The sequence below is a fragment of the Antennarius striatus genome, chromosome 19, assembly GCF_040054535.1.
Source record: "Antennarius striatus isolate MH-2024 chromosome 19, ASM4005453v1, whole genome shotgun sequence".
NCBI lineage: Eukaryota > Metazoa > Chordata > Actinopteri > Lophiiformes > Antennariidae > Antennarius > Antennarius striatus.
The window spans coordinates 18,889,333-18,950,280 of NC_090794.1; the positions used below are offsets into that span (position 1 = coordinate 18,889,333).

Here is a 60,948-nt window from a genome sequence, read left to right on the forward strand (position 1 = left end):
CAAACACCCAGTCCAGATTTTCATTGTTCAAGTTTTCAGGTTGGAGATGTGGGTTGAACCCTAATCAGAGCTCCAAAAGGTTCCTTCAGGAATTTTCAGGGAACCAGTCCCACCATGCTTTAAACAAACGGTACATGAGTTAGCATGACATGGTCACATGACGCTTTCACATTTACAGCAGTGCATTTTATAATATCAAACCCATTAATCATGTCACATTATTTCATCGGTGGTCCATGTACAAGTAAGCTTTCCGTTCATTATGGCTTGTCTTCAATCCTGTTGTCATTAATGTTCCTAGAGCACACATTCAGTCAGTGTTCATTAATCTCCTCAAGCTATGAATGCAGCACTTGATAGACAATGTCAGCGACAAACACAGGACAACAAACCCTGAGATTGTGTTCAAAGAAGTCACGATGGAAGTAGTTTTTAGACATTGTACTGAGGCTCAGGGGTCACGCACAGGAAGCTAGTGAGATGTTCCAGATGGTTTTCACTCACATTAATGCACTTTGTAAGTTTCAGTAGCTTCAACAACAAATTATAAAAACCTCAGACCATCTTTTTAAACACCAGAATCATCTTTTGGTGGTTAAATGTTTTTTATATTTCAGTTTTCTGAAGTTTGCATTGTCAGATTTCACCCAGCCGTGTCTCAGTGTAGTGTGAGTTTTTCTGATTACAATTTTTCAAGCTAACACATCTTGGATTAACAGCAATCCAAGATGTGGAAGGACAATTTCAATGTCAGTTGTGTGGCAACAGATGGTCATCATTTTTATCAGTGATCATTACACTGGTTTTCATCTGAATTAAGAACAATTTGCACAGGTCATGTGAAAACTGAAGACACAATTTAAACATAAATAATAAATATTTCTATAAATACTTCATTATGAAGACTAAGGCAATGGAAGTGAATAGTGAATCTTGGAAGTGAATCTTAAATAGTGTATGACTGTAACTGAAAACTAAAGGTGGCCAAATAAGTTGGACATATATCAGATAGTTTTGTTCATCCAAACATACCAAGGTTTTTGTGATATGTCTGATGTGACTTCACTTTGAGACAAACTACCTTATTCTAGCTTTTTGAATATTGGACTTTTGGGCTCAAAATTTATTCTGGGCTCCAAAAAGGTCAGCCCTTGCACAATTAATCTTTCATTTCTGTATGTTACTGTTTCATAGTATTATAAAAACATGTTGTATCTTGTGAGTTCACATGACAGTGACACACAGATGTGCATTTCTTTCTCAGGGCCCGTCCACACGTAGCCGCATCTTTTTGAAAATGCATCTTGTATCGCTCCACATAGAAAAAGTTTTGCGTCCACACAACATCGTTTTCAAAAAATCTCCATTCACACGTAACCACGTAAGTGTGTTGATCAACACGTTTATAAGAACGACTCCGTAAAAACTCCGTTAACAACAGAAGAGAGGACCAGGACATATGGAAGTTCACGCCATTCCTCCTGGAGGATGACCTCCATCACAGAGTTCTCCACCAGGGGGCAGTGCGTCCCAAAACGGCCAACGCTCGCCTGTGCTCAGTTCAGCAGCAGCACTTGGGCTGAAAACAACAAGATGAATAAAAACGACTGGACAATTGTCGCCACCAACACGGTTGGCAGGCGTTTTAAAAAGTTCAATTTTTGTCCCGGACATCAGCGTTGTCCTGTGGACGAAAGGCGTCACCAGGGGAAAACAGATCCGTCTACGTGTGGAAGGGGCCTCAGCTGATCTCAGGTCTTGGGAATTTTACTCGCATTATTAAGTGTTTGATTTTCCAGAAACATTTTGCAACTGAATACAAACAAAACCAAGACACTCAGAGTTGGTTCTTAAAGTCTGTTTCTTAAACAATGAATGTCACATAACTTCAATTGTGTCATCTACTTCAGAAAACTTTCAAGTGCAGCCCAAGAGGCTGAACATACAGTAGACAGATCAATCCACTGTAGCATAAGCAGTAGTTTAGCAGAGCAGTGATGTTTATGCAACTAAAAATGTGACAACTGCCACAAAAAAGGAAAGGTTAAAATGTTTTGATGAATAACCAATTCACAATGAAATCCACAGCATCTGTGGGTTTGATTCAATCATGAGGCTTTTTACTACACATCTCCTTTTACCTTCAGCACATCCTTAATCCTCAATGGCATAGATTTATCGAGGCACTGGAAACATTCCTTAGGGAGTTTGGTCCATACTGACATAAAATTATGCAGTTGTTGCAGATCCATCGCCTGCGCATCCTTGATGTGAATCTCCAGTTCTACCACATCCCAAATGTGCTCTTTTGGATTGAGATCTGGTGACTGGAGGACATTTGCATACAGTGAACTTGTCAAGTTCTAGAAACCAGTGTGAGATGATTGTAGCTTTATGACACGGTGTTATCCTGCTGGAAGTGGCCACCAGTAGATGCTACACTGTGGTCATAAACAGAAGGCTGAGGCGTTGCATGGATGCTCAGTAGATACTAAGAGGCCTAAAGTGGGCCAAGAAAATATCCCCCACACCATCACACCACCAGCCTGAACCGTTGATACCAGGCAGGATGGATCCATGCTTTCATGTTGTTGACGCCAAATTCTGACCCCACCATCTGAATGTCACAGTAGAAATCGAGACTCATCAGACCAGGCATTGTGTTTCCAGTCTGCTATTGTCCAATCAGCTTTCTGATCTTAGCTGACAGGAGTGTCACCCGGTGGTCTTCTGCTGCTGTAGCCCAACTGCCTTAAGGTTCCACGTGTTGTGTGTTCAGAAATGTTCTTCTACATGCCTCAGTTGTGACGGGTCATTTGTTACTGTTGTCTTTCTCAGCTCGGACCAGTCTGGCCAGTCTCCTCTGACCTCTGGCATCAACAAGGCATTTCTGCCCACAGAACTGCCCCTCACTGGATATTTTCTCTTTTTCAGACCTTCTCTGTAAACCCTAGAGATGGTTGTGTGTGAAAATCCCAGCAGATCAGCAGTTTCTGAAATACTCAGACCAGCCCTTCTGGCACAAATCACCATGCCACATTCAAAGTCACTAAAATCACCTTTCTTCCCCATTCTGATGCTCGGTTTGACCTGCAGCAGATCGTCTTAACCATGTCTACAGCCTAAATGAACTACGTTGCTGCCATGTGATTGGCTGATTACAAATTTGAGTTAACGAAATCATGAAAAATCATTTCAAGTATCAATAGGATGGCTCCATAGATTAAAATTTATGGAAAATGACTGGATTCTCTCCTCCACATCTGTGTATGAGTCACTCTTGACGCTTGTCAAGATGCTTGCCTTGGTCACATGATTACCTTCTAAAACGGGCCGCTCCGACCACTAACATAGAACACATTCATTCATTTTCTACACACGCTTTTTCTTGACTAACACCATGTTGGAACACGAGGATACTCATAAATGTATCTGGTACCAGAGTACCTTGTGTTGGAGCCGTGTGTTTTGGACACTTGGGTGAAGAGAGGGGCAGAGCTGTCAACTGATCACCACCAGGTGGTGAGTTGGGTTCGTTGGCGGAGGAAACCTTTAGATAGACCTGATGAGCCCAAACAAGTATTGCGGGTGAACTGGGAAAGTTCACCCGCCTTCAATTCACACCTCCGAAGGAGCTTGTCTCTCATCCCTGTGGAGGCTGGGGCAGGACTCGAAATTGTGACCATTTTGTGACCCACATTTTTATCAGTGCGACTATTAAATATATTTGGGAGCACCGGTGCGACTAGGGACAAAAATGTGGTGCGCCTTTTTTTTCCTCTTCTCTGTCACTCTTTGTCTCTCTCCACAGAGCAGGGGTCACCAAATGGCGGACCGCAGTCCGGATCCGGACCGCATGATGGTTCTGTCCGGACCCGTGAACACTCCATGAGAAATTCACAAGTGTAGATTTTCTTGGCGCATTTTTACTTGCAGTTCGAGGCTACAGTCAGCGCACCAGGAAGTGAGACAGCTCGCTGTAAACTACCGCTGTGAGTTTACCGCTACAGGAGCACAGAAGAAGGGAGACAGCAGAGCTCCAAACAAAGGGAGGTTAACGAGGAAAACCGCTGGTTAACAATGAGTGGACGTAATTTATGTTTATTCCTCCGTCAGGCAGTTCAAAACCATTTTACCTCATGTGGTCTAGCATGAATTAAAAGTGGGAACATGAAGCGCCACTATGAAACAAAGCACGGATCTTTTGTCAGAATTATCCCCTGAAGTCCGAGCTGAGGGCAAAATGACCCAGAAAATGCAAACGGATGTTCACTAAAGGCATGGAGGAGTTTGGGGCAACAGAAACATCTTTTAGTGATGTTTTAAAATACAAAACAATCCAGTAATAACCAAAATGGTTCAGTCCAGGTACTGGGCTGGCCTGACAGCGCGGTACTTGTACCTCAGTGTGGCCCCTGACCCGGAGGCGGACCAACACAGCATCCTCAGGTGAGCGTCTCTCATACAGTTTTGTGAGGATGTGGGGAAAATGCATCGGCGCCGAATGTGCACCCTCCAACGCACTACCGCGACAGTTTGTTTGATGCGGACACGTGAGTGTGAACCTGCCGGAGAATGTGCGCAAAACAGTCTGAGCGGGACCACGGTCCTGCCAGGAAACTGTGAGAGTGCAGCTAAGGCTGCTCTCCTGGGCGAGAGAGAGAGAAGGAACGGAGGTAGACGGAGCGTCTCTATCGCTTAGTCACTGCCTTGCTTTTGGGTAGGTGCTCCTGAAGTCTTTGCTGGTGCGACTAACTTCTATATTTGGGAGTACCAGTGCTACCAAAAAAAAAGTTAATTTCAAGCCCTGGGCTGGGGACATCGAACCTGGTTGGCCGAAGTTCAAAGCTTCCATTGCTGAAGCTACAGTTGAGAGCTGTGGTCTCAAGGTCTTGGGTGCCTCAAAGCCTTTTGGCTTCAGCAGTCCCTGGGGACTGCTGAAGCAGTTGCAGGGTACCGACAGGCCAGAAGGACTGCAGCCTCGGCTGTGATGGAGGCAAAACAGAGGGTGTGGGAGGAGTTCGGAGAAGACATGGAGAATGGACTATCGGACGGCACCAAAATTGTTCTGGAGGACTGTCCGACACCTCAGGAGGGGGAAACGGGGAACCATCCAAGCTGTATACAGCAAGGATGGGACACTGTTGACCTCGACTGAGGAGGTTGTCGGTAGGTGGAAGGAACACTTTGAGGAACTCCTGAATCCAACTACCCCAACTGACCCGTCCTCTGTTGCAGAGGCAGAGCTGGAGGATGATGGGGGATCAGAGTCAATCTCTCGGGGCGAAGTCACCGAGGTAGTTAAACAACTGCATGGTGGCAAAGCCCCGGGTGTTGATGAGATTCGCCCTGAAATGCTGAAGGCTCTGGGTGTTGAGGGGCTGTCGTGGATGACACGCCTCTTTAACATTGTGTGGAAGTCTGGGACAGTGCCGAAAGAGTGGCAGACTGGGGTGGTGGTTCCTCTTTTTAAAAAGGGGGACCAGAGGGTGTGTGCCAATTACAGGGGCATCACACTCCTCAGCATCCCTGGGAAAGTTTACTCCAAGGTGCTGGAAAGGAGGGTCCGGCCGATTGTCGAGCCTCAGATTGAGGAGGAACAATGTGGGTTCCGTCCTGGTCGTGGAACAACAGACCAGCTTTTTACTCTCAGGGATCCTAGAGGGGGCTTGGGAGTATGCCCATCCAGTCTACATGTGTTTTTGTGACTTGAAAAGGGCATATGATTGGGTCCTCAGGGATATACAGTACTATGAAAGTATGGGGTGAGGGGGCCTCTCCTCAGGGCCATCCAATCCCTGTACGCCCAAAGTGAGAGCTGCGTTCGGGTTCTTGGCAGTAAGTCGGACTTGTTCCCAGTAGCTGTTGGCCTTCGCCAGGGCTGCGCTTTATCACCAATTCTGTTTGTGATTTTCATGGACAGGATATCGAGGCGTAGTCGTGGTGAGGAGGCTTTACAGTTTGGTGGCCTGAGGATTGCATCGCTGCTTTTTGCAGATGATGTGATCCTGTTTGCGTCGTCAGCCTGTGACCTGCAGCGCTCACTGGTCCGGTTTGCAGCCGAGTGTGAAGCGGCGGGGATGAGGATTAGCACCTCCAAATCTGAGGCCATGGTCCTCAGCAGGAAACCGGTGGACTGCCTTCTACGAGCGGGGATGAGGTCCTTCCACAAGTGAAGGAGTTTAAGTATCTTGGGGTCCTGTTCACGAGTGAGGGAACAATGGAGCGTGAAATTGGACAGAGAATTGGGGCAGCAGGAGCGGTATTGCAGTCACTTTACCGCCCTGTTGTCACAAAGAGGGAGCTAAGCCGAGAGGCAAAGCTCTCCATCTACCGTTCAATCTTCGTTCCTACCCTCACCTATGGTCATGAGCGATGGGTCATGAACCAAAGAACGAGATTGCGGATACAAGCGGCTGATTTGGTCTTTCTCAGGGGGATAGCTGGTGTCTCCCTTAGAGATAAGGTAGAAACACTGCTGTTCTCGAGGGGCTCAGAGCAGAGCCGCTGCTCCTTCACATGGAAAGGAGTCAGTTGAGGTGGTTTGGGCATCTGGTGCGGATGCCTCCAGGACACCTCTCTAGGGAGGTGTTTCTGGCACGTCCAGCTGGGAGGAGACCTCGGGGCAGACCCTGGACCAGGTGGAGGGATTATATCTCAACACTGGCCTGGGAACGCCTTGGGATCCCCCAGTCAGAGCTGGTGGATGTGGGGGGAAAGGGAAGTTTGGGGCTCCCTGTTGAAGCTGCTGCCCCCGCGACCCGACTACGGATGACAGTGAGGTGAGATGAGAAAATAAAATGTATCAGTTGCAAAAACATTGTCATGTAAATAGCCAAAGTTTCAAAGGAGCCTTCCACACACCAACACACTATAAACTGAAGAAGTTAACACTAAAAGGACGGGGAGTGTCCCTCTGCCCTCCAACACCTGTTCCTGGACTAAAAGTTTCTGTATAGTAAGAGAGATAATTTTTCTTACACGGGGCTGAAGATGGCTCCAACATGTAGATTACATTCATGGGTGGTCTAAAGATTATTTCCAACAGCTACATTAAATTTAAAAATGATTAGAAATATATACTTTAACCAAAATCGTAACAGAAAAGCACTGTTTGGGGTCCAGGTGAAACTTTTGGGACAATGACTAATCGCTCATATCCTTACTTTCAGCATAGACGTAACTGAATGAAACCCATCATCATCTGTCCTCTTGTGTTCACGCCAGCATATAACCAACACAAAAACAATACACAAATATGGAAATGGTGAGCGTTAGTGAACCTAACACAGTTGTTTCTGGTGGGAATGGGTACTAACAATGACACAGGGCGTATTAGTGAACTCTTTGGAGCAGGTGAATGTGATAACCAAGGGAAGAAATTTTCATTCCCATCAATATCAAGAACATACTCACAGTACACAATACACGCCGTTGAGTGCAGTGTTATCAAAACTGAGAACTGTTGAGCAAACATGCAAAATTAAGTTTCAAGGTGTTATAATAAAAACGTCCCTTCTTGCATTGATACAACACAATGTGTGTCAATTAGACCAACAGGACACAGTGAATATGTGATATTAAAGTTATACGTAGCACAGAGGGACTAGTGTGTCCCTAAATGAACCCATAAGTAAGACCTAAGGCACTGATGGTGGTTGCACTTTGCATGAGAACACAGTCTATGGGCCCACCTCCAAATGCAACCCTTCTGTTTTAAGTATTTTCTCGCTCTCATTATCTTTAGGCTCCTCTACAATAAACCCATTCTGTGGTTTGCAAGCTTCCATGAACAGTGGGAATTCAGACAAGCTAGTGTTACACTCCTTGACTTCATTCTCATCTTCTAGCCCGTCCTTCCTTTTACCTTCTTCTGCTGTGGGTGTGCTGCAGCCGTAGGCCTCGCTATGCCGGTAGGCCGCCTCTGGAATGTTTTTCTTCAGGTCTCGATTCCTGTTGCGCTTAGCCAGCTTCGTAACAGACCCCAGGCGGTTGAAAATGTTGTCCTCAGACGTTGTTTGATGTTCTGAGCGCTGGTCACACTGCTCAGCCCCCCGAACCCGAAGGTTGTTCAGCTTAGTGTCGATGCTGTCCTGGGAGGAGGTCTTGTAGCTGTTGATGTCCAGGCCGGTGAAAACGGCTCGACGCTCTGGGGAGAGCACGTCCAGGGACACAGCCCGCTGGTCCTGGCCAAGCTGCCGTCTCTCCATGCTGCGAATGGTGGCAGCTCGCTGCAGCTTGTCGTGGACCTCAACACTCATACGCCGTCGTGTCTCCCGTAATTCTGCTCGCACATTTGCTTTCCACTCTGCTGCATGAGCCTTAATCTCTCCAACCTTGGCCAGAGACAGTTGAGAAAATCAGTAGGTCAGTTATCAGTTTATGTTGTTGTAAAGTTCTACTGCAGCCCAATCACAACATCAGAACCGTCATCTATTCAATATTCATTCAACAACCACTGTGATGTCATGAGTGTGTTCATATGAGAGAGACGTGATTTTGGGCAAGGGTGGGGGGGGGTAATGGGGTAATGCTGCGAGTCTTAGAAGTCATTTAGGACCACTGTCGTCCAGTAAAGCATTTAAAACAATTAATACAGCGTTTAGTTTCCCATCAGAGGAAGTCCCTGTGAGGTCTGCAGAAGGGGGGGGGTGTAGCACTGACGCCTGGAACCAGCTGCTACCGCCCCATTCACACAAAGAGTTACAGTCGTCAGGTTCTGTTTGTACTCGGCTCCTCTGCTTTGCAGTCTGAGGGACTTCACTTCTCATAGCTCAATGCTGGAGCACCGATGGTCTCTAATATCGGTCTCCTTCATGACAGTTTTTCATGTTTTTAGTGAGTGTGAGAGTTTTTATCTGTCCAGTAAAAATTTTAATATCAGAAATTTTATATAAGGCGCTGGGTACAATCAAGCGAATCAGAAAGAGTGGAAGCTTTTAAATTTTGTTTCTGGTGAAGCTAAACTGGCAATTTATGTCACCAGAAAGAAGAAAATTGACAATAATACAGTTCAAGAAGCAGCTACAGTTTTTTTTGGCAACATCTGATGTCGTTTAAAAGTGTTCTCAAAGAGTTTGGTTCTTATAAAACGACAAAAGATCAAGTCAGTTTTTAAAATGTCCGGTGACACAAAAATATTCTACGGAGTCAGAAAAACAAGAGATGCTACATCAGTAGCTGCATGACAACACTGATAAATAACACAATGCTTCTATTAATAATAGTAACAACAGGTGGTCCAGTGGGTGGCGCTGTCGCCGCACAGCAAGGCGGTTCTGGGTTTGAGTTCCACTCTGTGTGGAGTTTGAATGTTCTCCCCGTGTCTGGGGGGGTTCTCTCTGCGTTCTCCGGACTCGTCCCACCTCCAGTAACTGGAGCTTTAGGTTAATTGGCCGGTGTGAGATGTGTTTTTGTCCATCTATGAATGAATAACAACAATAATGTCCCTTTGGGGGGGGGGGGGGTCCACACTAACCTCTGGAATGAGAAAACACAAAGACTCCAGGGAAGAAGTCACGTTTGTATGTTCTCCTGGTGTCTGTGGGTTCTCTCCAGGTTCTACGGCTTCTGCCACCTCTACACACATGCAGCTGATGTGGTCATACCTTGTCATACATTGTCATAGGTGTGAGTGTGAACATGCTTTTTTGTCTTTGTGTGGCCCCAAGACAAGCTGGCATCTCATCCAGGGTGTACCCCACCTCATACCATAGTGAGCTGAGATGTCCAGCAGACCCACGACTCATACGGTGGATAAGTAGCTGAAGACAAGACGATGGCGACTGCCTTCTACAAGATGACGGACACACGGACGGACGGACGGACGGACGGACGGAGGGAGGGATGAATGGATGGATGGATGCGTGGATGGATGAATGGATGGATGGATGAATGGATGAATGGATGGATGGATGGATGGATGGATGGATGATGAAACAAAACACGCTGTACCTTCAGTACTTACTCTAGTGACACTAATTGTATTTTGTACCATGAGAACACGTTTATAGGTTTATTTTGAAAGAATGGCTGGTCTTAGTGTAACTTCTGTGTCCCACATTGAGTAAAGCAGATTCAAAAAATGGACGTACAAAATCTAACAGGCAGTGAGGTTATTGGGAGAAAGCTCTTCGTGGATTAATGTTAATAGAATTTAGAACGGCTTCACGACAAAAAACAGCCTCAGCAGAGGTAAGGGTTAACATCGTCATGGTTCTGTTAGTTTGGGATGTTCTGCAGGTGTGTTATTGTCCTGACAGGTCAGGCTGTGGCTGGATCGAGCCACACCAGTTCCCACTCTGCTCTTCAGCCTCATCTTTAAAGGCCTGGCTTTTCCCGAGGAGGGTGCCAGATTGTTCCGTCCTGTTCTGTGATGGCAGTGTCGAGTGTTTCTCCAGTTACCAGTTCTTTTCTATGTTTCTTGGAGTTTAGTCGTTTTTGCTCCGCTGCTTTTTGTTATCTAGCTAACTAGCGTTTTTGTTTTAGCCTGAGCAATAAAGCTGTTGGTTTTTACTGCTGTGTCAGTCTCTGCTCCCTGGGGGCCAGACTTGAACCACCCATAACAAAAATGTGGGAACACACCATCATACTGGCATTATTTCTCTGGGAGCGTACCTCTTCCTTTGTCTTTTTGGACAGCACCCTAAGCCAGTCACCAATCATGTTGAGGACAGCAGCAAAGTAGGCCAGACCCCCCAGGATCCAGAACCACACCAGAGGTCTGTACCACTTCCGATAATTGATCCTTCGGTCTCCCCCTGTTGACAATAATTAAGAAATAAATAAAGACAAACATACATGCACAAACACACACACACACACACGCACGCGCACGCGCACACACACACACACACACACACACACACACACACACACACACACACACACACACACACACACACACACACACACACACACACACACACACACACAGCTAACAGATTGTAATGTCAAATTTTTAAAAAGTCACTGAAAAACAAAGGTTCCTCAAACGAGTCCGGGCCTGACCCGACACGAAATTCGGGTCGGGCTCAAAAAGTCAACAATTACTTTCGGGTCAGGCTTCAATACCGTCGGGCTCTGGTCGGGTCGGGATGGATTTTTTTTGGAGTCGGGTCGGGCTTAAGATCTTAAGATCCAAGCCTGAAATAAATATATATTTATGTATTGTGTATCTCAAACGATGTATGGGTATTAAACTAAGGAATATCCTTACAAAATAAATAATTTAGGTAAAACACAGAAGGCGCTGTATGACAAACATCCATCTACAGTACCTGCTCCGTTCCCTTCCCAGCTGTATTTTCTCCTGTCACTTTACCTTTCCGATCGTATACGCACTGAAAGTAGGGGTAAAATCTTAAGCCCGAATCCAAGCCCGAAATTCGGGCCGGGTAGGACTCAAAATGTCAATAATTACATTCGGGTCGGGCTTTAATACCGTCAGGCTCAGTTCAGGTCGGGCTGGATTTTTTAGGCCCGATCCTACCTCTAGTAGTTAGGAAGGCAAGATGCTGTCGTTTGTTTTCCTGTTAGGTTAATCACTATTCTTTTGCAGATAGGATCATTCTGTTTGTTATTTTGGCATTATTCCAACCTGAAGTGAGCTCAAAATATTATTTGATATTTAGCTCTTGTAAATAAAACTGATTTCCTTATTTTCTTCAACCATTCGTCCTTCAACCATTCTGTGTAGCATGAATTGAGGGCTCGTCCGGGATTCGAACACGGGACCTAAAACTCCAGCAGCTGTGGGTCTCATCAACACCGTGTCTCCAGCTGAAAAACATCTAGAGTTTTTACCTAAATCAGGGGTAACCACGGATGTCGATCCCCGTTTTAAACCGTTTGTGTCTCAGGGGTTGGTTTCTTTAACAGGGAAAGAAGCTGAAGTGCCGTATCAGTAGATCCGGCAGGGATGAGGCAGCTTTCTCCTGGAAGCTGCAGGCAGGTCGTTCTCTTCCTCTGTGCTATCAATCTCTCCAGATTGAAGAAGACGGAGCTTGGAGCATCCATATCCTTCAGCTGAGGGAAACGGGACGGACCAGGGCCTCCTTAGATCCTTCTTGGAGGAAAGAGCTGAGCTCCTGCCTTTTCTTCTGCAGCAGGCGACCTGTATTTGGTCCTGAGCCCTGAAGTACTCCCTCTTCTAAAAAACTAATATCCGCTTCAAGCTGTTTTGCAACTGTCTTGAGTTTTAAAAGTTGATAAAGCTGTGTACTGTTGGCAGAACATCCAAATCTGTGTTTTTCTAACCTCCCACCACAGCTTCATCGAATTGAAATCAACTTTTTATTCCCTCCATCTCTGCCAGAAAATTACAGACATCTCGTTACAGAAACCCCCCAGGTTCTCCAGCTTCCTTTTACCTTAAAAAATATGACATTTAGCTGTACTGATAACTCCAAATTGCTCATAGGTGTGAGTGTGTGAATGAGTGGTTGTTTTTCTATGTGTAGCCCTGCGATGTGCTGGCAATGTTTCCGAGGTGTCTCCCACCTCTCTGGGATAGGCTCCAGCCACAAGCAGCTGTAGACACAATGGCTACAGCTGTCTCATCGACAAGAAAATGGTTGGATGGACACTGGAGTAGCAATGCCAATATACCAACTGGTACCTAGGCTCACCTCAGGGTTCCAGCAAGCCTCTCACCTGCCACATAGTCACCAATTCCAACTGTTGTCAGAGTGATGACAACAAAATATGTAGAATCCAGAGCTGTCCAGCCCTCAATGTGTTTGAAGATCACAGCCGGGACGGTGACAAAAGAGATGCAGCCGGCCAGGATGAAGAGTAGAGTGGAGGTCACACGGATTTTAGTCTGACTGATCTGGTTGTGCTTATTCTGCAAGAAGAAATCACAATGATACAAAAGATCAGTATGTGAGCCATTAACTGTTCATTGTGTTAATAGTACCCTCCACCATGTTTTATATAGCAGTAAAACTGAACATCAAATCTTTGCTGAAAATCCTCCCAGACCAATTTTTTGACATTTTAACATTTGAATTTGTACTCCATCAACATACCAGCAGAAAAAACATTTACACCAGAGTTCTGTCTGTTGACGCTGTGTCAATATTTAAAGACATTAGTACTTCTGTGCTAAACTCATTACTAAGTGTCTATATATATATCTATCTATATCTATATATCTATATATCTATATATATTTATATATATATATATATATATATATATACACCTTTTATCCTTCTCACAGTGATCAATTACTTGTTAGTGCTGCAGGCCCTCTAAAAGTAACTTGAGACTTTATTGCCTCTCTGCCCACAGTGTCCATCACTGTAGCCAGAACAGTGCCAGAATTTTGGATGGGTCAGTTTGTGTTTACTGATCTACCATCCTGCCACAGTGCCAAACTCACTACAACAAATATACTGTATACCATCCTGCAGCATCGGACCGATTGTAACGCAGTTCAATCTTTTTTGATGACCAAGAACTCTTATTGTTCATCAGTCACAGTTTGTAATTTGGAAAACACAACATACCGAAGCTGAAATAAGCATGAAAAAAATCAAACTTTGCAGTTTCTTTTCTGTGCTTTTTTTCTGTGGGTCATATGGACCAATATAATCATTCATTTAAAGAACTGATTAAAGCGCTTTGAAATGTCTGTTGCCATGATTAAGTGCTATATAAATAAAACTTGATTGATTGATTGATTAAAGACAGAGGATATAAATTTCAAGGTTTTAGCCAGGGAACATAGATGGTTTGAGTGGAGTTAAAAAGACATTTTTGTTAAGCTGGAGAAACCCTCTCTGAACAGAGGAGGAGGATTAAGACAACATCTATCAGCCACCTACAACACAGCATTGACTCCAATACCCAGTCCAAACAGGAGTCCAAACACACGAGCCAGACTGCTGTTCATGGGTTTCTCCTGCATTCAACACATTACAGTCTCACATCCTGGCCAATAAACTCACTTCCTGCTTCTGTTTAAACAACCAACTCACCCGGTGGATTCTGGACTTTCTAACCAACATGTCACAGAGATTTCCAGTCAACTGCAAGCTCTCCAAACTCCACCAGCTCCACGAGCTTCTCCCTCAGAGAAGCTGGTGGAGCTGGTGGAGGTTGCCCGTCTGGTGAGCTGGATCACCAACTACCTCACTGAGAGACCACAATACATCAGGCTGAGTGACTGCATCTCACAGACTGAGTAGCACCAGTGCTACAGGGAGCTAATCTCACCCTGACAGTCCACATTGTACATCGCTGACTTACAGTATAACTCAGTCATGAAAGCTGCAGAAGTACTCTGATCACATGTTCATCAGAGAGTGTATATCACGCTGACCAGGAAGACTAATGGTGGACTAACAGTGGACTAAGGATTTCCCTATGGAGATCATTACAGTTCATTAAAATTACAAACTAATTAAAGAGGAGTACAGAGGTCTTATTGAGGACTTTGTATGTTGGTGCAGATGGAACCACAACCGAGCAGATAGTGAAAGGGAAAAATGTGAACAAGAATCCCAAAAGGAATCCCAACTCACCTCGCTCTGCTTCCTGTCCACGCTATACACATACCTGTCGCCGAGGCAACTAACCCCCTCAATGGTTGATCTGAGAACCCAATGGTAATACACCATGACCAATGTACAGTATATAAGTGTGTATATAATTAGTGACTAAATGTAATAAAATCAACAATTACATCAAAAAACAAAACATGAAATACATGGTCTCTATCATCCATCCATCTACAGTATCTATCAATCTATCCATCCATCCATCCATCCATCCATCCATCTAAATGGATGGCTAAATGAATGAAATTAGATTGTACCTATTGGTTACATGTTTAACATAACCAATATCTATGACATAAAAACATGTTTCCATGCAGATCATGTCAACTGGGAATGATTTGGGCATCCTAAATAAAGCAAACACAAAAATACGTGATACATTGCAAATAAACATGACATTCATATTACGGTACAATATTACAATGTGGTAAAGATTGACAGTTGATAGATGTTTATTGACGTGATGAACGAACTTTATATGTAATGGAAAGAACATGTGTGTAAAAATACAACAACCCGCAACCCGCCGTCGCGGGTTGCGGGGAGCTGGAGCCTATCCCATCTGGCTGGGGCGTGCGGCGGGGGACACTCCGTGCATGACACCAGTGCACCCACGCAGACACGGGGAGAACACGCAAACCCCACACAGAGCGGGACTCAAACCCAGAACCACCTTGTACAACAGCAACCTTCTGGCTGTAATTCAAGTTGAGCCACATGTTGTTTTCCTGGTCTGACCTCCTGAGACACGACATGAGGACGGTTAGACCATCCCTCCATCCACAGATGGAGATCACAGATGATCTCAATTAACAACTGACTTTACTGTTGCTAAACCTTTTGCCTTCTGTCGGGGGTGTTGCAGTCAAATCCAAATGCAGCATTAACAGACAGGTCAGTCCACAGTGACCTTTATTCAGGTACTCACAAGAGTCATGGTGCACAAAACAGACGTGAAACAGAGTCCAGGTAGGACAACGAAACTCAGGGTCGTGATCAGAAAGCCAGAAAGCCATCTGACAGTGATTGACTCACAGGTGAGTGGATACCGCTGGTGAGGAGGGAGCGACTGGCCAATGGGTGAAGAGCAGGATCACAGGTGGTAAAAACGCTGGAGGTGAATTAGGTGGGAAAGATCAGACTGTTCCGTGGTTTTAATAAATTCAACCTAAAACTTTTGATTGTAACTTTTAACTTATATTTGCTGTTTAAATTTTGATTCAACTTTAAGTCATTTTGTGTGAATATAGCACGACTTTTTACCGACTGCATTTCCAGCTTTGAAAAAGCTATTCTACTCATCTATGTTGAAACATCATTAGTGCTTCAGGTTTGGCTATTATTCTTATTCAATGCGCCCCCTCGCATCAAAACTCGCAACTTCACCTCATCGCGGATTTTTGGTCGGCAGTCACGTGATACCGTATGCGCATTCTATTGGCTGACGGCATCCGGAAGTGGGCTACATTCTGTGAGTCTCAGACCGCGTCCACACTTTGAAAACACAACTTTTTTCACCCAGCATCGAAAACGATTCACGTCCACACAACAGTGTTTTCAAAAAGATCTCCGTGCCCACGTATTCGCATCAGAGCGTTGATCAACAAGTTGATCAACACATTTATAAGCAGAACAACTCAGAGAACGACAGGAGAGAGGACTGGGACGTTCCTCCTGGAGGACGACCTCCATCACAGAGTTCTCCACCAGGGGGCAGCACGTCCCGGTCTAGCACAGAACTGGCGTCGCGTCTTTGGCGAGGAACGTGAAAAAATGAATGAATAAATAAATACATACGGTATATAAACTTTGTGACACATAAATAAACAGACAAATAAATATATTAGTGCAAAGCATGTTTATCTACGCGTGTTCGACGTGGAGCTGTTAAACGTCCGAAAATAGCCGGTTTAGCTCCGTGTGTACATGTAGACACGGGTCCCATGCATGACGTCACAGTGGTTCGGGTCCCAGGGACACGCCCCCCCGATAGAAAAAGTTTTGGTTACAGCGTCCACACGACAACACAGACCCAGCATTTTCAAAAAATTCCACCTTGACCAGCGTTTTCAAAAAGTTGCGTTTATGTTCCGGATATCTGCTCGTGTGGACGGAAGGCGGAAACACAACAAAAAATTCAGTTTTCAAAAAGTTCTGGCATCGTGTGGGCGGGGCCTCAGACTTCCGTGAGACACAAAAGTGCTGTAAATAGTCTATCAGCGTGTTTTAAAGGTAATACAGATAGAAGGTGGTTTAATATCATTATGGGGGGGTTCAGAAATGTTTAGATTACAGTAAATAATAGGATCAATAGTTTGTCGCTGTATTGCGGAATTCGTAACTAGTGTGTGGTTCCTGGAACGCATTAACCGTGAGGAATGGAGGATCACTGAACTTTTGGATTATATTACTTATACTTTAATGATCCAAACTGGGAATTCATTTTGTTAAGAAAATAAGTAACATCAAATTCTCCATTAGTTTCATAGAATTAATGTTGTGATTTTCTGGACTTTTAAAGAATACTTATAATCTAATGACCACTGTTAGTTATTTGTAACTTAGACTTCTCTAATGTCAGAACAGAGTGGTAGAATTCACTTACATGACAATTATGCTGATCTATTTCCCATATTTTTTGATGTTACATAGATATTATTAATCCCAAGGCGAATGTGGAAAAATATAATTATTGCTTATTTTATTATTGTATGTGATCATTGCAGTAAACCCACTCAGCCCTTACCTGTCATTACCATATATGTACTTTAGCACAACACTGGTGAATCCTTTTCCGACCCATAAGGTTAACTTTGCACTGTAACCAATTCTAACTGATTTTGTTGCATCACACTCATCTGCTCAGAGGTCAACAGGCTCATGGAATGGTGGCAAAGCCAGATTTGGTGGATTTCACAGAAGAATCGTGGTCATCCTCAGGGGTCTGGTATTAATTGTTTGTGGTCAGCTTCCTGTCAACAACCACATCGGAACGTTTCAGTAACTTGACTGAAGGAGCTCTGACACCATCTGAATTCTGACTCGATGGCCACGCCCTGGTGCAGTGATGTCACAATGAGCTTCCCTCCACCTGGACAGCTGTTGATGTTGTGTGGACAACCTTGGGAACATTCTTGTGTTGGTCTTTTTCTCTCTCCTCACACCATCCAGGTTCCCTGGCTCTGGATTGAGTATGAAGACTGTCTTTCTCCTGTAGAAAAGTTAACATCCATTCTGCGGTTAGTTGCTCCAGACATTTCTTCAGATCTCTCTTCAACTGTGACAGTGAAAGGTCTCGGTGGGTCCATCTCAATGTGGCGATGGCACTCGTCTGCTGTGTCTGTGGCATTAGTAGATGTTTCTGTAGTTTGCACACGATATCTCATTAGTGTAGGAGGCAGAGCCCTGCTCAGTTACCTTTGCACCGGTAGAAATATTCTTGGCTCAGCTCTGAGCTCCCATGCCTCTTGGTTCAATTCCACCTGGGGTGTTTTTGTGGGGCATTTCCTTATTCGTCCAATGTCTGTGTGGGTTCCCCCACCTCCAAAAGCAGCTGAGGTGAACTGGTCAATCCAAATGTCCGTAGGAATGAGTGCATAAGTGGGTGTCTCCCCTTCTCTATGGTCCTGCGATGAACTGGTGACCTGTGACTGTACCCCCCCTTCTGCTGGTATACTGGGACCTTTTCCAGTGTGTTCAGTGGCTCGGATTCAGATGAGCGGCTGAAGATGAGACAACAATGATCACCTTGTCTTCAAGAAGATGAGAGAATGAATGTCTAATCACGAAGCCGTTTCTCTGCTCAGAGATTCAACCCACACCTTTTGATAAAATAGCTTCGACTGCAGGAAGTCTGCAGGAACTGCTTCTGTGAATAACAAAGCATTTAAAGGCCCTACTGATAACTTCAGTAGCTGTTCCACTGTGTGAGTAATGGTGTAACCAGCAGTCCCCATCTACTGGTTTACACCCGGTACCAGGTCATGGGCCATAAGGTACCAGGTCCTGACCCCGTACTGGGCAGCTGGCCATTACATACTAGGCGGCACATAATGTTTGAATTTTTCATTAATTATCAGCCTAAAGATGTTTTATTTTGGAAAGTGACTTCTGTGCAGAATGAAACACAGATAAATGCTCTGTGCGTCTTGACAGGTCTCAGTCATGTGACAGGTTACCAGAAATTAGGCCCATAAACTAGAAAAAATGAGTGCTCTGCCAGTGTTCTGGGTTAAAGTAAAGGCAGATTATCCTGATATCACCTTTAAAGTATCTTGATCCCTGCTTCCATTTCCAACCTCCTGTCTCTGAAGTGGATTTTCTGCAGTGACGTAAAGAAAACCAAACTGGAGTAGACCGGACGTCTGAACACACTTCAGGTGTCATTGTCTCCGTTACCCCATGATGGGACCAGGTGGTTGCAGAGAAACAAGTTCAGGGCTCCACTAGTTATTATTATTATTTGATTGAGTTGTTCACCCTTTTATGTAGAAATGATCAGTATTTCTCCTACATTGAATGCAGTGAGGGCGGCACGGTGGCGCAGTGGTTAGCGCTGCCGCCTCACAACACGGCGGGTCCGGGTTCGAGTCCCGCTCTGCGTGCAGTTTGCATGTTCTCCCCGTGTCTGTGTGGGTTCCCTCCGGGTTCTCCGGCTTCCTCCCACCTCCAAAAACATGCGCTTCAGGTTGATTGGCCGGTCCCAAATTTCCTGTAGGAGTGAGTGTGTGTGTGCGTGTTTGTATGTCTTTGTGTGTGGCTCCGTGGTGTACTGGCGTCGTGCCCGGAGTGTCCCCCACATCACGCCCTATGTCAGCTGGGATAGGCTCTAGCTCCCCGTGACCCGCTACAGCGGATACAGTGGTGGTGAATGAAAATAAATGAATGAATGCACTGATTGTAAGTCACTCTTCTCCTCCTCTGGGCGTTTCCCTTCAGGGTCTCCACAGCCAATCAGTGTCCTCCATCTAACCCTGTCTCCTCATCCTCTTCTCTCACACCAACTATCTTCATGTCCTCTTTCACTACATCCATAAACCTCCTCTTTGGTCTTCCTCTAGGCCTCCTGCCTGGCAGTTCAGAACTCAGCATCCTTCTACCAATATATTCACTATCTCTCCTCTGGACATGTCCAAACCATCTCAGTCTGGCCTCTCTGACTTTATCTCCAGAACCGATTGGAAGTCACTAGATTTCAAAATAAACCTCATCAGTGCAGTCACTTGAATCAAGATTTGTATGATAATTATTTACAAGGAATTTCGTTCTAAATATATAATTGCATTTACAGAGATATTGATTATCAATTTATTAAAAATGGTTGTTTATTGTCTGTTGATGTCAGCAGTTTACGTAAAACCACTGCAGATGATGTATAATTAGACTACAGCTGTTCTGGTGTCATTAACGATTATCTAGCAAATGAAGGCCGGTCCGTGAAATATTGTCTGAGATGAAACCGGTCCGTGGAGATAAAAAGGTTGGGGATCGCTGCTTCAAACAGTATCAGAGTGTTTTAAAGGTAATACAGATAGAAGGTGGTTTAATATCAGTATGGGGGGGTCCAGAAATATTTAAATTATCCTAAATAATAAGATAGTTTGTCGCTCTATTGCGGAATTCGTTAATCGCGTGTGGCTGCTGAATGCATTAACTGTGAGGAACGGGGGATTACTGTAATAAATAAAAGTCCATTTACATTGTCAACAATATGTACAGTGGTTCATTCTAGCAACTCAGTATTTACTTTATCTAAACCCCCAACTGGAAAAGTTGAGTTTGTTACTTATTATTGTTTTCACTTCTATTTTTCCATTCAAGCAATTTGATTTACACACACACACACACACACACACACACACACACACACACACACACACACACACACACACACACACACACACACACACACACACACTTGGTTATGGAATGCCAACACAGGTAGAGGAATGACAGTTATCAAATTTTGATCCTGAACTGCTTCTGAAACTTGTTCTAACGTCTGAATGAATGAATTCCTTCAAGTTTCTCGTTTAGGTTGTCGGTGTTGAAAATCAACAGAAGATCTGCAGACCTTCAGATGTCTGTACAACAGTTCATCTCTGTCAGATATTCCTGGCGGTTCTGTTTTAAAGCAAGCCAACATGCTCATCTTCCTGGCGTTCTGCACTGGAGGTTTCTGGTTTATTTTGACTTACCCGGAACATCTTCTCCACCTTGGCGATGCTTTTGACAAATATGGTTCCTAACTGGTCTCCAACGCCTGCCAGGAGGAACCCAAAGAGTGGGATGCCAAATATTGCATACAAGATACAGAAGATCTTCCCTCCCTCTGTGCTCGGAGCAATGTTGCCGTACCCTAGGAGAGCGAACGGAGATTATCAAGGGTCTTAGTAAGATGAAGGATGTGAAGCAGCAGACGTAGACACATTTAACATTGTATAAAACACTGGATGTTTTCTGAAAACATCCAAAATTAATTTTTTTCTGACATTTACAGTAACATGGAGCCTGAATTACACCACTGAATTCAGGTCGAATACTCATGAAATTCCACGGACACATTTCCTTAGAACAAGTCATTCTCCCCCAGATCTGACTACCACAGGGCCAATTTACACCACCCCAATTTTGTTCCACAATGATTTCATCCACACAAATCCAGAAGCACGTGTGATATAAGATCACAGTGGTGGTTGTGTTCCTCTAATAGACTGCTCACTGTGCACAAGAAGGTTGACAGGAGTCGTGGTGTTCATGTAAGGAGCAGCGTGTTGCTCTCAGAGCTGTGTCCTGTACGTTTGTCTATGGTACACTGGAATTTATTTAACTTTATACACTTAAACACTTTCCTCTGTGGCCCGTACCTGACTTGAACTGCCTGTGCTATTCAATAGCAACATGTTAACTGTCATTCTGCTCCTGAGCCTGCTTTGTGTTCACATTCATTTCCAGCCTCAGTGGCACTGACATGGGCCTTGGTGAAGGATGACACTCTATTGATATGGAATGTCCAAGCTAGATAGGCCCTAGTATACCATTCTTTAAGCCAAACACATTTAATATTCACATTGTATTCATTCTTTATAAAAATCATTTCTTCAGACATTGTTCAGCAGTGATGCTGATACAATCAGTCAACACCCACAGATATCACACTCAGATACACGTTAAAGGGAAAGTACGTTTCTGTTCTTTAAACATGAATGTGCCGAGTGATGAGCTGGCATCCTGTCCGGTGTGTACCCCACCTCTAGCCTAGAGGTAAGATCTTAAGCCTGAGCCCGAGTCCAAGCCCGACCTGGCCTGAATTTCGGGCCGGGTTGGGCTCAAAATGTCAATAATTACGTTCGGGTCTGACTCAGGCTAATCTTTCCATAACTTTTTAAATATATATTTATATATTATGTATCTCAAACGATCAACAGATATTACACTAAGGAATACCCTTATAAAATAAACAATTTAGGTAAAACACAGAAGGCGCTGTATGAGATACATCCATCTACAACACCTGCTCCGTTCCCTCCGTGCGTCAGCTGTATCTTCTACTGTCACTTTACCTTTACCATCGTACGCACTAAAAGTAGACGTAAGATCTTAAGCCCAAGTCCAAGCCCGAACCGGCTTGAAATTGGGCTGGGTGGGGCTAAAATGTCTATAATGACGTTCGGATCGGGTCGGGCTTTAATACCCTCGGGCTCGGGTCAGGATGGATTTTTTTAGGCCCGATCTTACCTCTACTCTAGCCCCATGCCAGCTGCCATAGGCTCCAAAGACCTGTGGATGGATGGATGGATAGATAGATAGATAGATAGATAGATAGATAGATAGATAGATAGATAGATAGATAGATAGATAGATAGATAGATAGATAGATAGATAGATAGATAGATAGATAGATAGATAGATAGATAGATAGATAGATAGATAGATAGATAGATAGATAGATAGATAGATAGATGTAGTTGTTGACGTACGACCGCGATTCGTCCCGACAGATCGGTCGTAACTCGACTCTTAAGTAAAAATTCAATCCAGCAGCGCTGGTTCTTGGCTGGGGGTTGTCCGGATCGTCAGCTGGGGCAGCGTGTGGGTTGGTGGGAGCGGGAGACGATCTTTTCATAATCATTGTGAGCTTTGTCTGAATTGTTCGTTTCTTTTTCTCCTCATAAATTTCACGATATGGACGGAAAGCGTCGTTTGCCATCCGTTCAATCCTCGCAAATGTTTCTATGTTCTATGTCCATTTCTTCAAAGTGTGCACCGAGTTTATTTAACAGGGAAAAGCCTTCTGACAAGCCTTTGGTGGTGAACATTTTTTCTGTTTCCTCCTCTTCTTTCTCTGCTTCTCTTCTCTCTTCTTCTTCCACTCTTTCTTCTTCCAGCGCGATCAGTTCTTCCAAGGAGAGGTTTTTTGCCAGTTTCACTATTTTCTCCCGAATCTGATCAAGTTCTTCGTCACTTTCAAATCCAGCAGAAGAGTTCACGTAACGCTTGACAGTTTTTCCATACGCCATTCATACATTTCTCCGTCACAGCCTCCTAAGCAGCCCAGCCCATCAGTAGTGGGCTGGGCTATTGATCTCAGTGTGACTGAACAGCGTGTGTGCGCCGTGGGGACTGAAGAGAGCGCGGGAGCCTCAGAGCGTGAGTACTGAGGCTGGAGGGAATGCCCGCGTTACCCGGACATTGTGGTCGTAACGTCGGTCGGTCGTAAGTTGCATAGGTCGTAAGTCAACGACTACCGATAGATAGATAGATAGATAGATAGATAGATAGATAGATAGATAGATAGATAGATAGATAGATAGATAGATAGATAGATAGATAGATAGATAGATAGATAGATACATGATGGGTGGATGGATGGATTAGGGACGGTGAATGGATGATGAATGGATGGATGATGGATGGATGATGGATGGATGATGAATAGTTGGTTGGTGTGACCTCCATTGACAGACCTATGGTTGTGATGACCGTCCCAGCGAAGAAGAAGGCGCTGCCTAGGTCCCAGTGGCTGGAGTTGTAGGAGGTGTCACCAACAGGATTCACTCCGGCGTTCACAGCTTCCACAGAATGCTGTGACAACAGAAGCAGGAGAAAAGCTTAATGTCCAGTCTCCAGTCTGCAGCATGCTAACAGAAACGCTTCAGCCCTGCTAGTGTCATTTTGTTTCATGACATTCAACCCCTGAGTCTAATGTGCACTAACACACTTTGAATAAGTACTACATGATGACAGTTGTGAAAATAGCAATTGTTGATTATTTTAAATACAGGACAGTCATCCACCAGAATGGATAGGATCAGGAATGAGTACATCAGAGGGACAGCACATGTTAGAGGTTCTGGAGATAAAGTCAGAGAGGCCAGACTGAGATGGTTTGGACATGTCCAGAGGAGAGATAGTGAATATATTGGTAGAAGGATGCTGAGTTCTGAACTACCAGGCAGGAGGCCTAGAGGAAGACCAAAGAGGAGGTTTATGGATGTAGTCAAAGAGGACATGAAGGTAGTTGGTGTGAGAGAAGAGGATGAGAAGACAGGGTTAGATGGAGGACACCGATTGGCTGTGGAGACCCCTGAAGGGAAAAGCCCAGAGGAGGAGAAGGACAGTCGTCCACCACTGTTTAATGGAGGCTTCTTTTGAGAGCCACATTTGTTAATGTCAAACATACTTAAATCTCACCAAACCAGAGGATAATCAGACATAGAAATCATGCAACTGCATAACTTGTTACGCTTTTTTTTCTAAAAGCCCTTAGTTCTAGTTAGGATGAATGAATCTCATTATAATGCCTGTCTACGGAGTAGAATATCCAGCATGTAGGGGGGTACACCAGGTATGGCCACTGTACAATGTATGTAGTACTTTATAAATGACTGGGTTCAATAACGGTATTGATGAAGGCAACTTTTGAGTCCAAAACAAATAAATAACATTTAATTGTTCCACTCTAGGTATACAGTTTAAACACAACCACACTGTAATGTGATTGGTTCAAAGACAATGCTGACAACGTGAATATTTAAATTATTACTGATGTTTGGAATGACACAGTTACACACATTGTCATTCTCTGCAGCTTGGGTTCCAGCTAACTCAGATAACGTTGATCGGGGGTGTAGGACACCAAAAGAATGAACATAGAAATCAGGTGGTATTCCCTTCTAAGTAGACAGGTAAGTGTGAGGTCACACCCACCACCCGATACCCTAGAACCTCATCACTTAACATGATGACACATTGATCCAACACACCAGTCAGTTAGAAGTTTAAGAAGAACAAAACAAATTGTACTTCACAGATGTTCGTATGTTCTGTACAGCAATTTCAGTCAATAGTCTGCTTCACAAACGCTTCTGCTCTTCTCTTTAAGACCAGGTTTCATGAATGCTCTTTGGTACAAACTTATACATTCCAATAAGAGAACTGCAAACGAGTCAGAATGAACTAAATGAACACTATGATCTACAACTTACACATTCAGAACTGTTAAAAGAATACACTGGACGCAGTGATACCTCTCTGGTTGAAGTTTAAAAAAATGACTGGTTCAAGTGACACTTGATTTGCAATAGCGATATCTTATTCCTTTCTTGAAACATCCATGATTGCCCTTACTTCCAACGTTATGAAGACTCTAGAGCAGTGGTTCTTAACCTTGTTGGAGGTGCCGAACCCTGCCGGTTTCATATGCGCACTCCTTCTTTAGTTAAAAAAAAAAAAAGAAGTTTTCAAATTTAAAACATAAGTATGTTTTACTGGTGGATTTAATGAATTGTGTATTAATGTCACCTTTTTCAAAGAACAAAACCAAGACAGTGCATGAACTCACATTTGAAATGACCTACCTATAAATCAGGCCCCGTCCACACGATGACGGATTTTTTTGAAAACGCAACTTTTTTAAAACGCATCGAAAACGATTCACGTCCACACGACATCGTTTTCAAAAAAATCTACGTCCACACGTAAACGCACCAGTGCGTTTTCGAAGATGGCTATAAGCATGCCAGACCATGTGGTGGCAGTATTGAGTCAAACTTTATCCAATAGGAAGCCTCTGTGTTTTGTTGTCACAAAACACCTGCAAGAATGCTGCTGTCAACAAGGTTCGTACATCCAGCATGTTTGTACACACGGGCCCATAAATATGACATCACAGCGGTTTTCGTCGCAGGCAAGATGTCAGCATTTTTAAAAAGCTGCGGATACACCGTCCACACGACAACGCAGACCCAGCGTTTTTAAAAAATCCACCTCGGCCAGCATTATCAAAAAGTTGCGTTCTGTTCCGGGTATTTGCGTTATCGTGTGGACGGAAGGCGTAAACGCAACAAAAAAGTTGCGTTTTCAAAAAGTTCCGGCATCGTGTAAACGGGCCTAAGTGTGACTTCTGCTGTTGTTATAGAGACATGAGACATATAGAGACAGATATGTGGCTTCACCTTGACAGGTGTTACTCTGATGTCATTTTCACAGCAAAGTCTGTTTCTGTTGTTTTCCATCAGCTTCAGGAAGTGTTCCTTTATTTTTACCAGCACCAGACTAGAGTTGTTCAACTTGACATTCAAATCCTGCAGAACGCTGACTCCCATCACGTTCCGTTATACAGTACATGTAAATTCACGTTGTACATATTCGTCTTTTTTTGCTCAACATAGTTACTATGAATTAAAATATTAAGAAAGCAATCAGATGACATACCATCATAATAGGCATAAATCCACTACTGAGTGCGCAAAATCCCCTGTAGCACAGGTAGGCTAATCGATGTAGCGTGATAACCTGCAGCCAGTGATGGCAAAGGGGGGAGGGGGTGTCATCACCAATTGACACGATGTGTCAAACATACACAGTGATTCGTGTATGTTTTATCTAGACCTCCGTCTCCGCGAAACCCGAGACAGACTCACCATACCCCTAGGGTTCGATCCAACCCAGGTTAAGAACCACTGCTCTAGAGCAACTGGTCCTGGAGCTCCTACATCTCAAGGTACAGGGTGCAATGGACCCTCACTAGTTTGCTTTTCAGGTTCAGGTTGGGGCTAAAAACACCATCATGTACCTCCTCCACTATGTGCTGACCCACCTAAAAGTCAGGGGCTTTGCTGTCAGTGTCATGGCGAGCAGGAATGGGACCCAAGTGCAGAACACTAATGGAGAAGCTTTCATTCATATTTTAATCAATAAAGCAAAAATTCAGGAAACACAAGAAAACTCTCGAAGTCCAGCAAACTAGACATGTGGCTATGGGTACAAAACGATCTGGTCGAGAAACAAGACAGAACACGGCTTAAAAAGCCTCAGGCTAATCAGACTGATCTAGTTCAGGTGTTGAGAGGAACAACAGATGTGGAGACGAGGCCCCGCCCACATGTTCGGCCTCTCCTCCTGCCACGCCCCTGACAGTCACGGTGCTCTTCTTCGATTCCTAGAACACCTTCACCACCATCGATGTTTGAATGGGGGACTGCTTGTCCTCAGTGGTGACCAGCAGCGTGGGGCTCCACAGGGGACCATGTTGTTTCCCCTTCTCTTCACCCCCTACACCATGGGCTTCCAGTACAACTCGGTTACATGCCACATGCAGAGGTTCTCCAACGAAACCGCATGCGTCAGGGCGGGTGAGGAGGGGGAGTACAGGAGAATGGTGTCACCGGAATGAGCTCCAGCTGAACATCTCCAAAATGAAGGAGATGGTTGTCGATTTCCAGCGGTCGCCCCCACTTCAGAGCCGGTGGTCATCGAGGGCAGGGAGGTGGAGGTGGTAGAGACCTGTAACTACCTGGGACTGCAGCTGGATAACAGACTGGACTGTTCTACCAACACAGACTGTGTGTACAAGTAGGGGCCGAGTTGGATGTCCTTCCTGAGGAGGCTTGTCTCCTTCAACATCAGCTCTGAGCTTCTTCAGATGTTCTATCAGTCTGTTATGTACGGTGTGCTGTTCTACCAGTCAGTTGTGTGTTGGGGTGCTGCTGCCAGGAAGTGAGACAGAGAACGCCTGAACAGATCCAAACATAGGGCTCGTTCTGTGGTCCGTCAGAGCGTGGACTCCGTGGAGACAGTTCTGGAGAGGAGGACCATGTCCAAGTTCAGGGGGTGGCTGGAACACCAGCCATCCCCTGCACCCCACCTTCACCCAGCAGAGGAGCTCCTTCAGTGGTGGACTGCTGTCACCGAGGTCCTCCACAGAGGCTGAGGACCTGTTTTGTGCCCCAGCCCATTAAGGGGTACAAAGAAATTCTCAGGTGACAGGGGCGGGGGTAACAAGGTCAGCAATTAGTTAATGAATGGGGGGAGAAGATAGACTTGTGCTACACTTGGAGTCAGAGTGTCATTGAGATGATGGTGTGTCTTCAGATGATGTGATGGATGTTCCAGCCTCCAGCTGACTGTACACTTCTGCTTTTGGTATTGTTCCTCTTTTAAATGTAGTTTTGTAAGTCTGTTTAGTTGTGTATTACATGTTTCCCTGGTGCTCCCCAAGATATGTACATCTGACTTATGAACATTATGAACATTCGATACGAACTACAGTGGACTGACGTACAAATGTTTATAAAATACCGTACTGCTTTCGCAAGTTTACAGTTTGAACTGTGCGCCACATCCAACTAGCTCCCCTTTCTGCCACAACCCCAACTGAGCAGCATCTCCAGCACTCATCTTCATCGCCCAGCTTGTTCTTTAAATGATAAAAAGAAATTTAATATATAACAACTACAAACAATTCTGCTCATGAACAGCCTCTCAGAACTACTTGTGTTTGAAAGTTGGGCACTCTTTACATGTGGAACATTCATATGTTTGGTTGTGTATTTCTGTTTCCTTGTTTTAGATTTCATGTTTAGTTCTTACCTTGATGATGGCCTCCAGGGCGTCTGGAGACACACACGGGTGTTTCTGCAGGAAGGCTGCCTTTTCTGCTGTGATGGTGATCTTCTGGTTGTCTTCAAATGGCTGCTCCAGAGCCTGGAACACCAAACCCCCTGCCACCAAGTAGGCAACCACCACAACAAACACTGCCAGCACTGTCTTCAACTTCATCATAGTGAAGGGGGCCGAGCCATCGGCCACTGCCTCCATGCTGGCCACCACACTGGGGGGGCGACAGGATACAGAGAGCCGTGGCAGAACGCAACCCATTGGGTTCTGCATGGTGGCCACACTGGCGTGGACTAGGCTGGACTGAAGCATGCCTGGCTGCACCTTTTTGGGGGGGACCAGGTTGGTCTGGACTGCCACTACAACAAAGGACACAAAATATACAGTATATGTACATATATATATTTGTCAGTCAGTCAGTCATCTTCAGATTACCACCGCTGTATCCGCCACAGCGGGTCACGGGGAGCCGGAGCCTATCTCGGCGGCACAGGGCGTGAGACACTCCAGGCATGACGCCAGTGCACCGCAGAGCCACACACAAAGACATACAACCACGCACGCACACACTCATACCTACGGGCATTTTGGAACGGCCAATCAACCTGAAGCGCATGCTTTTGCAGGTGGGAGGAAGCCGGAGAACCCGGAGAGAACCCACGCAGACACGGGGAGAGCATGCGCACTCCGCACAGAGCGGGACTCGAACCCGGGTCCGCCGTGTTGCGAGGCGGCAGCGCTAACCACTGCACCACCGTGGTTTAATATCAGTATGGGGGGGTTCAGAAACGTTTAATTACCCTGAATAATAAGATAGTTTGTTGTTCCATCGTGGAATTCATGGATCGCGTGTGGTTCCTGGAACGCATTAACCGCGAGGAACGAGGGATCACTGTACATAAATACAGTACATATACAGTACATGTACTAAACACAGCATAGTCTGCTCTGTATATTGTTATGTAAGAGTGGGTTGAACAGTGACCACCGACACACACACACACACACATACACACACACACACAAACACCAACACACACACACAAACCAACACACACACACACACAAACACACACACACACCAACACACACACACATACCAACAGACACACACACACACACACACAAACACACCAACACACACAAACACACCAACACACACACCAACACACACACACACACCAACACACACACACCAACACACACACACACACACACACACACCAACACACACACACACACCAACACACACACACACACCAACACACACACACACACACACACACAAACACACCAACACACACACACACACACACACACACCAACACACACACACACACCAACACACACACACACACCAACACACACACACACACACACACAAACACACCAACACACACACACACACACACACACACACACACACACACACACACACACACACACACACACACACACACAGCGCCCCGGGTTCAGCAGGACCCCCACCCCCACCCCACCCCCCAACAGACCAGAGGAGTGAAGCAGTCAACAACACACTGCAGCATTCCACCTACCCACACACACACACACACACACACACACACACACACACACACACACACACACACACACACACACACACACACACACACACACACACACACATAAATGTACCGGGTGGGGGGTTCATGCTCCCCGGTTTTCTGGGGGTCTCCGTCGGGAATTTCATGTTGCTCGTCCCGGTGCTCCGGTCCCCGGTGGTCTCTGAGGGTCTTCAGTCACTGCGGCTCGGTTCCACCGCCTCTACCGGGGAGAGGAAGCAGCGCGTCGGTGCGGGGGGGGCTCCGGTCTGTCTTCACGTCCCGCGGCTCCACGCATCAGCCCGCATCGCTTCTGTCCGCCGCGCAGACTACATGATGGGGGGCTGTGTGGTCCGGACCGTCACAGGTGGAGGTGCGTCCTGTGTGCTGATGGGGGGGGGGGGTCCACTCTGCGCTGCGCCAGCCTGACGGCAGCTGCGCGTCACAGCGATGACGTCAGTCCTGAGGAAAGAAAACGGAACAGCCCCTTTAGTCACGTGACGACAGAATTTAAAGAATCACGTGTCTGTTGTTTAGACGTGAGCTTTTCCTCTGGGGGGGGGGGGGCAGAGACACATGTGACTGATCAGGTCCGGATGAAGACCCGGTTTGGGACGCAGGATTCCTTACAGACTCCTGGGGGGGCAGAAGAAGAAGAGCTGCAGCAGAAGCCCCTCACCTGACCATCTGCCCCCCAGGTGTTCCTCTGCAGAGGAACCAGACAGCAGGTTTCCATCTGGACCAGGAGCATTAAGAGAAGATTTTCATCCATCAGAGCAGCTGTTTGTCATCAGGGGGGCTTAATGTGTCCCCCAGCGACCAGCTGGCTCTGGTACCCCCCCCCCCCAGGCCACCGACTCAGTGACCAGCTGGTTCTGGTACCCCCACCCCCCTCAGGCCACTGACTCAGTGACCAGCTGGTTCTGGTACCCCCACCCCCTTCAGGTGAGGGGCAGAATCACACAACAGGCATCAAGAATAACATGAGAACTGTGTTTTTACCTGGAGGGTGGAGGAAGTGTTAAAACCTTTAAAGATCATGTAAGGAAATAATCCACTGGTCATTACTGAACAAAGACGGAGTCTGGGTGACCCCCCTGGACCTCTGAAGGTCCCATGAAGGTCATCCTACAGCAAACAGGAACCAGCATTATCTCCCCATCTCTGTGTTGGTGCTCTGCTGTGCTAGGGTGTGGCAGGAGGCGGGGCCAAACTCGTGGGCGGAGCCTCGTCTCCACACCTGTGGTTCCTCTCAACACCTGGACTTGATCAGTCTGATTAGCCTGAGGCTTCTAAGCCGGGTTCTGTTCTGGTTCTGGCTCAGATTGTTGTGTACTCACATGTTTGTTCTTCAGTCTTGTTGTGTTTCTTGTTTGTGTTCTAATCCTGCTTGTGATAAAATGTCTGGCCCTCTCATTATTCTGTTGAGCCAACTGTGATGGTACCATCTTTGTTGCAGTGAGTCATTTACAGTGCCTTGCGAAAGTCCCCCCCCCCCCCTCCCCAAGAAGTTATTGATATTTTACCACATTTCAGGCTTCAAACTTAAAGATAAAAAACTGAAAATATGTTTCAAGAATCAACAACATGTGAGACACAATCGTGAAGTGGAACCAGATTTATTCAACATTTATATTGTGTTTACAGATAAAAAACTGAAAAGTAGGATGTAGGATGACTCCAGAAGTTCCCTGATGACTTCTGATGATCCAGTGTTGACCTACATGACTAACAATGACAGAGTGACCTGTGTGTCATCTGGTCTCACATTTGCACATCCTACTAATTCCATCTTTGATTCTGTCCTCTGCTGAATATATCACATCAACAGCCACGTACCAAGTGCTCTTGTTCACTGGAAGCCTTCCAGTGGGTACTCTATGCAGTTTATTACATTTTGACTGTTGACTGAGCAAAAAAATGGGAATGCATCCTGTTTGATTCATAAGAGAACACAAGATGATGAGACAGTTTTCTTTTTCTTCTCTTATGGAAGAAAACGAACAAAAACAATCCCTCAGATTATTCAAAAATACCAATTCAGTGCTGAAAAAGTTCCAACACGGATGACACCTGACATCATCACCATCATCATCATCATCATCATCATCATCGTCATCGTCATCATCGTCATCGTCATAGTCATCATCATCGTCACCATCATCATCATCGTCATCGTCATCCTCATCCTCCTCCTCCTCCTCCTCCTCCTTGTTATCCTTCAGTAACAGGTGTCAGTGAGGGGTGGGGTTGGGTCTGGCTCTCGCTGCTCAGTCCATTGATGGCTGTCCTCCTGCTCCTCTGGACACGTCAGTAATTTGTTAATGCATACTAGTCAAACACCCAGTGATGTGAAAATGGCAGAGGCAATCTCTGTGATACTGGAAACAACAGACCTGTGTCCATCCTTAGAAAAATTTACTAAATGGAGTGTTAACAAACATCAGAATCAGAATCCGTTTTTTTTGCCATTGTTTGTTAAAAAACAGACAAGGAATTTGTTTCCGGCAGGTTGTGTCTCAAACTGTACATTCATACATTAAATTTAACTATGCTAAATACCATAAATACTATAAATAACTATACTAAATACAAAACACAAGACGCAAACGCAGTAAGTGGGGGGGATACAATGTACAAGTGCTGAGTGCATGTGTAAATAGGTTGCAAGGACTGGAGACAAATAATTAACAGTTGCAGTTTAAGGCTTGGGGCAAGAAACTGTTCTTTAGTCTGGTGGTTTTGAGAGGAGGGCTCTGTAGCGCCTCCCAGAGGGTAGACTTTTAAATAGTCTGTGTCCAGGGTGTGTTGGGTCTGAGATGATCTTCCCTGCCTGACTCCTAATTCTTGAGGAGTACAACTTTAGGAGGGAGGGCAGGGAGGGCCCAGTGATCTTCTCAGCAGACCTGATTGTCCTTTGTAGTCGTGTCCTGTCCCTTTGGGTGGCAGCACCGAACCAGACTGTGATGGAGGAACACAGAACCGATTCAATGACTGCCGTGTAGAACAGGAACTATAGCTCCTGTGGCAGACCGTGGTTCCTCAGCTGCCTGAGAAAGTATATCGTCTGCTGGGCCTTCTTGAGGATGCAGCTGATGTGGAGAGTCCACTTCAGGTCCCGGGAAACAGTAGTCCCCAGGAACTTGAAGCTCTCCATCGAGTCCACAGGGCTGTCTGCGATGGTGAGGGGGAGCAGAGGGGAGGGGAACGTCCTAAAGTCCACTGTCATCTCCACAGTCTTGAGCGTGTTCAGCTCCAGGTTGTTACGACTACACCAGTCCACCAGCTGTCTAACCTCCTGTCGGTATGCAGACTCATCCCCGTCCTGGATGAGTCCAATCACAGTTGTGTCATCTGCAAACTTCAGGAGTTTGGCGGCTGGGTGCGATGGTGTGCAGTCGTTGGTGTAGAGGGAGAAGAGCAGCGGAGAGAGGATGCAACCTTGAGGGGCGCCGGTGCTGACTGTCCCAGTGTCTGAGGTGATCGCCCCCAGCCTCAGCTGCTGTGTCCTGTCTGTCAGGAAGCTGGTGATCCACTGACACATGACAGAGGGGACTGTGAGCTGGTGAAGTTTGGAGGAGAGCAGCTCAGGGATGATGGTGTTGAACGCCGAGCTGAAGTCTATGAACAGGATCCGTGCATATGTCCCTGGGTGGTCGAGATGATCCAGGATGAAATGCAGTCCCATGTTGACTGCATCATCCACTGACCTGTTTGCCTGATAGGCAAACTGCAGGGGGTCCAGCAGGGGTCCTGTGATGTCCTTCGGGTGGGTCAGCATGAGGCGTTCAAAGGACTTCATGACCAAGGATGTCAGTGCGACAGGCCGGAAGTCATTTGAGTCATTCCATTTAAATTAGAAACATTTTTTTCTAATTTAGTATAACCTTCTATATTTATTCCAAACAGGATTTAATGTATTTTTATTTCAATGTATTTACTAATGTATTTATGTATCATATTATGATCATAAAAAATAGAGATAAAGTTAACAACAATAAGGTGGTCATGCTGGATCTTCAAAGTTTTTTGCAAAATCACAAATTTCACCTGTCCAAATTATAATACAGTAATCCCTCGCTTATTTGCGCTTGAAGATGCATGGCTTCACTATATCACATATTGTTAGTAGGTAGTTTTTTTTTAATTTTAATTTTAATTTTATATACTGGTTTGATCCCCGAAGGGAAATTAAGAAAGCACACTCTAGCTACTGATTACAAATGCATGCATACATATTTGTGAGTACAGGCCCCTGTATCACACACACACACACACAAGGGGGCCTGTAGGCATGCAGGGGAGGTAGAATGGCAGGCAGCTCCTTCTTGGTGCGCCTCAAATGAGCAATTTGTAAAGGGGACGGCACCTTGCTCAAGGGTGCCTCGGCAGTGCTCCGGAGATGAGCTGACACCTCCCACTGTCAGCTCACCTCCGGGTATTTTTGGGGGGGCGGGAGCGGGAATCGAACCGCCGATCTTAAATCATAGGACGACCCGCTCTACTGCCCGCTTTACCACTGAGCCACTGCCGCCCCTAGTCACATGTTACTGTACGTACATGCTATTGGCTGACAGCATCCGCGTGTGAGCTGCGTTCTCACGGTTCCTCCTGCAACTTTGCTTGAATACAAAAGTGTTTTAAACAGTCTATCAGAGTGTTTTAAAGGTACTACAGATAGAAGGTGGTTCAATATGAGTGTAGGGAGGGTTCAGAAACATTTACATTACCATAATAAATAATAAACAAGGCAGTCACAGACTGCAACATCCCGCGACACCCCTGAAATAAATTTTTACCCTGACCTACTAGAATAGGTCATAGATCAAAGCTAGTGCTCAGACCTGCTGTTTTAGATCAAAGCACTAGCTTTGATCTATGGTCTTACTCACACCGGCTTTCTATCTTATGAGTGTACAAAAGTTTAAATCTGACCTTGACCTAGTTTTCTCCAGGTCAAGGTCATCACCTCATTTTCATCCCCTTCGCTGCCTGAGTCGTGTGCTTTTTGTTTCATCTTTCTATCTGAACGGTTGTGAAGACATTTGGTGGACTAACGGACGAACACACCAACACTGACATTACAATACATCACCGCTTTGAAGCGGAATGGAATAATAATAAAAATAAATAGTGTGTTGCTATATATTCAGAGTGATCAATGCAACTAAATTGTTTCTGGAGGTGGTAGGAAGCTGGAGAGCTTCACTGTAACTGGAGCAGTCGTTATTTAGAGACGACATTGTGTTTACTTTACTCAGGAAATGTTCCAAAAGATTCAAATCGTTGTGCAGAAACACAGAGACTTTTAGAATGTAATGGTGACAGCTGTAATTCTGACTAACTGCTTAAATACATTAAAGTATTTAAACTAACTGTTTAAATACTTTGATGTCAGTGTTTTCTTGTCTATTACGTTTTGACTTTGTATTTACAATAGAAGACCACATTGGAAAAAGGTTTTATGTGATATTTGTAATTATTTTATGTGATATTTGTATTTTTCACAAAACAAATTGTAAACAGTTAATTCATTAGACGATGATGGAACAATCAGCCAATGGAGAGAGAGAAGCACCAACTGTTAGTAAGACAGGTACAGACAGACAGACAGGCAGACAGACAGACAGACAGACAGACAGACAGACAGACAGACAGACAGACAGACAGGTAGAGGCAGTCAGACAGACAGACAGACAGACAGACAGACAGTCAGACAGGCAGACAGACAGACAGACAGTCAGAGTCAGACAGACAGACAGACAGACAGACAGACAGACAGACAGGTAGAGGCAGTCAGACAGACAGACAGACAGACAGACAGACAGACAGACAGACAGACAGACAGACAGAGTCAGACAGACAGACAGTCAGAGTCAGACAGACAGACAGACAGACAGACAGACAGACAGACAGACAGACAGTCAGACAGACAGACAGACAGACAGTCAGACAGACAGTCAGACAGACAGACAGACAGACAGGTAGAGGCAGTCAGACAGACAGACAGACAGACAGACAGACAGACAGACAGACAGACAGACAGTCAGACAGACAGACAGTCAGACAGACAGACAGACAGACAGACAGACAGAGTCAGACAGACAGACAGTCAGAGTCAGACAGACAGACAGACAGACAGACAGACAGACAGACAGACAGACAGACAGACAGACAGACAGACAGACAGACAGACAGACAGACAGACCGGGCATCGCCCCGCGGCTCGTGCTGTTCCGTAGTGACGCGTGCCTTTCCCAGCATTCAGTGCGGCATGATGGCGGACGGTCGGGAGAAAGCCCTTCAGGACTACAGGAAGAAGCTGCTGGAGCACAAGGAGGTGGACGGACGGCTGAAGGAACGTGAGTGGGGGTGAAGAAGGCTCTCTGCTGGGGGGTCCTGTTCGGTTCAGCGGCTCCAGACGGCAGCAGCTCCCTGTTTAGCGCTAGCTACCGCTAGCTACCGCTAGCTACCGCTAGCTAATGCTAGCTACCGCTAGCCGCTAGCTGCTGCTGTGTCATGCCGTTAGCATCCCCATTGAACTGAACGGAGCAGACCGGTTAGCCTAGCCTGGATAGCATGCTAACAGAGACACCAACCTCTGATGTTCTTTACGGTCAGTTAAACCAGTTAACTGGTTAAAGTAGTTAATACTAGTTAAAGTAGTTAACACGTCTGCAGCGGGTCTGACGGGTCAGCCCTGACTAACGTTACGGGGATGGAGCTTCCCGTTAGCGGACTGGAGCTACAGCTAGACCCGGTGACGTCACCACAACAGACCGACTGAGGAATCGGTTTCATCTCTATGAACTTAATCGTAACTGTGGTTTGTGTTCCAGTGAGAGAGCAGCTGAGAGAACAAACCAAACAGTACGAGAAGTCAGAGAATGACCTGAAGGCTCTGCAGAGTGTGGGACAGGTAACAGCTGTCATTTACTAGACCTGTGGTCATCATTACATCTACACCTGTGGTCATTACATCTAGACCTGTGGTCATTACATCTACACCTGTGGTCATCATTACATCTAGACCTGTGGTCATCATTACATCTAAACCTGTGGTCATTACATCTAGACCTGTGGTCATCATTACATCTAGACCTGTGGTCATTACATCTACACCTGTGGTCATCATTACATCTAGACCTGTGGTCATCATTACATCTAAACCTGTGGTCATTACATCTAGACCTGTGGTCATCATTACATCTAGACCTGTGGTCATTACATCTAGACCTGTGGTCATTACATCTACACCTGTGGTCATCATTACATCTAGACCTGTGGTCATTACATCTACACCTGTGGTCATTACATCTACACCTGTGGTCATCATTACATCTAGACCTGTGGTCATTACATCTACACCTGTGGTCATTACATCTACACCTGTGGTCATTACATCTACACCTGTGGTCATCATTACATCTAGACCTGTGGTCATCATTACATCTAGACCTGTGGTCATTACATCTACACCTGTGGTCATCATTACATCTAGACCTGTGGTCATTACATCTACACCTGTGGTCATCACTAACAGTTCTGTAGGTAAACTCATTACAGATAGTCACTGACAAACACATGTAGTTCACAGCTCAGACTAAAGCTACAGGTTAGAGGAAGAAGTATCCTTTCATAATAATAATAATAATAATAAACCTTTACTGTCCCACAGTGGGGAAATTTGTGCGATCATGGCAGCGGGGGGGGAGTGTCATACATAAATACTTTACTTTAATTCCACTATATATATATATATATATATATATATATATATATATATATATATATATATAGTACAGGCCAGACCAGACGTTTGGACACACCTTCTCTTTAAACGCATTTTCTTTATTTTGATGACTATTTACATTGTGGATTCTCACTGAAGGCATTCAAACTGAATGAACACATTTGGAGTTAACAAAGGAAGGTGGAAATAACTGAAAACATGTGTAATATTCTAGTTTCTTCAGAATATCCACCCTTTGCTCTGATTACTGCTTTGCTCACTCTTGACATTCTGTCCATGAGTTTTAAGAGGAGGTCACCTGATGGACACTGGGTTTGGTTGTTGCTGCAGCAAGAGGCTGAGCAGCTTCTGCTTCAGCGGAGGTGGAGAACATGGTCCACTCTGACTCAGTGTCCCCAGCCCCCCCTGCTCTCCCGGAGGTGGGAGTTGAAGACCTCCCTGACAGAGGGTTCTGCCAGACGTTCCCAACAGACTCTCACAACGAGTTTGGGCCTGCCGAGTCTGTCCGGCCCCCTGCTGGGACAGCAGATCTATCTCACCACTAGGGGGCGATCTGTTGACAGCTCTGCCCCTCTCTTCACCCGAGTGTCCAGCACACACAGTCGGAGGTCTGATGACATCACACTGAGTGTCTCATTGGGTGTCCTGGTACCATGTGCGCTCATAGACACCCCTCTGCTCGAACACGTGTTAGTGGTGAACAAACTGACCAGCGCAGAAGTCCAATCACAGAACACTACTCGTGTTCAGATCAAGGAAGTAATTTTATCCCAAACACCCCCCCCCCCCAGGTCTCACTGACACTGCTCACATGAGCTCCAAGATCCTTAGAAGAACAGTGGAGCACCCAGTCAGAGAAGTACCCAGTATTCAGTACCCCTCGAGGGTACAGCGAGGGGTATGGAGAGGCACTGGAGTGGTACTCTGTATGTTTTGCCATGGTTACACTGTTTTTACACCCCTGTGGTGTTGATGTGCAGTGAGGACTTAAACATGTAGTGTGAGTGAGATCTATCTCAATGCTGATTCGGCAACCCCCTTCAGACTCCCCCCTACCTAAACCTGGACCCTGTTCATGTGAAAGGGATGATGTGTGTTGTCCTGCAGTGCCGTTTATTGTAGTAGTAAAGTGTTAAATGTGGGTGTGCATGGGGACAACCAGATTATTTCACTTTGTCGTTACTAATAAGTATATTTGTGTTTTTTCTGCAGATTGTTGGAGAAGTGCTCAAGCAGCTAACTGAGGAGAAATGTAAGTTGATTGGCTGATATGTGTGACGCTTGTCAACAGAACAGCTGCAGCAGACGTCCACAGATTAGATTTGAAGGCCCGTGCAGCTGGTGTGGACGTCATGTTCTGTTCTGAAGATGGCCCAATGATCACGATTTGAGATCTTTGAAACCATCCAGTACATAAAAACACTGCAGTGTAAGAAATATGTTAACATTGAAGGAGGATGATGTGTCTCCTGATGTGATCCTGTCACTACACTGGAGGCAGGTACGACCAGGACCAGTATTCCTAGAATGCCTCTCCAGCACGAGTAATATGGTGTCTGGGAGATAAATACCGGTACCGGTCCGCGGCCGGGGGTCGGGCACCACTGTGTTAAAGGATAACTACTATGTGAAGTGTTTCCAGCTGTGGTGAGCAGCTCCTGTGCTTCAGTTGGTACGACTGGAGTTCACTGTTCAGCTCACGTTGGTGATGTTGTAGAAAGTTCTCAGTCAGCTTCATGTGTTTCTCTTATTGGGTCACCGGATCAAACAAATGCCTGTAAATAGTGCTTTCATGATGAATACTAGTGTGATACTAGCGTGTGTGCGCTGTAGCCTTGATGAATGAAGTTTTGTCTTAGCATCAGCGTAATTTCAAAATCTATGTCCAAATTTCCAGTGTTGGGTCAACTTTAGCCTGGTGTCCTCGTAGTTCTGCAGTGTGCTGCCTGTTGGTTCATAGAACACCAGCTCAGGGTTTCCCTAGAATGTTTTTCTGGCTTGTTGGCACCCACGGTCAGATTTGATCAGATGGTGCAGCAGCAGTTTACAATTTAAATTAGCATTCAAATCTTTGTTCACAATGTACAGTCGAGACAATAGAGGTTGAATTAATGAATTGTATTTATTGTACAAAATAACTGTGACCTACTTACACTTCATGCACACAGTCCATGTTTCACTGCTGGACTTCATCTTTCTGGGTAAAACAACCTGGGAGAAAATGTAACCTCAGAAAATATTTCTTCTGAAAATTAAGATATTAAAAATATTACAGATAATATGGAATGTCAGGTAAGTGATGTCAGGCTATTTAGAGATTTATTTGCACAAGTAAGATTAATAAAGATTAATTAAGACTTTACAAATAGTATCAAAAGTCAAGTAAGAGAAGTCCAGCATTAACAACTAATAATGTAGTGCAATTAAGTAATAATTGAGAAGTAAATATAGATTAAGAATAAATTGTTTTTATTATGAAATATCAAAACCCCTACATAAAGCAGTATGTATTTGTATTCCACAATACAATGATTTGGACGCTGGACTAGCTGTATAAATAATATATGAATATCTAGCAGCAACTAAAGAAGGCAGGCTCTGTTGAGCCTCACTGATGGTTCTGCTCCACACGGGTTTCTGCAGTTGTCCGTTTGGTCAATCTGCTTTATTGTGGAATTCTGTTTGTTGTTCACATTGATCCACTTCATTCTATTTAACAGACGAGTGCTATATTTCTCAAAAACATCTGCACCTTCTGTGTATTGTGGCCACACTTTAGAAAAGTAAAAAAATGGTACAGTATTGCAAAAACAGTTTGACTATTTAACAATGTTATTTGTGCTATGCAGAACACAGTAACACAGCGTCCAATCAGAGGTTTGTAGTGTGTCATGTGACCGTCCTACAGGTAGTCTGTCCACAAACACCAGGAGCGCTGAAAGCTTCTCAGGGAATAAACGACCTGACAGTCAGAACTGTTGAACTGTGTTTGAGTCACTGTCTCTTTCTGTTTGCTCCAGTCATTGTGAAGGCCACCAACGGCCCCCGGTATGTGGTCGGGTGTCGCAGACAGGTAGGACCTGAACACCTACTCATGCATTAAAACGTATTGATGTCTGTTTGACCCATAATGACAAGTTAAGGGCTGGTCGGGTGCCATGTTGCCTGTCAGAGGCTCTTTAAACAGACTCATTGAGTTTTCTTGTAGTAACTGGGAAGTGGGTGGAACCAAAGCAATGCATAATGATGACTCGGGTAGCTAACCAATGCTAACGCCAGCCTTCAACACCATGACAATGCATTTGCACACCTCAAGTCATAGCTGGAGTACAACCATGTATGTCCAGTAGCATTCAACTGGACATGGGGAGGTAGTCTGATAGGATTGAAATAATACAGCCCGTATTTTGTGATTAGTGACTGTTTTCTCTACAGATTTAGAAATAGAGGATGAGATACATAAACAAGAAAAAGTATGTGAGCCTTTTGGAACTGAAGGGTTTTCTACATTAAGTAGGATTTGATTTGAATCTTAAGTCCAGGCTGTAGAGAAATGTCCTGTGACTAAAATAACATAAAAACAATAAGATTTGTGATGTCTTTGCTTTCATAGTGTTAGTGTTAATGACCTCAGAAAATCTAGTTTGAGTCAGGTTAGCATACTTTTTTATATAGGGGCAGTTTAGTCCAGGGTTGTTATGGGGATTACTGCAGTAATGGTTTAGGATGAAAGTGTTTACGGATGGGATACACACTTTAAAACTTCCTAAAATGATGTAGGCCAAGAATGTGCAGAGAATGACGCCTAGTGTCTAATATTTATCTATCCAGTTGGACAAATCACAGCTGAAGCCAGGAACCAGAGTGGCTTTGGACATGACGACACTCACTATCATGAGGTGAGGTGGATATAGTGTTGGGGTGTATGGAGGGCAGACCACCCTCACAGTTCAGTGTGTACTCAGCATGTGATGGTTCACCTTTCACAGGTACCTGCCCAGGGAAGTGGACCCTCTGGTTTACAACATGTCCCATGAAGACCCAGGAAGTGTCTCCTACTCTGAGATTGGAGGCTTGTCAGAACAGATTCGTGAGCTGAGAGAGGTAACGACAGAGTTCATCAATTAAAACTGAAATGATTGAAGCAATGTCCCCAAGAGTGAGGGGGGAGAGAGGAGGAACATTTAGGGGAGTCAGAAGAGAGAACACATTTGGGGGGAGTCGATAGAGGTTCAAAGTCCTTCTTTCAGACTAAAGTAAATTTCTCGTGTCATGTAAAACGGAGGTCCCACAGCCTTGGAGGAAGAGAAATAGAATCCAGTTGGGACAGCAGCCAATCAGCATCATGAGTGGGGAAGCATCCCACTAATCACCTCCGGGTCCTGTCACACACCTGTTAGTATACAGACACCCAACAGAAAGATGGCATACAGTCAGAACAAGGGTCAGTGTTGGTCTGAGACTCCAGGTCATCCGTGGTGTTAGTCCAGAGTCAGTACGCCTGCTCAGCAGGAGATTCTAGAGCGTTCCTGTCCGCTGACAGGTTCTACGGAGATGTTTACCACACTGGGGGTCACTCTTGCAGCCAAGAACAGGAAACTGAATCTACAGTTCACACATGCTACACACATGTTCACACACTCACCAGAATTAGACAACAGAAGATTGAGAAGAACAGTTTCCTTTCAGTGTCATGTGAATAGAGCCTGGTGTTGGTTTCAGCATCATGAAAACATGGACCTGTGGTTCATGGTGGAGTTTTACTCTGGTAGTTAGTTGGTGGTATGACTTTGGTAACATCTGTGGAAGCGAAATAATGCATGTGTAGGTCACATTTCAAATCAGAGGAAACACATTTTCAAGTTTGGCAGCGAATAACCAGATTGTCCGAAAAACAGGAAGACAGGAAGCAGGTCAACCTGACATTGGTTGGTTACCTAGGTTTGGACAGTTGCCGGGAACAATTGGTTTCCTGTTTTCTCATGAATAGGACACGTACAAAGCTCACGCACACACAAAAGAAGGACTCTGATCTGTACTGATGATCTGCGTATCAATAAAAGAATTCCCATTTTGGCTGTAACATCATCCTCGTTGTACTTTGGTTTTTATTTTGGTATTTTGCTGGACAAAACACTCTCACCACACATCCTGAAACCAGACGACGTACCCATGCTGTTGTTGCGTTGCAGGTTATTGAGCTGCCGCTGACCAACCCTGAGCTCTTCCAGAGGGTGGGCATCATCCCCCCCAAAGGATGTCTGCTCTACGGGCCTCCAGGTAAATACTTCAATCAGTTCAAGAGAACCGGTAGGCTGCATTCAATCAGTGTTACCGCTGCTGTGTTCCCAGAACTCTATGGTTTACATAATACAGTCATGAATGATATGACAGTGTGGTCTACTTAGTTCATTATGTTTACTGATGACTGGTTTCTTGTCCAACAGGAACGGGGAAGACTCTTCTTGCCAGAGCGGTGGCCAGTCAGCTGGACTGTAACTTTCTCAAGGTGATGGTTGTCTCATGTCTGCTGATGGATCGCTGCAGTGCACCAGTCAGCCATGACCTCTTTGTGTGTGTGTGTGTGTTACAGGTGGTGTCCAGCTCCATCGTAGACAAATATATCGGAGAGAGTGCCAGACTGATCAGAGAGATGTTCAACTACGCCAGGGACCACCAGCCCTGCATCATCTTCATGGATGAGATCGATGCCATCGGTGAGCGGTTTACAACTCAGTCTTTCCTGACACTGAAGTACTTTAGCGTTGGTCGTCATGGACACAGAGGATGGAGTGTGTTGATCTGCTGCCATCCCTGTTGCTGTAGGTGGGCGCCGCTTCTCTGAGGGAACGTCAGCAGACAGAGAGATTCAGAGGACTCTGATGGAGGTGAATGACTGGCTGAGGCCCCCACCCGCTGTGTTTACTACTGTTGTGTTACATGACGGGTCAGAAGCCAAAAACCCCTGAGTACCTTATATTAATGTCATATTTCTGTTGTTTTGGGCGTTGATAAAGCACATGAGGGTACGAACACAGGATGATTTAATGTTGTGCTGCTTGAGCAGACATGGTGACAGAAGCATCAGGAGGGACCCTGGTGCCCCCCCACAGATACATCTGAGCCATATCTCAAATGACTGTAACAATTCAATACATGTACACACACACACACGTGTGTGTGTGTGTGTGTGTGTGTGTGTGTGTGTGTGTGTGTGTGTGTGTGTGTGACGTGGAGCTGTACACTGATGGGTTCATGGTGGGTCTCTCTGTCACTCTGTCAGCTCACCTTTGCACTGCATTGCTTTGGTTTACATCATGTTTTTCTAGCAGTGTTTCCCCGCCCCCTTTGTCAGGATGTCTTGTTTGATTGGTTTATTTATTTGTTTAATCAATCACCCAGATGTCTCTCTTGTGTTGTGTTTTGTCTCTTGTGCACATCCCTGTGTACAAGTAAATGAAGTCAATAAGAAAACTGATGAAACACTTAAATGTGTGATGGGTCTCATCCATTGAGGTGTGTGTGTGTGCGTGTGTGTGTGTGACTGTGTGTGTGTGACTGTGTGTGTGTGTGTGTGTGTGTGACAGTGTGTATCACTACAGAGTGTTACTGCTTTGCTGAACTGTCTCTGATGACCAGTGATTGACGGGTCACTTCCTGTCCCTGCAGCTGCTGAACCAGATGGACGGCTTCGACACGCTGCACAGAGTCAAGATGATCATGGCCACTAACAGACCCGACACTCTGGACCCTGCTCTGCTGCGGCCTGGCAGACTGGACCGCAAAATCCGTGAGAACCGGTTCTGTTCCCGTCTGAGGACTCTGTCTCCAGCAGAACATCTCATGTTGTGTTTATGTTCCAGACATCGAGCTGCCCAATGAACAGGCTCGCCTAGACATCCTGAAGATCCACTCCAGTCCCATCACCAAGCACGGGGAAATAGGTTAGCTTCACAGTCATCCTCAGGTCACTGCCCCTCCAGGGGGGCACAGGCAGGCTCCAGGTTTCAAGACGTGTGAGGGGCGTGGCCTTTCATGAGGCCATGAAAGGCCACGCCCCTCACATCACTCTGTGGTCACAAAAGTTGGGAAGGGAAACGTGTGTAGATGTTATAGTGTGTGTTGTATGAACGCGTTCATGTTTCCAGACCGCGTCTCAGCATGCAAGCAGCTGTTTGTAGGGTTTTGTGGTCAGAGGGGGTTAGGGTAAGTGTTACAGTTAAGGGGTTAGTGTCAGGGGTTAGGGTTGGGGTTAGAGGTTAGTTAGGTTAGGGGTTAGAGTTGGGGGTTAGAGTTAGGGGTTAGAGTTAGGGTTGGGGGTTAGGTTTAGGGTTAGAGTTAGGGGTTAGGGGTTAGAGTTAGGGGTTAGGTTTAGGGGTTAGGGTTAGAGTTAGGGGTTAGGGTTAGAGTTAGGGGTTAGGGTTAGGGGTTAGGGTTAGGATTAGGGTTAGGGGTTAGGGTTAGGATTAGAGTTAGAGTTAGGGGTTAGAGTTAGGGGTTAGGGTAAGAGTTAGGGGTTAGAGTTAGGGGTTAGAGTTAGGGGTTAGGGTTAGAGTTAGGGGTTAGGGGTTAGGGTTAGAGTTAGGGGTTAGAGTTAGAGTTAGAGGTTAGAGTTAGGTTTAGGGTTAGGGGTTAGAGTTAGAGGTTAGAGTTAGGGGTTAGGTTTAGGGTTAGGTTTAGGGTTAGGGTTAGAGTTAAGGGTTAGAGTTAGGGGTTAGGGTTAGAGTTGGGGGTTAGGGGTTAGGTTTAGGGTTAGGTTTAGGGTTAGGGGTTAGAGTTAGAGGTTAGAGTTAGGGGTTAGGTTTAGGGTTAGGGATTAGGGTTAGAGTTATGGGTTAGAGTTAGTGGTTGGGGTTAGGGTTAAAGTTAGGGGTTAGGTTTAGGGTTAGGGTTAGAGTTAGGGGTTAGGGTTAGAGTTAGGGGTTAGGTTTAGGGTTAGGTTTAGGGTGAGGGGTTAGGATTAGAGTTAGAGTTAGGGGTTAGGTTTAGGGTTAGGGGTTAGGGGTTAGGGTTAGAGTTAGGGGTTAGGGTTACAGTTAGGGGTTAGAGTTAGGCGTTAAGGTTAGGTTTAGGGTTACTGCATGATGAAGGTGAACTGGAATGAGGACCATGAAGAGTTGACTGTAGTTACAGCCAACACATCTGCAGCTAGTGCGCCCTCGAGCATCAACACTCGCAACTTCACCTCATCACAGGTTTTTGGTAGGCAGTCATGTGATATTGTACTCTTCTTCTATTGGCTGACGGGATCCTGAAGTGCACTATGTTCTGAGTCTCGGAATTCTGTGAGACGCAAAAGTGCTTTAAACAGTCTATCAGAGTGTTTTAAAGGTAATACAGATATAAGGTGGTTTAATATCAGTATTGGGGGTTCAGAAACGTTTACATTACTGTAAATAATAAAATAGTTTGTCACTATATCGTGGAATTTGTTAATTTTGTGTGTTTCCTGGAACACATTAACTGTGAGGAACAAGGGTGACTGTAATACATTTACACACAGTCCTGACTGTTATCACACTGACAAACAGGGACTGGAATGGTTCCATCTCGGTGCTGGGTAGCAGCTGACTATCACAGAAGTTGTTTCTGGTTGTTTCCAGACTTTGAGGCCATCGTGAAGCTGTCAGACGGGTTCAATGGAGCTGACCTCAGGAACGTGTGCACAGAAGCAGGTTGGACGTCCGTCCTCAACACTGGTGTGTTTCCCTCGTGACGAGCCCAGTTCACAGGATGTGTGTGTTCACAGGTCTGTTTGCCATCCGCTCCGATCGGGAGTACGTCACCCAGGAGGACTTCATGAAAGCTGTGAGGAAGGTGGCTGATTCCAAGAAGCTGGAGTCTAAGCTGGATTATAAACCAGTATAAACTGTCGCTCTTATGTTCTTTACGTCATAGTTGTTTTATACTGAACACACACGGTGTGACAGCAGCTCGTTTCCACGTGTTACTCTGACTCCTCGTCAAACATTTTGGGATGTTTCTGTATTAAAGTCCTGGTGAACAAACGTGTGTGAACAGGTCCACAACTCCTTTGTGTCAGTAGACGTAGATCTGACGCTCCAAATAAATAATGTTGATTAATTCATTGTTTCATTCCAGTTACACTCTTTAGGATTGTTTCACATGGGGGTGCAGTGGGTGGTGCTGTCGCCGCACAGCAAGGAGGTTCCGGGTTCGAGTCCTGCTCTGTGTGGAGTTAGCATGTTCTCCCTGTGTCTGGGGGGGTTCCCAGACATGAAGCCCATTTTTCTGGAGGTGGAAGTCGGAGAACCCGGAGGGAACCCCCCCAGGACAGCAGTTCAAAGGTTAATGACCATCATTATTATTCTTTACTCAATTGTTGTTTTTTATGTTATGCACAACTCTCATTTATTGTGTAAAAATTTAATTATGCATCAAAATCTAATCTGCATCAAAACATGTAACAAATACATGTTATAATTAGATTATTACACAATAAATGAGAGTTGTGCATAACATAAAAAACAAAGATTGAGTAAAGAATAATAATGATGGTCATTAACCTTTGAACTGCTGTCCTGGGGGGGTTCTCCGACTTCCACCTCCAGAAAAATGGGCTTCAGTTTAACTGGCCAGCTTCAAATTGCCCGTAGGAGTGTGTGTGCATGTTTGTCTGTGTGGCTCCCCAGTGCACTGGTGTTGCGCCCAGAGTGTCCCCTGCCTCATTCCCCCAGTCAGCTGGGATAGGCTCGTGTAGCAGCTATAGAAAATGAATGTTTCTCACATCAAACATGTAACCCAGTCTATTAACATGGAAACACTGCTTTTATTTTTCATTGTGCAAATTCAACTGAAACCAGTTTGATTTAGAAACTGAACCTTCATGAACTTTGACCTTTGATCACCTCCAGCTTTTAAAGGGAACCAATGTGGTGCCTGTTAATGTGCCTCAAGCCGTAACAGTGAAATCACATCCAGCCTCACCTGCAGTCTGAGCTGAAGCAGGTGTGAACACACGTTCATGTAACGTGTTCTGAGTTCCACCAACAGTAAATACCCCCCAGTGGTGTACAGGCTGTGATTTGTGTGAACACAGGCAGAGGTCAGGGTCATCAGTGATCATCTCAAATCCTCTCCATGGTGTCATCGTTTGACCTGCAGCTCCAGCAGAACGTCTGTTCAGAAACCTGTTCTGGTGTGTTCATAGAGCACATCGGTTCAGCTGCACCAAAGCAAGGATGGCAGAATGTAGAGATTCTTTACATTAACATAGGATGACGCTTAAATTCATTCAAGCCACTGTTTAAGGGAATAAAATGCAGATTGGGTCTGAGGAGTCAGTCACGGCCTAAATCAGAATCCTCTATACCAGTGGTCCCCAACCCCCGGGCCGTGGACCGGCACCGGTCCGTGGGTCATTTGGTACCAGGCCACACAGAAAATTTTTTTTTACATTCTATTTATTTGTTTGAAAGATGTTTCGAAAAATTACCCAATTCTCTTACATCCGTCTACGTCAGTGGTCCCAACCACCGGGTCACGACCCGGTACCTGGTCGCGAGACATTAGGTACCGGGCGGCACAGAAAGTTTGACTTCCCTTTTTTTTTATTGATTACCAGTCTAAAGATGTTTTATTTTGTGAAGTGATGTCTGTGAATGACACACAGACAAATGTGTGCGTCCGTCCTGCTTGACAGGTCTGGGTCACGTGACTGGTTACCAGCCGTTATCCCTAAATTAAGCGCCCACAATTGCCCCAGTGTTCTGGACTAAAGTCAAGGCAGATTATCCTGAGACCCTAAAAGTATCTTGATCCCTGCTTCCATTTCCAACCTCCTCTCTGAAGTGGGATTTTCTGCAGTGACCGTAAAGAAAACCAAACTGGAGTAGACGGGACGTCTGAACACACTTGAGGTGTTATTGTCTCCGTTACCCCCAGATCAGGGGTCCCCCACCACTAATTCATTATTGTAATTATTATTATTTGATTGACTTGTTCACCCTTTTATTGGAAATGATTAGTATTTCTCCTACGTTGAATGAACTGATTGTAAGTCACTATTTCAAAATAAACCTCATCAGTGCAGTCACTTCAATACAGTTTTTAATATAATTATTTCTTACAAATACAGTGGTACCTCTACTTACGAAATTAATTGGTTCCGGAAGAAATTAATTTTGCAATTCAAGCCCCCCAAAATTCAGACATGTTTTCTAAAGCATAAAAATGCATCGAAACATGTAACAAATACATGTTATAATTAGATTATTACACAATAAATGAGAGTTGTGAATAATATAAAAACAAAGATTGAGTAAAGAATAATAATGATGGTCATTAACCTTTTAACTGCTGTCCTCATTTTTTTTTGCCCTCTTTGGTTCATGCCCTCTTGCCCCCCCATGAACAACAGAGTGAATTCCAGTCCTCCTTCTGAACTTCTCCAACCACCCACGCGATGCCTTAAACTCCTTAAACTTCCTTTAGTTTTAATAACGTGGTGATTGTAGATGCATTACGGCCATATTCTTTGGAGAGATCAACCAAACGCATCCCTTTTTCAGGCTTTTCTATCATCTCTTGCTTTGTTTGTACAGACAAAAAACTCTTTTTCCTCTTTTCTCCGTCACTTTCTTGGGGTCCATAGTGAATACTCTAAAAGTTAAAATATTTACGTAAAACTATCAGAACACCTCATGGGTCGAGGGCCGAATGACGAGGACGCTGCATAGACACCTATCTAGTTACACACAGAGGTCCCTCTGAGCCAATGGGATGCCAGGATGCTAGGTAATAGCCAATGGCAGAGCAGCTATAAGAGCGTTGCGTTCAGGAGCCTGTGGGAGCTGCGAGGATCGGCTCATGCTGTATTTTTACCTTTCGTAAGTAGAAATTTCTTTCGTAACTAGAGGCAATATTTTCTGCTGAGAAATTTTGTAAGTAGAACATTTTGTAAGTAGAGACATTCGTAAGTAGAGGTACCGCTGTATTTCGTTTACAGATATCATCAATTTATGAAGAAAAAGGTTGTTTATTGTCTGTTGATGTCAGCGTTTTACATAAAACCACTGCAGGTGATGTATAATTAGACTACAGCTGTTCTGGTGTCATTAACGATTATCCAGCAAATGAAGGCCGGTCCGTGAAATATTGTCTCAGATGAAACCGGTCCGTGGAGATAAAGAGGCTGGGGACCGCTGGTTTAGATGGAACCCTCCGTGGGGTCGTGATGTCATCAATGCCACATTTAGCCTTCAAACACTAAATGTTCACACAATTTACTCACAAACACTCTGAGAACACTCCTGTGAATGTTGGAGTCACTGCCTGGAGTCACAGTGTGGAGTCAGTGTGAGGGGGAAGGACTCCAGGACAAACGCCCTGCAGATGGGGCAGTGCTGGAAGTGCGACACACAGCTGTCACACACACAGGTGTGTCTGCAAGGCAGGAGTACCCTGTTCACCCCCGCGTTCTGACACACCACACAGTCTCTGCCCCCCCCATCAGACCAGTCCTCTTCATCTTCTTCCTCCGGCTGCTCTGCGCTGGCCTCACGGTGAGCATCACCGGGTTGGGTGCTCTGCTGTGGGTCAGCGAGGTCAGACCCCCCCACGCCGTCCGCCGACATGAAGAGAGGCTGAGAGGAGACAGGAGCAGATTTCAGACCAACATGCTGCCCCATGTTGGGGGGGAGCCCACTCCTGAGGTGATCAACACATTCAGGTTGTTCTAAACAACCAATGAACACATGAAGAAGAGTTCACTGTTAACATGAGGACTCCATGAGCAGAGCTGTGGAGTTTATTCCAGTCAGATGAAAACATGGTCTCTGTGTTTTCAGCAGTGATCGTGTCTCCAGCTGAAACCTACTTATAAACTTTAAAGATGCAACAGAAATTAGTCTGACATTCACATAAAGTCCAGTTCCTGACTGCTATGAGCCCCTCAAACCATCCTAAACACACTGAAGCTTTCATTGTCTTCCAGCCAACCAATGATGGAATCTAGAGAGTTGGTGAGAAACCAGAGCGTTGAACATACCTTCAACTCATACATGTTCCCCTGTGAGGTCAGGAGGTACTGAAAAAGAATCCTTGCAGAAAGCCTGTACTTGACATCAGGAACATGGACAACTATTACACTGGCAACCTGAAACAGGGAGGACAGCAGCAGCTTTTAAACGTGTTGGTGAATTTACACCATCTATTCAAGCAGCCAGAGGCTGAAACCTTGTTTTATCTGTGCTGCTCTGAGCCTCTATTCACACAATCACACGGTCCTCAATTTAAGTTTGTTTAAGGCGAGGTCAAGTGCATTTTGTTAGTTTAACGGTGAATAATCTGGTGCTAAGGTCCAAGATGCAGGATGTATTGAATACCCAAATTATTCACAGGTGAACTCTTTATAACCCTGAATACAGGAACACTGTAAAACATTATGACATCACGGTTCATCTGAGGATTCCAGTCCAGCTTCAGTCACACACCCCTCAGAGACATCACTAGTAGAGTTCACCATTAAGTCACAGGAGGGACGCAGGTCTGTGTGTTATCAGAGGTTAAAGACACCACTGAGCATCACATACCACAATAGCTTCAATATTTTTGTGTACTATATAAATACTACCTGGATTTAATGAATCAAATAGGCAAGAGATTTCCATTGGATAAATGTTTGTGAAAACAAATCAATAGTAGAACTCACAGCTAAATTCAATGGTGAAAGTGAGACCATTACCAGAGCGAGAACTGGGACAACTGTCTAGCCGTCAGTGAACCACGTGTTAGTGAACCCAATCCGAAGGAGGCTTCATTTTGGTGTGAAACAGAAAGACTGGATTCAGGGGAATTGATAAGGACATGTGGTCTGATGAGTCAGGATTTACCCAGAGTTCCAGGGTAAAAAGAGAAGCAGGTGATGTCTAGTGCCCACCCCCCATCCTGCAGAGGCAGAATTCTGATCTGGGGCTGTTTCTGTTGGTCAGGTCTACGTTCACAATTACTGACACAATCAGAATGGAGATCATTTGTTAACCTGCTTTACTGGAAAATGTCTTGATTGTGTGATTTGGTGCCACAGTATATATACAGTGTGTGTGTGTGTATATATATATATATATATATATATATATACATATACGTGTCTGAATGTGAGATGGACTCACAATGTTGAAAGTCTCTCGAGCTTTGGCCTCTGCCAGCGTCAGGACGGCCACCAGGGGGTAGCGGTCCCTGGGGAACGGACCGAAGTCGGTCCTGTGTTGGTCAGCAGGAATCTGTGTATGGTGTTCCTGTCTGGTGTCACCGCCAACACTGAGATGAGGAGGTCAAAGGTCAACATCAGGAACAACAGGAGCTAAAGTAGAGGTAAGATCGGGCCTAAAAAATCCAGCCAGACTCGGCCCACGGGTATTAAAGCCCCACCCAGCCCGAGCCCGATCAATTAATTTGATTTGCAGGCCCGTGCCCGAAACAAACCCGAAATTTTATGTTATTTGTGAGCAGGGCATCCTCTGGCTCTGCGACACCTGTTTAGTAATTGAAAAGCAATTCCCAAACAAGCGCCTTCTATGTTTTACCTAAATTATTTATTTTATAAAGGTATTCCTTAATTTAATATCCATAGATCGTTTGAGATACATAATATTAAAATATATATTTATTAAAAAAGTTAGCGAAAGATGAGCTCGAGTCTGACTCGATCTGAACGTAGTTACTGACATTCTGAGCCCGACCCGGCCCGAAACCTCTGAGTCAAAGACAGACGTCTGTCTTTAGCAGGGAAGCTGGACTCGTTACATCTTACAGGTTTAGAAGTGGTTGTAAGTTTGCTTAACTTTAGCTACAGTAAAAAAGTTTGTAAAAAAGTACCTTATGGACAACAATGATAATCTATCACTTCAGGGTTATTTTGAATGTATTCAAATATGCAAGAAAAGAAGTTTAAGGATTAACTAAAAATCTTTAAACAATGTTATGACAGATTCAGTAAAGAATATATGAATAATAACACTACATTTCATATAAAAGTGGATTGATCTTCATCAAGGGTGGTGATCATTCTGATTATCAATGAATGCAGAACTGAGATTCTAAAAAAATAAACCTGTGAAATACAGACTATTACTCCAATGGACCCCTGCATTATTTGTCCCACATACTAGACGTTTAGAAAAAACAAATGGTTACCGCTAGCCTCTCTAATCCTCTCATTAGTCTGATACCAAAATATCAAAAGACGCAGATGGTAAAATAAAGATGTGATGACAGCCTGTGTTTTCATGGTGTCATCCAATTTATGAAGTTTGGTCTGGGTTAGGGTTCAGGTTAGGTTCAGGTTTAGGGTTAGGGTTCAGGTTTAGGCTTAGGGTTCAGGTTGGGTTCAGGTTTAGGGTTACAGTTAAGATTATTATTAGGTTTAGGGAACATATGTCAAACTCAAGGCCCGGGGGCCAAATGTGGCCCTCCACATCACTTTATGTGGTGAGAGCATAAAAGGTAAGAGTGTCTGAAAATAAATACGTCAAAAGTGTGCTTTGACCAAAACTACATTTCCCACAATGCAGTAGTTCAGCCCATCTTAACTCTGACTAAACGTTGTGAACAAAGTTAACGTCCTAACTTGTGTCTGATGTTATTTTTCTTTATTGATTGATAGTTTGATCCTTGATTGATGGAGTTCTGTGGGTTTAATAACCTGACAAATGAAAAGGATTTATGCCAGAACAGAGAAACAAACAAACATGTTTTTTCTGTCTAACTGTAATGTTTGGAACTAGAATCAGTCAGAAATTCAGTTATTTAACATTAAGGAGTAGTTACATTTAGTTACATTACACTGAGTTACATTTAGTTACATTTATTAGTTACATTAAGGAGTAGTTACATTTAGTTACATTACACTGAGTTACATTTAGTTACATTTATTAGTTACATTAAGGAGTAGTTACATTTAGTTACATTACACTGAGTTACATTTAGTTACATTTATTAGTTACATTAAGGAGTAGTTACATTTAGTTACATTACACTGAGTTACATTTAGTTACATTTATTAGTTACATTAAGGAGTAGTTACATTTAGTTACATTACACTGAGTTACATTTAGTTACATTTATTAGTTACATTAAGGAGTAGTTACATTTAGTTACATTACACTGAGTTACATTTATTAGTTACATTAAGGAGTAGTTACATTTAGTTACATTACACTGAGTTACATTTAGTTACATTTATTAGTTACATTAAGGAGTAGTTACATTTAGTTACATTACACTGAGTTACATTTAGTTACATTTATTAGTTACATTAAGGAGTAGTTACATTTAGTTACATTACACGGAGTTACATTTAGTTACATTTATTAGTTACATTAAGGAGTAGTTACATTTAGTTACATTACACTGAGTTACATTTAGTTACATTTATTAGTTACATTAAGGAGTAGTTACATTTAGTTACATTACACTGAGTTACATTTATTAGTTACATTAAGGAGTAGTTACATTTAGTTACATTACACTGAGTTACATTTAGTTACATTTATTAGTTACATTAAGGAGTAGTTACATTTAGTTACATTACACTGAGTTACATTTAGTTACATTTATTAGTTACATTAAGGAGTAGTTACATTTAGTTACATTACACTGAGTTACATTTAGTTACATTTATTAGTTACATTAAGGAGTAGTTACATTTAGTTACATTACACTGAGTTACATTTAGTTACATTTATTAGTTACATTAAGGAGTAGTTACATTTATTAGTTACATCTGGTCCATTGAGGACAGACATGATGCTGATGTGGCCCCCGGTGGGAATGAGTTTGACAATCCTGGAATAGGGTGAAGTTTAAGTTTAAGGTTAGGGTTAGGTTTAGGGTTAAGGTTAGGTTTAGGGTCAAGGTTAGGGTTAAGGTTAGGTTTAGGGTTAAGGTTAGGTTTAGGGTCAAGGTTAGGGTTAAGGTTAGGTTTAGGGTTAAGGTTAGGTTTAGGGTTAAGGTTAGGTTTAGGGTTAAGGTTAGGTTTAGGGTTAAGGCTAAGGTTAGGTTTAGGGTTAAGGTTAAGGTTAGGTTCAGGGTTAGGGTTAAGGTTAAGGTTAGGTTTAGGGTTAAGGTTAGGTTTAGGGTTAAGGTTAAGGTTAGGTTTAGGGTTAAGGTTAAGGTTAGGTTCAGGGTTAAGGTTAGGTTTAGGGTTAAGGTTAGGTTTAGGGTTAAGGTTAGGTTTAGGGTTAGGGTTAGGGTTAAGGTTAGGTTTAGGGTTAGGTTAAGGTTAGGGTTGTGGCCAGGCGGGACCATCAGCAGTGGGTTAGGGTTAGGGTTAGGGTTAGGGTTAGCTGAATCATCTAAAGCATCATCGGGGTCTTAAAGACATTCTGACATCATTAGGCGTCGACTCTGTTTACAAACAGATAAATAACTTCCTGTGTCTGGTTGTCAGCAGGTGGCGCTGCAACAACAGATTTTTGGTATATTAGAACACACACACACACACACACACACCTACACACCCACACACACACACACACACACACACACACACACACACACACACACACACACACACACACACACACACACACACACACACACACACACACACACACACACACACACACACACACTCTCTACTGGTCCTGTTATTCCCTGTGACTGAAGGATACTGGAAGCTCTGGTGGTGGTGGCAGTGGGGGCTCAGGACCTCCAGGAAGTGCTCAGAGGTGCTGAGCCTCAGGCAGTGCTGGTGCAGCTGCAGAGCTCTTTGGAGGCCACTGAACTCACACCCCCAGAAACAAGTCAGGACGCTGGGCTCCAGGCAGCAGGGCTTCAGCGACACACCGTCTGCAAAGGAGCGATCAATAATCAGATCCGAGTAGAAACCAACGTAAGACGACTACATTAGGAACACTTTAGATGTAGAGGCTGGGGGGTGTCAGATGAAGATGTCAGATCAGGTGAAGGCTTCCAACAGAAAGACAAATGCTAGGATTCCTGGTTGTCCTCTCAAGGGGCTCTGAGAGACAAACAGGGTGTTTGAACTATGGAACAATGATGTCAGGACTTTTGCTTGACACGTCTCTGAACACATTCGTAGATGACTCACTGATGTTCCATCAATGACCACCTGCTACTGTATTTGACCCCCTCCCCAGTGATGGAGCGATGCTCATGGGACGACTGTTCTCACCCTTGACGGACGCCGGCCCCGAGCCGATCTCCAGGGTGAACGGGTTGGCCACCTGGACCATATGTTTCTCAGGGGTGGGTGGGACGGACTCCGTCTCCTCAGAGCTGCGAAGGATTACCGGGACATCAAACCCAAACCTGGAGGACAGAAACAGGGCAGCAGCTGTGGACGTCTCCTTGTAATGGAAATTTGTATTGTGTGTGTCCTGATTTGACTCTTATCATGTCATTACTGAGAACTTGCTTCAAAACCTCTCCATGCAACTGCTGGGCTAAGTCACATCTTAGTTTGTTTGGACAAAGAGGTCACAGCAGGTCACAGCCCATCCAACCAGATGGAGAACCAAAGGAGAACCGATGGAGAGGAGATGGAGACCTGTTTTCAGTCAAGGTGTAAGATGTTTTATGGGTGCATGAAAGCCTTTAAATTACATTCCAATGTGTAATAAAGATCTCTTAGTTTTCTTAGTTTTGGTGTGATAAGTTTGGTGCATTCCAAAGGTGTAAGGTCTCCTGATACAGATGGTTTACGAGTGCGTGAAAGCCTCCTACATTGCATTCTCGAGGGTGGTGATGTTTATTCCTCAGCGGGGGGTACCACCAAAAGGAGGGCTGCCTGAGAGCTGGAACTGGCCATTCCTGCTCGCATGCAGGCCTTTCTTCTTAAAAGGTATAAAAGGTGAGGAGTTTCAGTCTCAAGTAAGAGAGAGAAAGAAAGTAAGAAGAGAAAGAAAGTAAGAAAGAGAGAGAGAAAGATAGTAAGAAGAGAAAGAAAGTAAGAAAGAGAGAGTCAGCTGCGGGTTACCTACGGACGCCCAGCCTGGTTGAAGCTACTCTGCCTGGGTTGTGGGCTCTCCTTCCCTGTGTCAAGGTAAGAGGCCAAGCATATTTGGAATGCCACCATATATTGCCTTAGCTCAACCAAATATTTGTTTGTTTCTGTGCTCTGTGGGGAATTAAACTACAAGTTTATTCTAGCATCATAGAATTGTTTCTGTGCTCTGTGGGGAATTAAACTACAAGTTTATTCTAGCATCATAGAATTGTTTCTGTGCTCTGTGGGGAATTAAACTACAAGTTTATTCTAGCATCATAGAATTGTGTCTGTGCTCTGTGGGGAATTAAACTACAAGTTTATTCTAGCATCATAGAATTGTTTCTGTGCTCTGTGGGGAATTAAACTACAAGTTTATTCTAGCACCATAGAATTGTTTCTGTGCTCTGTGGGGAATTAAACTACAAGTTTATTCTAGCATCATAGAATTGTTTGTTTGCATTGCTATCCGCTGCGGGGACTAAACGACACATTTGGTCTAGCATCATAGAGGTCTTTTGACTTATTGTTTGTTTGTTGTTTGTACGTATTGTTTCTTAATATCTCTATTCTCTGCGTGTAATAAATCACACATTTATTATAGCCCTATAGGAGTGGTTTGATTCATTGTGTGAGTGAGTTTTCTGTGTACCCACCTCCTACGAACCTCTTTATTCAAGTTTTTCACAAAACACTCCTGAACCACCACCGGTTCTCTCCAGGCTCCAACACCGACCAGTTCATGTTCCCAAACATGCAAGTACATTTTTGGGAACATGAACTTACATGTTTCCAAAAAGTGCATGTTTTTGAAACGTGCGCTTCCAAACACCTGAAGCTCATGTTTCTGGAGGGGGGAGGAAGCCGGAGAACCCAGAGGGAACCCCCCAGACACGGCGAGAACATGCAAACTCTCCACACAGAGCGAGACTCGAACCCGGAACCTTCTTGCTGTGTGGTGACAGCTCCGTCCACCGCGCCACCTAGCATCACCTCCTTTAATGAACATCAGGTCTAAAAAGTGGAAGAGTGAGGTTACAGGGAGAAGAGATCAAGAAGGTGGAGGATTTGAAGTACTTAGGCTCAACAGTCCAGAGCAATGGAGAGTGTGGAAAAGAGGTGAAGAAGCGTGTCCAGGCAGGATGGAACGGGTGGAGGAAAGTGTCAGGTGTGATGTGTGATAGAAGAGTTTCAGCTAAAATGAAAGGAAAGGTGTACAAAACTGTGGTGAGACCAGCGATGTTGTTTGGTCTAGAGACAGTGTCCCTGAGGAAAAGACAGGAGACAGAGCTGGAGGTAGCAGAGATGAAGATGCTGAGGTTCTCTCTGGGAGTGACCAGGATGGATAGGATCAGGAATGAGTCCATCAGAGGGACAGCACATGTTAGAGGTTCTGGAGATAAAGTCAGAGAGGCCAGACTGAGATGGTTTGGACATGTCCAGAGGAGAGATAGTGAATATATTGGTAGAAGGATGCTGAGTTCTGAACTGCCAGGCAGGAGGCCTAGAGGAAGACCAAAGAGGAGGTTTATGGATGTAGTGAAAGAGGACATGAAGGTAGTTGGTGTGAGAGAAGAGGATGAGAAGACAGGGTTAGATGGAGGCAATTGATTGGCTGTGGAGACCCTGAAGGGAAAAGCCCAGAGGAGAAGAAGAAGGTCTAATCTACAGGACAGCGTTAGCAGGAGCTAACACCCCCCCCGATGCTACCTACCAGCCGAGCACGATAGCGGCGGTAACGAGGAAGCAGAGCGACACCAGCCCGATGGAGAACAGGGGGGAGTACTCATACAGGGTGACCAGGACCCCCGCGGCCATCTCCCCTCAGGACCGATGTTTACCTCCACACCACTTCCTGCTGTCGGTTCCTCCTTGTTCACTGTTATTAATGCTCTGAACACACGTTCTCCGCGCATTACCGCCCCCTGCTGGACTGGATGTAAAGCACCAAAGGTCGATGAGGGTAAAGGTGTCCCTGCTTTTCTTGAAACACTTCCTCAGAGGTTTCTTCACTGAGTGAAGAACACACTGCGTCATGGTGTTTGACCTCCCGCAGTGACTGAGTGATAGGATTTCAAACTCAGTATTGATTTTCCTACAATGAAGTGATAGTGTTTTATTGACAATATTTTGTTCTGGTTGGCTACAGTCTGTTCAGTGTCCCGTTGTGGTATTACCTGGTTTGTGTAGTAATTACACAAAATATTGCCTGGTTTGTGTAGTAATTTCACAATATTACCTGGTTTGTGTAGTAATTACACAATGCAGGTAATACCACCAAACACACTGTAACTTGTAGTTGAGAGCTGTGAGGACTGATGCTTTTTTCTTTCCTTTACTAGCAGCCCACTGTCCTCCATCGCCTACGGTATAAAGATGTATTGTAGTGTCAGCATCATCTCTGTATTCCTGTCATACTGAATGTGTATATGTCCTGATGAATGCAGATTACTCCATGTAACCTGCAGGTCTACATGCTAAATTCTGAGTGTTTGTTTAACCTGAATACCCCCACCCCCCCTTGTCTCTCAGATCTGTTCTACTTGGTGATATTATGCTTGTAAGGGTTGAAAATGTCCTTTATAATCATCCATTCATTGTCAGTACTCACTTCTTCCACTGCCATGGGTCATGTGGTTGCTGGAGCCTATCCCAGCGGACTTGAGACATGATTCAGGGTACACTCCAGGCGCGATGCCAGTGCACCGTGGAGCCACATTAAAGACAGATACATGTGCTCACACCTACGGACAATGGGATCAATTCACCTGAAGCAAATGTTTTTTGGAGGTGGGAGGAAACCGGACAACCTGGAGAGAACCCTCACAGACACGGGGAGAACATACAAACTCCATAAAGAGCGGGACTCGAACCAAGAAGTGACAGCGCTGCCTGATGCGCCGCTGCGTCGCCCTAATCACTGTGTTATTTATTTCTGTTTCTACAAACTATTGCAGGGCCAAACATGTCCGATATAACTCTGTGGCGTACACTCATAGATGCTCTGATAGCCTTTTCTCAATACCTACTCACTGTTCTGCATGCCGTCAGAATCATCATCATCATCATCATCATCATCATCATCATCATCATCATCAACATCATCATCATCACCATCATCATCATCATCATCTTATTGCTTTCCCTACTAAAAATAAAATTAACAACCATCAGCTGTGCTGTTAATCAGTTAAATATCTCAAACTCAAACCTCCTCTTTGGTCTTCCTCTAGGCCTCCTGCCTGGCATTTCAAAACTCAGCATCCTTCTACCAATATATTCACTATCTCTCCTCTGGACATGTCCAAACCATCTCAGTCTGGCCTCTCTGACTTTATCTCCAGAACCTCTAACATGTGCTGTCCCTCTGATGTACTCATTCCTGATCCTATCCATCCTGGTCACTCCCAGAGAGAACCTCAGCATCTTCATCTCTGCTACCTCCAGCTCTGTCTCCTGTCTTTTCCTCAGTGACACTGTCTCTAGACCAAACAACATCGCTGGTCTCACCACAGTTTTGTACACCTTTCCTTTCATTTTAGCTGAAACTCTTCTATCACACATCACACCTGACACTTTCCTCCACCCGTTCCATCCTGCCTGGACACGCTTCTTCACCTCTTTTCCACACTCTCCATTGCTCTGGACTGTTGACCCTAAGTACTTCAAATCCTCCACCTTCTTGATCTCTTCTCCCTGTAACCTCACTCTTCCACTTGGGTCCCTCTCATTCACACACATGTACTCTGTCTTACTGCGGTTAACCTTCATTCCTCTCCTTTCCAGGACAAACCTCCACCTCTCTAGCTTCTCCTCCACCTGTTCCTTCAACTACTCTTTCCCATAACTTCATTGTATGGCTCATCAGCTTTATTCCTCTGTAGTTGCCACAACTCTGCACATCTCCCTTGTTCTCAAAAATGGGCACCGGCACACTTCTCCTCCATTCCTCAGGCATCTTCTCACTATCTAAGATCCTGTTGAACAACCCAGTCAGAAACTCTACTGCCACCTCTCCTAGACACTTCCATACCTCTACAGGTATATCATCAGGACCGACTGCCTTTCCACTCTTCATCCTCTTCAGTGCCCTCCTCACTTCATCCTGACTAATCTTTGCTACATCCTGGTCCACAACAGTCACCTCTTCTAGTCTTTGTTCTCTCTCATTTTCCACGTTCATCAACTCTTCAAAGT

At 44.8% G+C, this 60,948-nt stretch overlaps 3 protein-coding genes across 4 annotated transcripts; 1 reads left to right on the forward strand and 2 right to left on the reverse strand.

Annotated features, from left to right (window-relative positions):
* Nucleotides 1–7,682: 7,682 nt before the first annotated feature.
* On the reverse strand, nucleotides 7,683–30,244 carry kcnk10a (potassium channel, subfamily K, member 10a). The gene is made up of 7 exons (XM_068343346.1): nucleotides 30,123–30,244; nucleotides 28,440–28,825; nucleotides 23,534–23,651; nucleotides 20,765–20,925; nucleotides 12,655–12,847; nucleotides 10,618–10,760; nucleotides 7,683–8,336 (listed from the first exon to the last, which is right to left on the reverse strand). The coding sequence occupies exons 1-7, from the start codon at nucleotides 30,175–30,177 to the stop codon at nucleotides 7,683–7,685; spliced, it is 1,710 nt and encodes a 569-aa protein (XP_068199447.1). The 5' UTR covers nucleotides 30,178–30,244.
* A 6,023-nt stretch (nucleotides 30,245–36,267) lies between these two features.
* On the forward strand, nucleotides 36,268–46,789 carry psmc6 (proteasome 26S subunit, ATPase 6). The gene is made up of 14 exons (XM_068343125.1): nucleotides 36,268–36,390; nucleotides 36,868–36,947; nucleotides 38,994–39,033; nucleotides 40,802–40,854; nucleotides 41,613–41,680; nucleotides 41,771–41,885; nucleotides 42,974–43,061; nucleotides 43,229–43,290; nucleotides 43,375–43,498; nucleotides 43,608–43,669; nucleotides 44,451–44,571; nucleotides 44,645–44,725; nucleotides 46,385–46,456; nucleotides 46,531–46,789. Exons 1-14 carry the CDS (start codon nucleotides 36,303–36,305, stop codon nucleotides 46,647–46,649), a joined length of 1,173 nt encoding a protein of 390 aa, XP_068199226.1. The 5' UTR covers nucleotides 36,268–36,302; the 3' UTR covers nucleotides 46,650–46,789.
* Nucleotides 46,790–47,301: 512 nt separating this feature from the next.
* On the reverse strand, nucleotides 47,302–58,631 carry cgrrf1 (cell growth regulator with ring finger domain 1). Of its 2 annotated transcripts, XM_068342879.1 has the most exons (6): nucleotides 58,466–58,631; nucleotides 55,939–56,075; nucleotides 55,415–55,592; nucleotides 51,914–52,061; nucleotides 50,791–50,898; nucleotides 47,303–50,386 (listed from the first exon to the last, which is right to left on the reverse strand). In XM_068342879.1, the coding sequence occupies exons 1-6, from the start codon at nucleotides 58,567–58,569 to the stop codon at nucleotides 50,069–50,071; spliced, it is 993 nt and encodes a 330-aa protein (XP_068198980.1). In that variant the 5' UTR covers nucleotides 58,570–58,631; the 3' UTR covers nucleotides 47,303–50,068. The 2 variants fall into 2 exon arrangements, with proteins under 2 accessions (XP_068198981.1, XP_068198980.1); XM_068342880.1 differs by lacking the exon at nucleotides 50,791–50,898 and having other exon boundaries at nucleotides 47,302–50,386.
* Nucleotides 58,632–60,948: the final 2,317 nt, after the last annotated feature.

What these genes read in the sequence shown, in the direction of transcription:
- kcnk10a (XM_068343346.1), bottom strand. Translation starts at nt 30,177, where the DNA reads ATGAAATTCCCGACGGAGACCCCCAGAAAACCGGGGAGCATGAACCCC. An exon ending in GACGGTCATCACAACCATAG is followed by an intron (nt 20,926 to 23,533) that starts GTCTGTCAATGG and finishes TCGCTCTCCTAG; the next exon opens with GGTACGGCAACATTGCTCCG. An exon ending in CCAAAAAGACAAAGGAAGAG is followed by an intron (nt 8,337 to 10,617) that starts GTACGCTCCCAG and finishes TCTCTGGCCAAG; the next exon opens with GTTGGAGAGATTAAGGCTCA.
- psmc6 (XM_068343125.1), top strand. Translation starts at nt 36,303, where the DNA reads ATGATGGCGGACGGTCGGGAGAAAGCCCTTCAGGACTACAGGAAGAAG. An exon ending in GGACGGACGGCTGAAGGAAC is followed by an intron (nt 36,391 to 36,867) that starts GTGAGTGGGGGT and finishes TTTGTGTTCCAG; the next exon opens with TGAGAGAGCAGCTGAGAGAA. An exon ending in AGATTCGTGAGCTGAGAGAG is followed by an intron (nt 41,886 to 42,973) that starts GTAACGACAGAG and finishes GTTGCGTTGCAG; the next exon opens with GTTATTGAGCTGCCGCTGAC.
- cgrrf1 (XM_068342879.1), bottom strand. Translation starts at nt 58,569, where the DNA reads ATGGCCGCGGGGGTCCTGGTCACCCTGTATGAGTACTCCCCCCTGTTC. An exon ending in CTCGAGAGACTTTCAACATT is followed by an intron (nt 50,899 to 51,913) that starts GTGAGTCCATCT and finishes TCCCTGTTTCAG; the next exon opens with GTTGCCAGTGTAATAGTTGT. An exon ending in GGAACATGTATGAGTTGAAG is followed by an intron (nt 50,387 to 50,790) that starts GTATGTTCAACG and finishes GTCTCCTCTCAG; the next exon opens with CCTCTCTTCATGTCGGCGGA.